At 48.9% G+C, this 72,089-nt stretch overlaps 1 protein-coding gene and 1 long non-coding RNA gene across 3 annotated transcripts; one reads left to right on the top strand and one right to left on the bottom strand.

The window, feature by feature from the left end:
* The first annotated feature begins 25,254 nt into the window (after positions 1 to 25,254).
* Positions 25,255 to 31,600, top strand: LOC142905857 (uncharacterized). 2 transcript variants are annotated; one of them, XR_012929857.1, is made up of 3 exons: positions 25,255 to 25,484; positions 28,603 to 28,725; positions 29,542 to 30,442. It is a non-coding gene; the product is annotated as an uncharacterized LOC142905857 (long non-coding RNA). The 2 variants fall into 2 exon arrangements; XR_012929856.1 differs by lacking the exon at positions 29,542 to 30,442 and adding an exon at positions 30,454 to 31,600 and having other exon boundaries at positions 25,271 to 25,484.
* A 23,267-nt stretch (positions 31,601 to 54,867) lies between these two features.
* LOC142905856 (dual specificity tyrosine-phosphorylation-regulated kinase 4-like) lies at positions 54,868 to 63,106 on the bottom strand. Its single transcript, XM_076053116.1, has 5 exons — positions 62,394 to 63,106; positions 61,870 to 62,042; positions 60,357 to 60,417; positions 59,649 to 59,766; positions 54,868 to 55,279 (listed from the first exon to the last, which is right to left on the bottom strand). The coding sequence occupies exons 2-5, from the start codon at positions 61,933 to 61,935 to the stop codon at positions 55,039 to 55,041; spliced, it is 486 nt and encodes a 161-aa protein (XP_075909231.1). The 5' UTR covers positions 61,936 to 62,042; positions 62,394 to 63,106; the 3' UTR covers positions 54,868 to 55,038.
* Between the last annotated feature and the right edge of the window lie 8,983 nt (positions 63,107 to 72,089).

Here is a 72,089-nt window from a genome sequence, read left to right as displayed (position 1 = left end):
TCGTGGGTCTGGTTACAAAATGGGCATTAGTCTTGCGATATCACACTGGATGAAGGGCTACATGGCAAAGATATGGCTGCCTCATTATTTGTCCTCACCCAGGAACCAATTATAAAAATACATCCGTATATAACCGAATGTACACGTGGGGTTTGAACTGTACATGTGTTCGTTTGCGGGTGGCAGGGCTGGAACTCAGTCAAAGAAGGACCTGGGTTTGATTCCCATACTTGGGCCACTTCTCCGTGTGGAATGTGGAGTGTGTTCTACCCCTCCCCCCCCCCCCCCCCCGTTTTGTCCTGCATTGGTTTCCAAATCAGAATACATTATTTAGACTGGATGAAGAGGAATCCGATGAGCTATGAAGCTCTTTCTTCACAGATATGCAGTCGAGGCACAGGGTAAGCAAGTTACAACAACAAACAAAAGGAGTGCAACGTGTAAAAATGTAAGCAAGTCACAAAAAATTGAGCACATAAGCACAAAGTACATAAAATCCTGCCAGTTTTCAACACTAACTGTAAATTTGAGCAAGGCAGCAAAACATCAACAAAAACAGCCCCAGACCCCACCAAGACAACACACAGTCCCTCAATAAAATTGTACATTAAAATGTAACTTTCATTCCTTTGGGTTTGGCATTTTCCTCCACGTAACTGAACCCTGACACACGCCACGCAACCAGTTTTGGATGGACATCCTCGTCAGTGTTAGAAATTGAACCTCCAAATCATTCAATCGGGATCGCATAGCAGCAGTAGCAAAAGCAAATTTGTTCTGTACTGCAAACAACTTGGCAGGACTCTACTGAAAAAGAGTCTTGAGACTGAGTGAGGCTCATGCTGGCTAAATAAGGGTAGTAGTAATAAATATAAATACATTAACAGGAGCAGAGCCGTTCCCCGGGTACGGTGTACTGGGGAAACCGCCCCGGGCACCGTGCTTTTGGCGGCCCTGTGCTTCGATGTCACGGTGTCAGACGTAAAATGTCTTTTTAACACGTAGGCTTTCGCACCAGATTGGCTCACAAATGATGACATCACATTCACATTTATCACTATTTAAGACCGAAACAGGAGTATTTCTCCACAATTCTGGCCGTCACCTTATGAGGCTGGTTGCAATCCCCGGCAAAATGTCGTACTCGAATAGTAAATGTGGTGGGTTTACTTTCCAACACACTGGTGTGCTGATCTAGTAACTAATTGGCACATTTTGTTTACATGATACACCTTACTAATTGGCTGTGTTGGGTGGTGGTGAGTTTAACAACACATGTATATCTATGCGATCTAACCGAAAAAAAACCCTGTATTGTTGGTAATACTTCCGATTTAATTGTGACTTGCCCCGGGCCCCACACCTCCCTATGGACTGCCTTGAATATTGGACAAGCAGCTCATGGCTTACCGTCGCTCAGCAGCTCCAAAACACTGTACACTGCCAGGAGCAGCAATGGTGGTGGCGGTGGCGTTGCTGGTGGTGCTGGTGGCCACCGTCCGGAGCCAGCTGTGACCCAGCGCCTGCGCTGGCGTCATGCGACAATCCGGATCCCATCTGTTGAGAGACGCACGGGGGTCACACGCAGCGCACGTGGTGAGAGAGGCGTGGTGAGAGGATTGACGTTCCTTCCCTTTCTCCCACGAGGTCCAGGATCGCACGGCATCAGCGGTAGTCTTGGTAGCAGCGGCAATCCTTCAATACGCGGTACTCTAAAAATGTCCTGAGCCTTGCACTGCCGAGGATCATCTTTAACGGACCTCCAAAGAGGGCGATCTTAACAAGGGTGGTACTGGTTATCGGCAGGTTAACTCAGCTCCACATCTTCCTGGTGATCGGTGGAGGGCGATCGTTGATCACCTTGGTGGGAGAAATCCTCATGGGGAGGGGGGAGGGGGTGGGGGATGATTCTTACTGCAGGCAGGAGCTGACAAAGTCAACAAACTCCGGGTCGTGGCTTTTGAGTGCCCCGTGAAGTGACAAGCTCCCTGGCACCCTTCTCTTGACTGGGGAGAACATCATGCCCAAACGATCTGCAGGAGACATGCACAGCAGAAGAGACACACAGTCACCAACCACCACTTTGCCCACCTACCCACTTGCCCACGCGCCCATTTACCCACCCACTCACCCAAGGAATTGAAAATACAAAGAGGCCCCCCCCCCCATGGCCACCCCCCCAAAAAGAACTACAACAGCTCCAGGCCACACCCTAACACTGAATCCGGCCGGTTGCTCGCCCCACCCTTCAACTCACCAAAGTAGTGCATTCCGTCAGGAGCTGCATCCATCATGCATCTTGGAGGCAACCCGAGGATCTGCACATGGTTGAGATAAAGGCAAAAGTCACCCGTGTAGCCGCAGCAGACTGTAGGGGCAAGTGCTTATAGTAGTGAGTAGAAACATCAGCAGCAACAGTAGCGGCACCTGTTGAGGGCCAGGACTGTGGCACACACAGAGAGGGGATGGTTGGCCATATTGAAGCAGGTACACACGGCACCAGGTACTCATTTGAGGCTGATTTATACTAGGGGATGCCCAGTACCGGTTCAGATAATCCTCACTGATGTTGGCCGTGAATTGGAATCAAACTCGCATTACCGGGTTTGTAGCTGAGCACGCTAACCGCTACACCACTGCTCCCACAACACGTACAAGACACACACGTGTACACACATACAACATACGATGGCTGCCATTCGCCAGATCACCAAGTAGCCAATCGCCCCCCCCTCTCCTGGCTCCCCACCCCCCCATAGCCTACAACTTCAAGAAAGGAGGGGGGAATCACGAGCGGGTGAACGTCCAGTTGGAAATACCTCCATGCAGCACGGGAGGTGGTCGTCGCGGCTGTCCGAATGGAATAATTCCCTGCCGGTCGCCAACTCTGCCACTGTGCAGCCCAGTGCCCACATGTCCAATGCACACGTTAATCTGTAGCCCAGCAATACCTCCGGAGAGAGGTATGGCAGGGTCCCACCCACATGCAGAGCTGCACAACAACAACAAATATATATGTACGTGTGTGTGTATACTCACTGTGTCATGAACAGCATCGTTATCACACACTGTCACATGTACAGACACTAAGAGACTTACACACACACACTGGAACACAGACACACCCACATGCAGAAACTCACACCCACACGCAGAAACTCACACCCAGGTGAATTTACTCACGTTGCCTTTTCACAAAAAAGCTGTTGCCAAAGTCCGTGACCCTGACGGTGCCGGTCACGGTATCCTTGAGTAGAACATTTTCCTAAAGGAAGAAAGACAGAAGGAATTCACACTCGGAGGTTACGCCGATAGCATTCAGCCAGCAGTGGATCAATCACGTACCACGGTACAAACTAAACAGGGGAACTAGGTGAGGCGTAGCGCCGTCATCAACCTTGAGTCAAGTGCAACAATCGCTGTTTTCTGACAGCTGCCACTGGGGGTGCCCCTTTCAAATGCGTCAAGATGAGCGATGTTAGTCGAGGCTCATCACATTTAAAGCTCTCTGAAGCACCATATAAGTAAAAGGGTGCGGCTCTATCGACAACTTATCATAGATGCTCACAGCTGCCCGATAACGAGTTATGGACCAAAAACCACACTCAAGGGCGCACGGATTTCGTGACGCTTTCCACCGCGCGTTTGTCTTGGGAAGTTTTCCATTCACAGCATGGAAGCTGACAACGGGCAGCTGTCAGTTCAAACGCGTGTTTGGCACGTTTTGAAAATCATTCTTTTCGGCTCCGGTTTGTGTTTCCCAAAGTTTGGGGCAACGCTGTGATCTACATTGCTAGTTTTCTCTGTGGTGAGTACCCCAATAGCGACACGACTCTACACGACAGTTTAATTCATACCAGATCATCACCAGAGGTAACGTGACCCTGCTTCCTTCCAGATAGACGGACAGAGCTAACACATCGACCCTGTGACCAACGTGGTCAGTTTTCTCTATGGACCGAGTCCCCAATAATGACACAACTCCGGAACAAAGTCACGCTGATTGCTGTGTCCACTCACTGGCTTGATGTCTGCATGGATGATGCTCCTGGCCTTGGTGTGGCAAAGGAACTTGAGGATGCCCCTGGTGTAAGTTTTCACCATCCCCATGTGCAATTTCCGGAGCCCCGCTTCCATAATCACATCATAGAGGCTCTCCCTGTGAAAGAGGCAGCAGCAGCAACAATGACAACAACGAAGCAGCGTCAGTGTCATACCCTGCAATACTGCGTGGATTCTGATAACGAAATATTAATATTCTATTTGCACATTCACGACTAATACGATTCATAGCTCAGTGTGGGTTTAGGTCATCGGTTTGCTGATAAACCAAATCAGTTAGCACCATTGTCCACTTGCTTTCATTGGCTCTGTTTCCGGGTGGTGGAATTATCCATTAGGAGATACAAACTCCACAGAGAAAGGCGTCCGAGTTGAGAATCGAACTCAGGGATTTTCACCGAGGGGCTCAAGCATCACCACTGCGCTGATCGAGTGGAGGCGTGGCTATATAAAAGTGGGCGGGGCTGATTGAGAAAAGAGGCGTGGCCTCGTGCACCCGGGACACATGACAGCTCCACAGTATCACAATGCGTGGGTGGCACAGGAATCCCAAAAGTAACATCTAGCCCCGGTGGTGTGACGTTATCACCCTCCCCTGGTGTGGAAGAGATCGGGGCTTTGATCCCGACCGTGACGCATGTATATTTTGAGTTTGCATGTTCTACCCCTGGTCACGTGGCTTTTTCTCCGGGTTCTCTGGTTTTTCCCTCCACATTTAGAAACATATGTTTAGAGTATTTGGCTGCTATACATTTCCACATCAGCCACTTTTTTTAGCTATCATTTGTAGCCAGGCCGCTTGTGAAAAATAACTGATAGGGCAGTGGGCTTTACCTGTTAAATAAAAGTTTTAGTTTAGCTAATGAAGTTAACCACGCTATGGGTGGGAGGGGGGGGCGGTGGGAACACATGGTACGTACTTCAACAGCTCCAGGACAATGCAGTGGTGTCCTCTGAAGTCAAAATGATTCAGGACTTTGACAACGTTGTAGTCCTCATCACTGCCCTCGCCCTGAAGTTCCAGAGCCATCTGGAGCTCCATTCTCTGAAATTTATCATGCTTGGAGCTGTGCAGAGAAAATCCACAAATGAATCATGACTTAGACTTGCTTAAGGAATGACCAGAAACAAATTATATTCAGAATTAAATAAATAAATATTCGTTCCCCGGGTGTAATGGCATTGTGAGTTCCGGTAGTGCGCTCATGGAAGGTTCCAGAAAGGATCGGGAAGAGGATCAAATAAGCAAGGGATAGAAGGGGGCTTGGGGTGCTGCCTGAACGTAGTGATTCCCTAATGTGTGAATTGAGCCGACTCCGAGCATGGCCCCAGCCACACTCAGGATTCCCAGGAGCTGAGCCAAGCCACGGCTGAGCCACTCATGTATCTTTAACAGTAGCTGAGCGGCTCAAGCCTGGGCCAAACCACGGCTGAGCTAGAGCTGAGCCTGAGTTTTAGAGACTGAGCCACAGCTGAGTCATGACTGAATGTGGCTCTCACAGAGCAAGGCATTATAACGTGGAATATCATGGGACCTCCTTTGCCAGTACCAAAATATCACAATATATTTTCTCCTTTTTTCTAGCAAGAAAACAGGTGTTAAGATGTTAAAATACCAAACTGAAACCTTTTACAAGGAATTCTGTCTGCATTAACCACAATACTTGTGGTCAGAATGCAAACAAAAAACATACTCTGATAATATATGCATTGTCTTTGAAACTGATTGGTCCACACCAGAAACAGCTTTCTTTTGAGCATCGTCTCAAAAACGGTGTTAGACCAGGGGACGCCAAAAGGCGTACAGCACAAAGACAAGCGTTATCAGAGTAATGAGAGCTCGGGGTGAATGGCTACATCATGGGAAATCCTTTGGGAGTATATTTTGGTACTGGCAAAGGAGATCCCATGATGTAGCTGCTATAACGCAGAACGCACACGTTATAACACGGAACACACCCGTTATGACATGGGACAACTCCATTACAGCGTGGAACATGCCTTTTATAGCGTGGAACGTGCCCATAATAACGTGGAAGGCTCCCATTATGACGCGGACTGCACCCATTATAATCCGGAATGCTTCTGTTCTAATGCAGGAAAGCGCCCATTATAACGTGGAATGTGCCCGCTATAAAATTGCACGGCTGAGCGGTATGACACAGTAGGCAGAATGCAGAATGATCACGTGACGTGACAGCATGCCCTCCGTTATTGGTCTCTTCACATCACTGTGTGCGTGTATTATATCTTGCAAAACTTTATCGTTACATTATATATGGTGATATTATGTTTGCTTAATGTGCTTTCCCTTAACGTGGCACTTTTCAGGAATGCCTCTACTAGGTTAAATGAAGACTTAATGTAATGTAAGCGTGAACTGATCCAGAACAGGGGGAGAACATAAAAACTCCACACAGGAGGGCACCCGAGTCAGGAGTCGAACCGGGGACTCTGTACGTGAGGCACGAGTTGTCACCACCTCATCACACGGCCGCCCACAGCACTGGACGTAACAACATCATCCTTGTGACGACACCGCTCTGAATTCTTACCTCAATGGTGATACCAAGATCTTCACGGCCACCAGGGTGTTCATCTTGTGGTCAAGGCACCGGATCACCTGGCCTTGACCTCCGCGCCCAATCCTCTTCAGCACCTCATAGCGGTAGTGAAGGTGCTCATGGTGGACCTGCACAAATATTACACAAATTTAGACTGACTGTATTTTGAAAATCACAACATGTGAGCATTATTTTACGAAATAATTGCTTTTTTTAAGTGTTTGGTTTTCTTAAATCTGTAATTGTGGAATGCTCTGATGTCTGCTGGCCGAGTCACCCTAAAAAAAGCTCTTTAGCTCAATGGGCTTAACTTGGGAAATAAACTTCTGATTGTGGAGTGTGTGGAAGAGTGCACGTGTGCTTTCTCTGGTTGGTTGGTGCTTAAGTTGCAATGACAAGAAGCCATAAACCCCGCGACCGCTACGCCCTGTGACCGCCCCCACGGCGGGGGCTTTGTGGCGAGTCTCACCGGAATGTAATGATGTTCGTGGTTGTCGTATCCATCGTTGTTGTGTCCCCGGAATCTGTTGCTGAGCGCAAAGTACCATACTTTCTGTATGGCGACAAGCTCCAGCTTCTCCCGGTGGGTCATTTGAGGGCCAAAGAGAGCCAGGATTGCTGCAGGCAAGAGAATGACAGCTGTCTGTGATCTTTCGTTTACGCAGCACAGCCTCAAAAAGTCTCAAGATTCCTTTTCAGGAGGTTCCTGCAGATGATTTACAGAGAATGGGGGTGACTCTGCTGCCATTACGTCTGCTGTGTGATCCCAATTTGAGGAATTTGCAGGGGATTTGGATGTTTTGGCCAATACCAGTTATGTCCGTATGTTAAACCGTGCTTCGGCAGCCCTGCTAATCAGAAGTGAGGGGGAAAGGCAACAAACTAACAAGTTCGCAAAAAATATTGATTTAAAAGTGCATCGCTCTAGTGGCTGCCTAATGTCGGAAGAGCATTCCAGATGAATGCAGAAGCACATCTGAAAGCGTGCCATGCAGTGACCATCTTTGTTTGATGTCCAGCTATATGTAGCTCTGAGGACATCTTAGGTTGCTTGGGTTTGACAACAGGGTTAATGAATTAGATAAATATAACACAGATATGCCATGAAGGATTTTATGAAATAAGAATAGCTTTTACCCTTTCTGGCACAAAAACAGGTGTTAATATGTTCAAACACCAAATAGCTACCTTTTGCAAGGCATCAAGTCTGCATTTACCACACGTACTTGTGGAAAAATATGCAAACAAACATGCTCTGATAATATATGGGCATTGTCTTTGAAACTGACTGGCCTGCACCAGAGACAGCCTTCTTTATGACCTTGTCTCGTCGGTGTTAGACCAGAGAACGGCAAAAGTCGAACGGTACATCACCCATGCAACATGGCCACCATGAAGTCCCCCCATGCATCATGGTCACTGTGACGTCCCCCTTGAAACATGACCATCGTGATGTCCCACCATTCAGCGTGGCCATCTTGACGTCACTCATTTCTGTTCTTACCTTGTGGCGATTTGCTGCGGATGGAGCCGGTGCGCGCTGAGGACAACGCACTCCACGTGGTGCAAGACTCGCCGTTACTCCGAGCCTCTCCAGCTCGGCTGATCTACACACACAAAGAGGAAGGTCCACCACATGGGCTTGATTAAGATGTTGGAGCAAGTGCAGTGGGCGAGCACTGAGCCAGCATCTCTGACATCCTGGGCTCCACATTCAGGAGAGTCCTGCCGAGATGTTGCCAGTTCTCAGCGTTGGGATATTTGGCCAATATCAGTTGCCATGCTTGGATTTACAATGAAAGACGTGTGGATTTCGAGGTCACAGGCAGGTCAATGGGATCGTTCAAACTGTTAAGAGGAGTGAGTGGGACTCGGGCCGGACGAGCCATGGCTAGTAGGGACAACAATGGCTCACGGTCAAGAATAATAACGGAGCGACAACCAAGGAACAGAACACATCAGAGAGGAGAGCCGCCAGAGAGATGGTGCGACGAAATCGGCGCTTGGCAGATTATTCCATCACAGGATGTGAGGGGTAGTAGGGTCTCAGGGAGGGAGGCGTTCATCCATCAGTGGATAGATAACAGCGCTGTAGATGCTCACGCGTAGACGGGCACGTACACCAACAGGATCTCAGAGAGACACTCTGATAGACACGCACACACTTAGGCGGGCAAGGAGAAGCACACCCAGGTATACAGGTGACAGGTAGGCATACGCAGAGGGGAGAACACACGTCCACCCATACTTCACCACACGAGTCAAGGAGCCACATGTACCTCCATAGTAGCAACTTGCAGACGAGGGTGCTCAGAGCTCACGGTGTCTCTCGCGCGGTCCGGGTCTCTGCGTGGAGAGCGGGAGACAGAGGTAAGGGACACGCAGAGTTGAAGGGGCGTGACACACCCACGTCTAAACGCACGTCACGTCACAATGCGGACTCTCATCATCAACACGGACTCACATCCTCACCAGTCACCCACAATACGAAAAACACAAAAAACAACAACTGACATTCGCCACTAAGTAGCGGTGATGTGACCACGGCGCCTGTGCCAGGCCAGGTGCACTTTGAGACCACGTGAAGTGCCGAAGGCTCACTGACAGGCGGTCACAGGTCAGACCCAGGTGCCATGAGTTGTCTGACTGAGATGACTGTGCCAACTTGCTGCATTTTAGATGCCCGGCTCAAAGGTTGTTGTCGTGAGCGTTGCTCCTCTGTTCGGACACCACTACTAACACTACTCCTAACACCACCAACACCACCACTACGAACACCACCACTACGAACACCACCACTACGAACACCACTACTACGAACACCACTACTAACACCACAATTAACACCAAGAACAAAGACAAAGATCCCCCGTATAGCCTTAACAGACTGTTGGGGCAAGTGCTGTCCGCGAGCACCTATGAAGGCCGGCACGGCACACGAGGGGGTGGGTGGCCAACACCACGCCCGGCCGCCTTTGTCTCCCCAGTGGCAATGTTTGCACCTCGCACCAGGTACTCATTTAAGGCTGAGTCGATCTAGGGTGAGGCCCAGGACCAGTTCAGATAATCGTCACCAATGTTGGCCGTGAGCGGGAATCAAACCCAGGTCGCCAGGTTCTTAGCGCAGCGCGCTAACCGCTACACTACCCCACTAACACCATCACTAACACCACTACTAACACCACCACCAATAATACCACCACCACCAACACCACCACTAAGACCACCACGAACACCACTACCAGCACCAATAATACCACCATCACTAACACCACCACGACTAAGACCAGCAACAAAAATTACACCATCACTAACACCAACAACAACAACAACCGCCATTCGCCGCTAAGTGGCGGTGATGTCACCACGACGCTTGTGCCAGACCATGTGCACCTTGAGGCCACGTGAAGTGTCGAACACCCGCCCGCTGGCAGGAGGTCACAGGGCAGACCCAGGTGCCACAGGTCGACTGACTGAGATGACTGGCTGATGCACCACCTGTGCCCCTTACTGTGCCAACTTGCTGTGCTTTAGCCATCCGGCGCTCTGCTCGTTGTTGTGAGCGTCGTTCCTGCGCTCTCCGTTGTTGTTGGAGGGCGACTGCCTCCAACTGCCCAGTAGCGTCCTTCACGAGCCTCTTCCACAGAGGCCGATCTTGACACAGCTGGTACCAGTTATCGGCAAGTCCACTCAGCTCCACATCCTGCTGTACCACATCACTCCATCTCTTCTCTAGCCCGTGCCGCGTCCGTTCAGCCCCCTCGATCCGGCCGAATAAAAGCTGCTTGCGCATGCGGTGATTGGGCATGCGGGCTACATGGCCCAGCCAACGCAGCCTTGCCTGCTGGAGGAGCTCACTGATGGGGCTTTGTCCAGATCTTTCGAGGATTTGTGAGCTCCTCACACAATCCAGCATGGGTAAACCCAGGATTGATCGGAGGCAGGCCAGCCTCAACGTTTCTAACTGGCAAAGATGTTCCATTAGGGGGGTCCACGTTTCACAAGCGTAGAGAAGGGAGGGAATGACTGCGGCTGAGAAGACCCGAAGCTTCGTGTGGAGCGACAGACCAGGTAGCTTCCACACAGCGTTACGCAACTGCTGAAAAGATAATGCCGCTCGACTGATTCGGAGTGAGACCTCTGCTGTTAAACCGGAGACGGTCATGAGCACACTGCCCAGGTATGGGAAACTTTCCACTCTCTCCACAACTGCCCCATCACCGATTGGGAGTTGTGGGGGTGGAGTGCTCGATGGTACAAAATACCCAGACAGGTGCTTCATTTTGGTGGGGCTGATGGTAAGGCCCCACCTCTTAGTGGCACACTCCAGTTTTAGCAGAAGCGCCTCCAACTCCTCCTCTGAGTGAGCCGCAATTATCAGGTCATTGGCATACATAACGTGGTTGACCAATAGGGAGCCATCCCTTGACGGCATCCGGGCATTGATCAGCCTCCCACTGTATCTGTACCAGATGGAAATTCCTCCGGTACTGCTACTGAAGGCTTCACGAACTACGTGGTTGAAATAGATGTTAAATAATGTTGCAGCCAGAGGACATCCCTGTCGCACCCCAAGGTGAACAGGGAATGGCTCCGACTCCCGGCCATGTAGTTTTACCCGGGTCCGCTAACCATAATGAAGGTCCTTAAAGATCGTGAGCAGCGGGTCAGGGACTCCGAAAGCACGAAGAACCCAGAGCCCAGGCCTACTGATGGTGTCATAGGCCTTTACCAGGTCAATAAAGCAGAGATGAAGGTCTTGTTGGAATTCCCTACACCTCTGCTTTAGCAAACGGACAGAAAATATGGCATCTGTGCAGGACCGCCCTTTCCTGAAACCACATTGGGGCTCCGCAAGCCTCTCCTCAGCATGCCTGGTAAGGCAGTGTTGAATAATCCTTGCCAGGACCTTTCCCGGCACACTGAGTGAGATGCCCCTGTAGTTGTTACAGTCTGTGCGTTCTCCCTTCTTAAAGATGGGGATCACCATGGCATCCGATCACCTCACTTACACCACCATCACTAATACCACCAACACCAACACCACCATCACTAACACCAGTAACACCACCACTATCACCACTACTAACAACCACAATCACTAACACCACCATCACTAACACAACTAACACCACCACCATCACGAGCACCACCACCACTAACACCACCAACATTAACACCACCACTCCTCCCCCTGCCAGTATGGGACACCAAAGACAAAGATCCCCGTAGAGACTTAACAGGCTGTAGGGGCAAGTGCTGTTAGCCAGCAGTACGTATGAAGGCCGGCACGACACACGAGGGTGTTGGATTGCCAGGACCACGCCCGGCCGCCTTTGTCTCCCCAGTGGCGATCTTTACACACCACACCAGGTACTCATTCGAGGTTAAGTCGATCTAGGGGAGGCCCAGCACCGGTTCAGATAATCGTTACTGCTGTTGGCCTTTAGAGGGAATCCAACTCGGGGACGCCGGGTTCATAGCGCAGCGCGCTGTCAGCTCCACGACCGTTCCACACACACACAGACTCACACAGACTCACACACACAGAGAGACTCACACAGAGCGTCTCACACACACAGACTCACACAGAGACTCACACACACACAGAGACTCACGCAGAGATACACACACACAGACTCACACACACAGACTCACACACACACAGAGACTCACACAGCAAGACTCACACAGAGTCTCACACGCACACAGAGACTCACACAGAGAGACTCACGCACACAGACTCACACACACACAGACTCACACACACACAGACTCGCACAGAGAGACTCACACACAGACTCACACAGAGAGACTCACACAGCCTCGCACAGAGAGACTCACACCACCACCGCCACCACTCACCCACAGCTCGGTTCCACTCCTGCTCTGGGGTCTGTCCGGGCCTCTCTAACGGCCAAACTGCCAATGGGAAGCACGTGGCACGAGACGCGGGGGCGGTACAAAGTAACCACGCCCCCGTGACGTCAGAGCCATGAGCTCCTCCCCCTCACACCTGAGCTCCTCCCCCCCTGCTCCCCATGCGCGACCACGCCCCATGGCCCGACATTTCCCTCCCCCTCGCTACCCCCCCTGCCCCCCCCCGCCCCTCCTCGTGACCCCCCTTCCCCCCCCGCCCCTCCACATTCGCAACCCCCCATGCCCCCTCACAACCCCCCATGCCCCCCCTCGCGACCCGCCCCCTCACCCCCCATGCCCCAACCCCCTCCCCTCGTCACCCGCCCCCTCACCCCCCATGCCCCGCCCCCCTCCCCCGCTGCTACTTCCGCTTAGGCCGGGGCCGAGTGGAGGCGGCGCGCGCTGTGGATTGTGGGTGGCGAGCGGCTGATTTGGATTCCAGCTCACGGCCACCGTCAGTGGCTCGCGAAAGCTTCTGAAGCGGCGGCTCGCTGGGCCTCCTCTACGTCGACTCAGCCTGAAGGTGAGAACCTCGCGCGGTGTGTCCACATCAGCAGTGGCGGCGGCGGCGGTGGGGGGAGACAGAGGAGGCGCCTGGCCCACAGCCGTCACGTTCTGCTGAGTTTGCTTCAAGCAGAGCTCGGCCCTGCTGCTGCTGCTGTTGAGAGGCACTCCCAGAGGGCCGTGTGGCTGATGGGAATTATAGTTGTGGTTAAATTATAGTTGTGGTTACAGTTCATAATAACGGTTTTTGGGTTAGATCGCGTTTATTTATAAATGTGTCGTAACCCTCCACCACCCGACACGGCCAATCAGCAAAAAAAGTGTCACGTTGACAAAAGACAAATAATTCACTACTTTAGCCCAGTACTCAAACTGTAAATGTGGATTCACTCTTCAACACACCGGTGGGCTAAAGTAGTGAATTATTTGTCTTTTGTCAACGTGACACTTTTTTTGCTGATTGGCCGTGTCGGGTGGTGGAGGGTTACGACACATTTATAAATAAACGCGATCTAACCCAAAAACCGTTATTATGAATAATATTGGTCGCGAAAGCCTACGTGTTAAACTGTGGTTACAGTTGTTGGTCGTGGTTATTGTTGTGTGGTTGTTATTGTGGTGGTTGTGCAGGTGGTGGCACACGAGTTAACCCATAGCACCAGGGTCTAGCCCTCCTCTTGTACCTAGCCAGGCAGAGCAGTCAACCCATGGCACCTGAGTCTGGCCCGTGGCCTCCTCCTGCACTTAGCCTGGCACAGCCGTCAAACCTTGGCACCTGAGTTATTGTGGGGACATCACCGCCACGTAGTGGTGAATGGCGACAGTTGATGTGTGTGGGCTTGTGTGTGAGTATGATGGTGAATGCGTGAGTATGATGGTGAGTATCATGGCGAGTGTATCATGGTTAGTTAGTAATACTGAGTGTGAGTTTGACTAATTCTCCTCTCTCTCGCTGTCTCTGCTTTCCCCCCTAACTACCTCGCCTGGTGTACAGGAGGTTGTGGGTTCGACCCCGACCCTGATGCCTGCTGTATATTTGGAGTTTGCGTGTCTCTGTCTCTCCCCGTGGTCGTGTGGACTTTTTCTCCGGGTCCTCCGGTTTTTCCCTCCACATTTAGAAACATTCGTTTAAAGTTTTTACTTAAAACTTTCGTGACTGTGATGATGAGCCACTTCGTTGAGCTATCATTGGTGCCAAATCGCTTCTGAAGAAGAGATGTTTAGCTCAGTGGACCTTAGTCTAGTTTTCTCTCTCCTTCCCGAGCACAAAAACAAGCAGGAGCAGGGGTAGGAGCATTCTCCACTTAGTGGTGGTGATGACGCCACGGCGCTTGTGCCAGGATATGTGCACCACAGATATCCATCACATAGAGACCCATAGAGTCATCACACATAGACCTATACACTCACCACGCACATACCCTCAGACTTGCACAGAGAACCATAGACTCACCACAGAGACCCATAGACTCATCAGACAGAGAACCACAGACTCAAACAGATCCACAGACTCGCACAGAGCCCTATAGACTCACCAAACAGAGACATAGACTCACCAAACAGAGACATAGACTCACCAGACAGATACCCATAGACTCAATCGTACCCATACTCACACAGAGACCCATAGACTCACCACAGAGACCCATAGACTCACCACAGAGACCCATAGACTCACCACAGAGACCCATAGACTCACCACAGAGACCCATAGACACATCAGACAGAGACGCATAGACTCACCCCACAAAGACGCATAGACTCACCCCACAGAGACCCATAGACTCAGAGAGAGACCCATAGACTCACCAAACAGACCCATAGAATCACCACATAGCGACCCATAGAGTCATACAAAAACGCATAGACTCATCACACAGAGAACCACCGAATCAAACAGACTCGCACAGAGCCCTATAGACTCATAAAACAGACACACATAAACTCACCACACAGAGACCCACGGACTCTCACAGAGACCCATAGACTCACCACACACAGATCCATCGACTCACAGAGAGCCCCAAGGGCTCGCGTGTGTGGTTATTTAGTTGAAGGTGGAGGGGGATTACCAGCCCCTTGCACCCATCCAGAACTCCCTGTTGCCACTGTGTGGCTGCGAGGCGACGTGAGGTTTACAGCTGGTCAGGTTTGGCGCCCCCCCCCCCCCCCCCCCAAAATGGCATTTCTCACAACCACCGCCGCGTTATCGACCGTCGCCATTCGCCAATATGTGACAGTGACGTCACCACGGCGCCTGTGCCAGGCCAGGTGCACTTTGAAGCCACGTGAAGTGTCGAAGGCTCGCTGACCGGAGGTCCTGGAACAGACCCAGGTGCCATGGGTTGGCTGACTGAGATGACTGGCAGATGCACCACCTGTACCCCGTACTGTGCCAAATTGCTGCATATTTATCATCCGGTGTTCCGCTCGTTGTTGTGAGCGTCACTCCTCCGTTGTTGGTGGAGGGCGACTGTCTCCAACTGCCCAGTAGAAGCGTCCTTCACGAGCCTCCCCCACAGAGGCCGATCCCGACACCGCTGGTACCAGTCGTCGGCAAAGCCCACTCAGCTCCATATCCTCCCGTAACGCATCAGTCCGCCTCCACTCCAGCCCATGGCGTTCCCGCCCATCCCCCTCCATCCACCCACATACTCACCTACCGGCTTACTGATGCACTCACCCACTCATATCTGCTCACGCACCCACACATTACATTTTAAATGCAGGCCACGCAAAGCATCGTGATCAGTTTACACCAAAATCTACTCTCAACCACTTAAACCACATATTCGTGAATGATGCGCACCCTAATCTGCCACTACGGTTGTGTGCAGGGTGTTGTGATGTCACGTAGTACGACGTTTCTCCTGGTCCCCCCCTTCTCCGTTATAACGCGCCGTCTATCTATGGCCTCGTCGCATTGGCCTTCATGGACGAGTGGTGATGGTGAAAGATGATTCAGCGGTGGACACTGAATTTACCGGGGCCCCATTTAACGTTTAGGTGACACGGGACACGGTACGTGAAGAACCTTTTATCTTTCGATTTAAAGCTTTCGTGACTGCAATGATTCATCTTCTTTGGTTCTTTCGGTAAAGTCACGTAGAATTAGAATAAAATAATAAATTGATAAAATAAAATAACACAATAATATTCTCACGACGTTTCGGCCACAACACAAGCGGCCTTCATCGGGTGAAGGGACGAGACTGTCTGGTAGGACAACGCTGGAGTGTTGTCCTACCAGACAGTCTCGTCCCTTCACCTGATGAAGGCCGCTTGTGTTGTGGCCGAAACGTCGGGAAAATATTATTGTGTTATTTTATTTTATCAATTTATTATTTTATTCTAATTCTACGTGACTTTACCGAAAGAACCAAAGAAGATGAACCTTTTATCTGTCCTATAAGCAGACTCCTCTGCGTGGGATATTTAACACCTCTTAATGCACAGACAACAGCCAACTCAGCCTCGCCTGCCGGAGGAGCTCACTGATGATCGGACAGTGCCCAGATCTCTCAAGCATCTGTGAGCTACTCGCACACAAAGATCCCCCGTGTAGCCTTTAACAGACTGTTGGGGCAAGTGCTTTATAACATCAAAGGGGCGCTGCAATATGATGCAATCCAAATCACCGATCAGAGATTTTCCTATATATGGTCTTTGTTGATCGTGAATCAAGACTAATTGTATTGATTCCACTCAATCGATCCTGCAGCAAGCTCGAAATGTCCGATTTTATCTGCAATATTCTGCGTTTCACAGATCATACAAAGCAACGGTATTGATGCCCGATTTGTATGAGCGAGTGGGTGGCAGGGTGAGTGGGTTTTTGAGTGGGTGAGTGAGGGTGTGGGTGGCTTTAGTAGTTGAGCGGGTGGGTGAGTCAGATAATGAGGCACCGCAGTGGCGAGATGTTAACTCCCTCGCCCAGAATACAGGATGTAATCAATTCGATCCCGACCCTGAAGCCTGTATATTTGGAGTTTTCATCTTCTTCCGTGGTCGCATCGATTTTTTTTATTCCTTGGGATTTGTTTTACACGTAGGCTTTCGCGACCAATATTATCCATAATAGAGGGTTTTTTGGGTTAGATCGCATAAATATATAAATGTGTCGTTAAAACCCACCACCACCCGACACAGCCAACTAGTAAGGGTTGTCACGTAATCAGAACATGCCAATTTATCACTAGTACAGCACACCGGTGTGTTGGAGAGTCAAGCCACAACATTTACAATCTGAGTACAACTTTTCGCCAGTAATTACAACTAGCTTCATCAGGCGACAGCCAGATTTGTGGAGAAGTTAGTCTGTTTCGTTCCTTATAAAGAGGCATAGATGTGGTGACCACACTTTGGCGCTCTTGATGCAAAGTGGGGAGGGGGGGAGAGATTAATGAGTCAACGTACATTATGCATGCGCATTATGTGAACCCTTTGCGCTTGTCCTTCTGGTCCATTGTGTGCATTAAAATAGCCGGGTTTTCCCTCCGCATTTCAAATCAACATGCGTTTAAAGGATTTGAATGCAATAAATGTTTACGTGATAAGCCACTTCGTCGACCTATTATTTGTAACCAGGTCACTTGCTATACCTCTGTGTGCCTTACCTGGTAAAAAAAAAAATGTTTAGTTTCAGTTTATTGGATGGTTGAGTGGGTAGGTGGGATTTTGAGTGAGTGGGTGGGTAAATTGGTGAGTGGGTGGGTGAGTAGGTGGCTGAGTCGGAGTGTGGAGTGCCATGGTGGCGAGATGTTAACTGCCTCGTCTTTTATAAACGAGGTCATGGGTTCGATCCCGACCCTGACGTCTGTATATTTAGAGTGAGTGGGTGTGTAGGTGGGTGCATAGGTAAGTTCTTGAGTGAGTGGCTTGGTGTGTTGATGAGTCAGTGGGTTAGTGAATGAGTGGGTTTGTGAGTGGGTGAGTGAGTGTGTGGGTGGCTTTAGTAGTTGAGTTGGTGGGTGAGTCAGATAATGAGGCGCCACAGTGGCGAGATGTTAACTCCCTCGCCTGGTATATTGGAGTTCGTAGGTTCCCCCCAACCCTAAAGCCTGTATACATTTGGAGTTTGCATCTTCTCCCCATGGTCGGGTGGAATTTTCTCCGGGTTCTCCGGGTTGTCCCTCCGTATTTAGAAACATGCATTTATAGAATGTGGCTGCTATAACGTTCTACGTGAAAAGCCACTTCATTGAGCTGTTATTTGTGGGCAGATTGCTTCTGATAAAGATTTATATAGCTGTGGGCCTTACCTGGAAAAAAAAATCGTTTTAGTTCAGTGTTTTTTTATGATTGGCTGGGTGCGTGGGTGAGTGGGTTGGTGTGTGGGTGGGTGGATGAGTGGATGGGTGAGTAGCTGGATGCATGAGTGTGAGTTATAGATTGAGAGAGTGGCTTGGTGAGTGTGTGAGTGGCTCGGTGGTTGAGTTTGTGGGTGGTTGAGTAAGTAGCTGGTTGAGTAAGTGGCTGGTTGAGTTAGTGGGTGGTTGAGTTCATGGGTTGTTGAGTTAATGGGTGGGTATTTGAGTGGGTGGGTGTGTGGGTTCATGGATGGGAGAGTCGGAGAATGGAGCGCCATTGTGGTGAGATGCGAGCCACTTCACCTGGAAAACAGGAGGTTGTGGTTTCGATCTCGACCCTTCTGCCTGTATATTTGGAGTTTGCACGTTCTCCCCTTGGTCGCATGGATTTTTCTCCATGTCCTCCGGGTTTTCCCTCTGCATATAAAATCAACATGCATTTATAGGATTTGGCTGCAATAAATGTCTACGTGATAAGCCACTTCGTTGGCCTATCATTTGTAACCAGGTCACTACTGAAAGTGATGTACAGTATATAGCTCTGTGACCCTTACCTGGTAAAATAAAATTAGTTTAGTTTATTGGCTGGGTTGGTGAATGGGTAGGTGGGTTGTTGTGTGCTTGGGTTGGTGGGTTAGAGATTCAGTAGTTGTCAGGGTTGAGTGGGTTTGTTGTGAGTGGGTGGGTGAGTGGGTGGCTACGTCAGATAGTGGAGTGCCATTGTGGCGAGATGTTAACTTCCTCGTATTTTATGCAGGAGGTTGTGAGTTCAATCCCGACCCTGACGCCTGGAAATTTGGAGTGTGCATGTTGTTCCTGTGGTCGCGTGACATTTAATCAGAGTTCTTCGGGTTGTCCTGCTGCATTTAGACACATGCATTTATAGAATTTAGCTTCTACGTGAAAAGCCACTTCATTGAACTGCTATTTGTGGTCACGTGGCTTCTGAAAAATATCTATTTTGCTGTGGGCCTGACCTGGTAAAATAAAAAAATATATTTAACATTTAGTTTAGTTTGTGGATAATTGGGTGGGTGGGTGAGTGGGCAAGTGCATGGGTGAGTGCCTGGGTGGGTTTATGGGTACTGAGTGGCTGGGTGAGTCAGTGCCTGGATGCATGTGACGGTGGGTATTTAAGTGAGTGGGTGACTGTGTGGGTTAGTGGGTGGGAGAGTCATATAGTGGGGGGCCACAGTGGCGATATGTTAACTACCTCGCCTCGTATACAGAAGGTTGTGGGTTCGATCCTGACCCTAATGCCTGTAGATTTCCCTCCACATTTAGAAACATGTATTTAGAGGAGTTGGTTGCTATAAATGTATACATGATAAGCCACTTTTTTGAGCTATAATTTTTGGCGATGGTGCTTCTGAAAACGATATTTATAGCTCAGTGGGCCTGACCTGGTAAAATAAACCTGGTTGAGTTAGTGGGTGGTTGAGTTAATGGGTGGTTTAATTATTGGGTGGCTTTATTATTGTTTGGTTGAGTGATGGGTGGATGATTAGTTATTTGGGTAGTGGGTGATTTGGTGAGTCGGTGAGTGGCTGAGGGAGTGGGAGGTGGTTGGGTGAGTGTGTGGGTTAGAAATGGAGTGGGTGGCAGGGTGAGTGGATGTGTAAGTGGGTGAGTGAGTAGGTGAGTGGCTGGGTAATTAGGTGAGTGGCTCGGTAAATTATTGAGCAGCTGGGCGAGTAGGTGAGTGTATGGGTGAGTGTGGGTGGGTATGTGGTTGGGTGAATGAGTGTGTGGGAAGGAGGTTAGGTGGGTAGTGGGTGGGTTATACATTGAGTGAGTGCGTTATTGACTGGGTGAGTGAGTGGGCAGGTGGGTGGGTGAGTGAGTGGGCAGGTGGGTGGGTGAGTGGGTGGGTTAGCAATTGAGTGGCTCGGTGAGTGAGTGCTGGGTCGGTGAGTGGGTGAGTAGGTGAGTGTGTGGGTGTTAGTTAGTGGGTGGGTGATTGATGGGGTGGGTGTGTGAGTGAGGAGATGGGTGGGTGGGTTGGTGAGTGCATGAGGGAGTAAGTGGGTGGTTGGGCGAGTGCATAAGTGAGTGGGTCAGTGAGTGGGTGTGTGGGTGTGTGTAGATTAGTTTGGTATGAGATTGAGTGGGATGCTGGGTGAGTGGTTGAGAAGATAGGTGGGCAAGTTAATGAGTGAGTGGGTGGGTTAGTGGAGGGGTGAGTGACGGGTTGGGTGAGTGAGTGAATGGGTGAGTGACGGCTGGGTGAGTAATTTAACATGGGAAGTTGAGTGGGTAAGTTAGCGTGTAAGTGAGTGGATGGCTGAGTCAGAGAGTGAGGCGCCAAGGTGGTGAGATGTTCACTATTTTGCCTAGTATACAGGAGGTGGTAGATTCGATCCCGACCCTGTCGCCTGTATATTTGGAGTTTGCAAGTTCTCACCCGTGGTCGCCTGGATTTTGTTCTAGATACTCAGGGTTTTCCCTCTGCATTTAGAAGCAACATGTGTTTAGAGGATTTGGCTGCAATAAATGTATCTGTGATAAGCCACTCGTATATCTATCATTTGTAGCCAGGTCTATTCTGAAAAGGATCTATATAGCTTAATGGGCCTTGCCTGGTGAAATAAAAAGTAAATTTCAGTTTAAAGCTTTCATGACTGCAAGGATTCATCTTCTTGGTTCTTTCGGTAAAGTCACGTAGAATGGGAATAAAATAATAAAATTAAATAAGACAATAAAATTCTCACGACGTTTTGGCCACAACACAAGTGGCCTTCTTCAAGTGAAGAGACAGGTCTGTCCGGAAGACAGAGCTTGAATGAACGCTGACATGCAAGGACCGCGTCTATTAAGCTGTGTGGGCGGAGTTAAAATATGAATTTGCATGTTACCTGCATCACCTCCGGAGAGGAGGAGGGAGGGGGCTGGGAACACAGGCAGAGAGGAAACAAGAAAAGGGGCAAGTGCAACAGCCAAGGTGCGCTGTTGTGTCCTGAGTTGCCTTATGACTATGCTGTAAACTGGACTACTATATAATACAATATTATACCTTCCAATCTAAACTACATTGTATAACATCATATCATAGACAAATTCCACTTTTGAATTATACAATGCGTTACTTTACACTACCCTATACTTTAGATTATAAACTATTAGACTTGTGATATTACACTATGTCTTATTCTATGAACCCAACTATATACCACACTGATGTATATTCATTATGCAATTACGATGCTATATATTGCCTTATGAGTTATGTTAAACATTACAATGTTATACTATTAATTATTATACTACATGTTGTAAACCATACCATTGACCGTGGTGTGAGAAGTATTAAGAGGCAGTGCCAGCGAAAGGGCTGCGGTCTGAAAATCACCATAAAATACAATCAATTAAGAACCGAAATGGTTTAAAACATCTTTCCAATGGTTACTAAGCCAGAATCCATCTTCTCGGTTGAAATTGTATCTGTGCTTGTATATGTGGATGGCCTCATGAACGAATCTCTCATGGTAGCCGGTTGGCTTGCAAAGAACCTCTGTCTTGGAGAAGTCAATGTCATGTGAGCCCACTGAATTATAACAGTGATCTGCCACGGCAGAGGAGTTCGTCCTACCGTGTTTCAAGTCTGCTTTATGTTCGCGGATGGGGTCTGATATATGTCGTGTGGTTTCTCCAATGTAGCTGCTACCACAGACGCACTTTAGTTTGTAAACGCCCGGGTACTGTATGTCTGGAACCACATCCTTTACAGATGGAACCAGATCACGGATTTTTTTTGTACTGTGTTGAATTGGACCTGGATTTTGTGTTTATTCAGGATTTTGGAGATATTTTTGTGACCCCCGCAATGTACAGTGAGGGAAAAAAGTATTTGATCCTCTGCTGATTTTGTACGTTTGCCCACTGACAAAGAAATGATCAGTCTATAATTTTAATGGTCGGTTTATTTGTGGTGAAGGTTGTTTTGAAAACGAGCTACGTAGCTCATTGGGCCTAACCTGGTAAAATAAACATAATTTAGTGTGTAGGTGAGTGGGCGGTGGGTGAGTGAAATATTGGGTTAGAGATATAGGTGGGTGGCTTGCTGAGTGGGTGAGTGGCTCGGTGGTTAAGTTAGTGGGTGGTTGAGGTAGTGGGTGGTTTAATTAATAGGCGATTTAGTTTGTGAGTGGTTGAATTATTGGGTGGTTGACTGATGGGTGGGTGAATAATTCCGTGGTAATGGGTGAGTAGATGAGTGGGCGGGTGGTTGGGTGAGTGGGGGATTAGAAATTGAGTGGATTGCAGGGTAAGTGGATGTGTAAGTGGGGTGGGTAAGTAGGTGAGTGGCTGAGGGAGTGGGCAGCTGGTTGGGTGAGTGGGTGGGTTAGGAATTGAGTGGGTGGCAGAGTCAGTTGATGTGTAAGTACTGGGTGAGAAGGTGAGTGGCTCATTGAGTAAGTGAGTGGATGGGCGAGTAGGTGAGTGGATGGATGAGGGAGTGAGTGGGTGGGTGAATTAGTGGGTGGGTGAGTGGATGTTTGGGTGGGTGGATGAGTGAGTGAGTGTGTGGGTGAGTGAGTGAGTGAGTGTGTGGGTAGGTGGTTAGGTGGTTAGTGTGTGGGTTATAAGTTGAGTGGGTTAGTACCTGAGTGAGTCGGCGGGTGGGTTGGTGAGTTCGTTGTTGGATGAGTGGGTGAGTATTAGTGGGTAGGTATGTAGGTGAGTGATTGACTGTGTGGGTGGGTGAGTGAGTGAAGAGATGGGTAGGTGGGTTGGTTGGTGGGTGCGTGAGTGAGTAAGTGGGTGCGTGAGTGCATAAATGGGTAGGTGAGTGAGTTAGTGGGTATGAGATTGCGTGGGTGGTTGGGTGAGTGGTTGAGAATTAATTTTGATGAGTTAGTGGGTGGGTGAGTCGGTGAGTGAGTGGTTGGGTTAGCGTATGGGTAAGTGAGCAAGTGGTTGGGTGAGTGTGTGGGGTAGTGAGTGATTGAATAAGTGGGTGAGTGAGGGGCTGGGTGGTTGGCTTGGCTAGTGAGATTGTGGGTGGGTAAGTGAATGGGTGAATGGGTGTATTGGTCGGTGAGTGTGTGAGTAAGTTAGTCGGCACGTGATTGAGCGGGTGGCTGGCTGAGTGCGGGAGAAGATGGGTGGGTGAGTTAGTGGGTAGGTGAGTTGGTGCGTGGTTGGGTGAGTGAGGGGGTGGTTGGGTGAATGGGGGAGTGACTGGTGGGTGGGTAAGTTAATGTGGGAGGTTGAGTGGGTGAGTTAGTGTGTAATTGGGTGAGTGGGTCAGAGAGCGGGGTGCCACTATGGTGAGATATTAACTACCTCACTAAGTATACAGGAAATCGTGTATTCGATTCTGACCCTGCTGCCTGTATATTATGAGTTTTAATGTTTTGCCTGTGTCTTCGTAGATCTTTCTCCGGGTCCTCCAGATTCATCCCTCCCCATTTAGAGTCAAGATTTGTTTAGAAGAAATGTCAGCTTGATAAGCCACTTCGTTCACGTATCAGTTGTAACCAGATCACTTCTAAAATGTTTTATATAGCTCTGTGGGGCTTACCTGGTAAAATACAAAATAGTTTAGTTGTAGTTTATTGGATGGGTGATTGGGTAGGTGGGTAGTTCGGTGCGTGGGTGGGTTAGAGGTTGAGTAGGTGGCAGGATGAGTGGGTGGGTGAGTAGATAAGTGGCTGGTGAGCAGGTGGGTGGATGAGTGCATGAGTTATAGATTAAGTGGGTGAATGGGTCAGTGTGTGATTTGGGGCATGAATAGGTGATTGGGTGGGTTAGTGGAGTGTTGAGTGAGTGGGTCGTTGAGTTAGTGAGTGGGGGGTATGCAGGTGGGTTCGTAGGTAAGTGGTTAAGTGAGTGGCTGGGTGTGTTGATGAGTGAGTGGGTTTCGCGATTAAGTGGGTGCCACGGTGATTGGGTTCATGAGTGCTTGGCTGGGTGTTTGAGTGGGTGGGTGGGAGGCTGAGTCAGAGTGGAGCGCCAGGGTAGCGGAATGTTAACTCCCTCGCCATTTGTATAAGACATCGTGGGTTCGATCTCGATCGTGACGCCTGTATATTTGGAGTTTGCATGTTCTCCCTGTGGTTGCATGGATTTTTCTCTGGGACCTCCGAGTTTTTCATGCATATTTAGAAATATACATTTAGAGGCTTTGGCTGCTATAAATGTCCACGTGATAAGCCACTTCTTTGAGCTATCATTTGTTTGCCACGTCGTTTCCGACAAGGATCTATATAGCTCAGTGGGCCTTGCCTGGTGAATTTAAAATAATTCAATTGTAGTTGAACTATTTTAAGTGAATAGGTGGATGAGTGGGTCGGTGGGTTGGTGAGTGGCTGGTTTAGTAAGTGAGAGGTTGGATGAGTGGGTGGGTGGTTGAGTTGTTGGTTTAGAGATTAAGTACGTGGCAGGGTGAGTGAGTGGGTGGTTGAGTTGTTGGTTTAGAGATTCAGTACGTGGCAGGGTGAGTGAGTGGGTGGCTTTACGAGTGGGTGGGTGGGTGGATAAGTCAGAGAATGGGGCGCCATGGTGGCTAGGAGATGTTAACTGCCTCGCCTGGTATATTGGACTTCGTAGGTTCGATCCCGACCTTGACGCCTGCTGTATATTTTAAGTTTGCATGTTCTCCCCGTGGTCGTGCAGATTTTTCTCCGGTTTCTCCAGTTTTTCCCTGCACATTTAGAAACATGAGTATTTTGAGCATTTGGCTGCTATACATTTCCATGTGATAAGCCACTTCGTTAGGCTATCATTTGTGGCCAGGTCGGTTCTGAAAAATAGCTCTGGTAATATAAAAAATGGTTTCATTTATAGTCTACATAGGATTGACTTCCCAGGAAGTAACACTCATTGTATAAACCCCAGAAGAATATTGTTTTGAGTCACCTAAACCAGAATGTGAACTGATATATTCGTATTTTCAAGCGAGGTTCTTGGCCACAGACCACCTGGACAAATATGATGTAGTTTAGTTTGCATATGAATTATTACTTGGGGTTTGTTGACATGATAAAGTTAATGTTTTCTTTGACAGGTCTATTGTGTTGTACACTCTGACAGGGGCTCAGGCTTGTTGGGGCAGCATCTGGCTGAAATGCACCTTCACAACAGGAAGATTGGAGAGAGGCTTCACAAGGAAGAGAAACTATCGGTATTGAATCATGAAAATGTAAAACATGTGGAAAACTAGGCCCACCGATCCAACCCTAGCATCATGTCAACTATGTATTATGTTGACATTCCTTCGCACTGAGAGTAGGCATGCTAATCGGATCTAATGAATATGTGTAAACAGGCGATTTGTGTGTAAACAAACACACATTTCATACAGCTGTTTATTAATCGTAAAAATCAAGCGATTGAGCTAGTGAATGAGATAGACACATGCTGTCATTATTTCATACATGAACACAACTAGCCAGCCAGCGGTCATGCTTTTCCACACCTAATCACATTCATCTCTTTGTTTTAGCCATCTTTGTGATGAAGGGAACTGTATTGTTCATGTGTGTGCAATGTACTTTTCAGAATATGAATTATGTTGGGTAATATATGAATTATGGCTATTAAAAGTATCTGTATTTAAGTCCATCAGGGCAAACTCTTCTGCAAAGGAGACTTAGAGCATTCAACATTGCGTCCCTTTATATTTTTGCTAATCGCAATATTTTTCGATTTAAAGCTTTCGTGACTGCAGGGATTCATATTTTTGTTTCTTTCGGTAAAGTCACGTGGAAGGGAAATAATAAAATAATACAAATAAAACATTATATAATAAAATTTTCACGAAGTTTCGACCACAACGCAAGCAGACGTCCTCAGATGAAGAAACAGAGCTGTCGGAAAGACAGCGTCTTAATGAACGCTGGGTAGTGTTCATTAAGACGCTGTCTTTCCGACAGCTCTGTTTCTTCACCTGAGGACGGCTGTTTGCGTTGTGGCCGAAATGTCGTGAGAATTTTATTATATTATGTTTTATTTGTATTATTTCCCTTCTACGTGACTTTGCCGAAAGAACCAAGAATATAATCGCAATATGTTCAGGAGATAAATGTCAAGGTCTGCTAGCCAAAAGAAGGCTTTAGGAGAGAGTTCATGTAGTTTTGCTATTCATTCATTAAAGGGCAATAGAGTAAATGCTAAAATAAATGTTTTCAGCTAATTATTTATATACGCTAGATTTACAAGTCTATAATGTACAGAAAATACCATGGTTGGCCAGACCATTGCTCGGCATCTGCATGTGGCTCCTGGGCAGTTCAAGTGTGGCTCTGCAGAGGCGCTGCTAATTTGTAACTCTTCAATTTAACTTTATATGAAGTGAGAACAATCTGGTATCGGAGGCAGGCCATGAGTACTCCCAGGGCACTGAGATTTCTAAAGTCAAAATTCCACAGCCAGTCGACACGAGTCAACTTCTGTATGGCTAATCTTTATCTCTTGTGGCTCCCGCGGCCATCTGAAGATTATGGTATGCTGCTGGTAGGGTCAGGAAAGTTGGTCACCCTTGGTATATATCTGTATATGCGTTGATGATTTTGTGCAATGTTCAGCTGCTCCGTCACGACAGGGGTCCCAGTCAGTTTGAGACTGCTAAATTAAGGTTCTCATGTGTTTTACAGATTTTGATAAAAATTTCAGTCTTGAATTTCTCCCAACAGGTATAGACCCTGGGCAGGAGGATGTAGAGTATGTGGGTTTCATACGGCTATATGCTGTGGTTACATCCCACATGTGATCTCCGCTTTAAAGTCATGAAACTGGTTGTAGCCCATTTAAATTTGAATATACCCGTTTAACACGTAGGCTTTCGCGGCCAATATCATCCATAATATCGGTTTTTTTTGGGTTAGATCGTTGAAATATAAATTTGTCGTTAAACCCGCCACCGACAGCCAATTCGTAAGGTTTGTCACATAAACAGAACATTCCAATTCGTGAAGGGCTCACAAGTGACGTCATCACATCTATCCCTCCAAGGAATGAAACAGGAGGATTTCTCTATGATTTTGGCTGTCCACCTAATGATGATAGTTGTAAATACCAGCGAAACGTCATACTCAGATTGTAAATGTTGTGGATTTTCTCTCCAACACTTCGGTTTGCTGTTCAAGTAGCGGATTGGCATGTTCCGTTTACGTGACAACCTTACTAATTGGCTGTTAGGTGGTGGTAGGTTTAACGGCTCATTCATTTTTATGCGATCTAACCCAGAAAAAACTATGTTATAGATTTAATATACCCTTTTGTTGAAGGACAGCCTGGGTGACCAAAGTTTTATAGGAACGGCAATAATGTTTACTTGATTAAATTAGTTTTATCATGGAGCGGTGAAATCAGCTGTTGTTCAGATGTCAGTCTAATTAGTATTACATCGTAGAAATATGAGAGTCCTTTGTGTAATATTCTATTAACCACTGATGATGGTAACATTGGTTTAAGGTTACATTTTAAGAAGAACTAGATTGGCGTACATTTTATCTTGTGCAAGTACACAAATTTATAAAACAATATATTTGATAAAAAAATGCATATATTTTCTTCCATTGCACACAGTTGTACCATTGATAACAGGGCACACAGTTACAACTGACATCACCAGATATCACTGAAGTTCCCTCAGAGATCGATCTTGCATAACCAGTGTTCACGTAATCAGTTATGTTTTCGCTAATTACCAATTACACTCAGCCGGGTTTGAGAGACTTGTATGAATGTATGTTGAACTTCCTTTCCACCGTACATAGCCAACCGTGCTAAACGGAGGTGTGGGAATTAAGCGCAGAACCTATCGTTAGGATCAATGCTGTTGTAATTTTTTTATGAGGATATCAATTGGTGGCTAAAATGAGATGTTCAAAGACTACAGCATGATAATCGGTACATAACATGAGTGTCGAATTATGTCTTAAGAATTACCCAGCCATTTGTACGTAAAATTCAACGTTTCTGGGTGACATCTTAAGTCCGTGTTCTTCATTGCAAGGCCCGTGGGCCGGTGGCAGTCCCTGGTGTCCTTTTTACTGCGACCCCTGACGTGCAGTCCCCGACAATACACACAAGTGAAAACACCCCATCATGCTGTCAAACCCCCCAATGGTTTCAAATGTGAGATGGCTCTTTCACTGATAATGTCTTATTCGCGAAAGTGGCCCCCCTCCGAAAATGAGTGAATATCACTGTTTTAGGTCAAGGATTGGCCAAATAAAGTAGGTATTATTTGCTTATGTTTCTAAATGTCCGTAATAAAACTATATTTATGCCACCAGCTGAATGAGTGGCAGGAGGACTGGGTGACGTTCTTCTCACGGCAGCAACTGCAGCTTCAGCTGGACATGATAGAGAAGGACTACGGTGAACGGGAAACCCGCGAGCTCTGGTCTCGGCTTCAGGTTCGTAAGCTGTTTCACTCTCGCCCTTAACCCTTTCCTGTTCCGAGACGACTGCTCATTTCAGGATGGGTCTCGTTCACCACCGAATCTCGGAACCCGCAAGCGGTTCAGCGGTAATTTTATTTAGAGAGGCATAGCGCCGTTGTTTTTAAAGACATTGTACTCGCCGCAGAGCACCGTAGCAACAGGACAGCACTCTATTATAGCTGGTACCAAACTGTGCTACACACGTTCCCGCACGGCCTTGTGGGATCCTCGGTACTAATAAAGTTAATTAATATTTACTTCCTATTACGTTCCGATGACGTACACGAGATTCAGCGGTGAACGGGATGCACCCCGCAACTTGCGGTCATCTCTGAGCAGGAAAGAGTTAATACATGCAGCAGTGTAGCTCATCATGTGCACAGCCATATGGGAAACCCATTTGATCGCAGTGGGTTTTCGAGGTGACTTTAAAGGTAAAGTGGTGTTTCACACGCAGGCTTTCGCGACCAATATTATTCATGATAAAGTTTTTTTTGGCTTAGATCGCCCATTAGTAATGTTTCTGACATGAACAGAACGTGCCATTTATGTTATTGCTTCGGCACTCTGGTGTGTTAGAGAGGAAACGCGGAACATTTTAAAATGAGTACGACCTTTCGCTGGTGATTACAACCAGCATCATCAAGCAATTGCCAGAAGCGTTCTGACTTCTGGCAATTGCCTCATTGCAATTGGAGGTGGGTGTACGACGCATGTAAATTTATGCGATCTAACTCGAAAAAAACGTTATCATGAATAAAGCGGTGTTGTTTTTTGCGTGGTGTGCAGCTTCGGTTGGGGGATTTTTTCCGGGACGTAGAGGTGGTTCTGGCACTGCTCCACAGTGATATATGGACTGGGAATGCTGCAGAGATTAATGAAGGGCCCGTCATCTTTGACCCAGCCTCCTTCTATGGGCACTCGGAGTACGAGCTTGCCATCGCTGGGTACAAAAAAAAGCTACAAACAACCAAAACAATAGCAGCAACTGCCGTTCACTGCCCTGTCTGTGGCATGCAAGGTTCATTCGTATAACCTCAGTGTGGCAAGGGCTGGCTCATTTAATAAATAACAGAGACCAGGTAGAGTTGTGGTTGAGATGTCTACATGCTGAGGTCTCCACCCTCTCTATTTGCTAACTTACAAAGACTCATCCTTCCTTGCTAAGGCGTTTTGGGCAAATCCTGTTAAAGCTGATACAGTCAACAAAACAATAGTGGAACGATAAAACTCTTACTTATCCACGGCACTTGAGGATGCTTGAATGTTCCAGAAACACAGTTTGTCGAACAAGGAACCCCTGGTTCAGAGACAAGTTGCCACTGATGTGCTTTACCAGAAATCCAAGCTGAAGATAATTCATTACACGTCAAATGGAATTCAAACCCTCAGAGCTGGGATATGCTTCAGTGAACAAAAACACATTTGACATGATGTTTACTGTGCAGCCATTGGTGACCAAGTTGAGACCACAGCATTCCTGCACTTAATTCGCAGGAACGTTTGTTGATAGATGGCTCACTGAATTTTGAATGGAGGACCTCAATGGCATTGGCTCGGTGCTCTGACATTGAAATTAACCTCGAGCCACTCAATTACCTGCATTACGTTGAATTTGTTAAAATGTGTTCATTGTTATGTTGTTCGTGCTGGAACAGCAGCATTGTAAGATTTTGAATGTTTGGTGTTGTTTGGGTACAGGATGTTCCAGGAGCTTTAGCTCTACGCTTCACTCATCCTACCACGCTCTCATCCCAAAGTCACAAGGCTTCGGCAAGAACCAGAAGCTCTAGCAACTCTTCCACTACCTGAACCACTGGAATTACTTTGGGACAGGATACCGAGGGTAATCCATCTCCACCATGCGCAGTCTCCTCAAGTGAATGAACGGTGCAGGAAATCGTGGGCTATGGTGTATAACTATAAAAATTCTTATCGGCCATGATATACATTGTTGAATAAAGGCCTTCCCTAAGCCACCAAATAAATCTCACAAAACTAGTCCATTTAATTGCTGTGCAATGCCCTAGGCATTCCACGTGAGTGTGACCGGGGGTCCCTTTGTTCCGCATCCTGGCCATGATATCTGCGCGAAAACTGGGTCAGTTAATGTTAGAATCAGAATCTTTAATTAGGCTGGACGAATCTGATGAGCTATGAAGCTCTTTTTTTCACAGATGTCCAGTCGGGGCGAGTCAGAAAGTTACAACAACAAACAGCAATACAAACAGATAGGAGGGCAAAGTAAAGGAACGCGAAGCAAATTTTGACTTAAAACTTTCGTGACTGCAGGAAATCATATTCTTGGTTCTTTCGGTAAAGTCACGTAAATAGAAAACAAAAAACAATAAAATAAAGACCACTTGTGTTGCGATTGAAACGTCCTGGGTTTTTTGCTTTTATTATTTTCAATTTATTTTTTATTTGTTATTTTTTAATTTATTTTTTTATTTAATTTGAATTTTATTTCTTGTTTTCTATTTACGTGACTTTACCAAGAATATGAACGCTAAGCAAGTCATGAAATGAAAATATATAAGAGTTCAAATTGCATTAGTGCATCAATTCCTGCCAAATTTTTTTATCACCAAATGCCATTTTGGGCAAGGCAGCATAACAAAAACAATCCCAGATGTTTGGCTAGTACCAGTTACAGTGTATGTTTTTGTTGTTGTTTTGCTATGGGAGTAAACCCATGCAGAGAAAGGGACCAGAATTAGGAAAGCGATGCCAGGCACTCCTTCAGAAGATGCCATGCACGGGCGTGACCACTGCACCACCCTGACGCCCAAACAAATGTAATTCAAATAATCTACAATACTGGAAAAATAAACCCTATTAGTATCAACCGAATGTCTGGACAATCTGACCCCCTCTACACAAGTAACAGTTGAGAGTCAACGCTGTGATGTTGTGCGATTGGTGCAAGCGACCCATCGTTGTGTTTTAATGTTGAGCGGTTAAACTTGCACTGTTGTGGGGTGAGGTCAAGTCCGATGGCTGCTTCCAGCGGTGTCAAGGTGAGCGTTTTGAAGAGGCTCGCGAAGGATGATACTTGGCAGTTGGGCGCAGTCTCCCTCCATTAACAACAGAGGACAGAGGAGCGACGCTCACAACAATTGGCTGAGCACTGGGCGTATACAACGCATGAAGTCGGCAGCAAGTTTATCTCAGGGAGTTGACCCGCACACGACAACTGGGTCTGTCCCGCGTGTTCACGCTCTAACGCGGTTGCCTTCATTTAGGGAACGCGCACCGCCATAAGGCGACTTGTGAGCAGTCGACGCCGAACTACTTTCTTGAGCTGCGCGGTTGAGCGAGACGAGACGGTAACGCGGCGGCGTCCCCTCAAGTTGTTTGTAACCCAATTCTGACTGCGCTTGGACATTCATTACGGGGGAAATAGTTTTCGCTTAGCGTGGCACTTTTCAGGAACGCATCTACTGCGTTAAACGAGGACCCGTCGTACAGGTGCTGTGCACACTGTACTGGGAATCAAAATCTGTTTTGACCCTGGAGAAATCCGAAGCGCTATCAAGCTCTCACTCACAGGTGTCCAGTAAAAGGCGGTGGGGGGGTCACCAAGTGACACGCAGCTTGACCGTGGAGTAGACCGCGAGGACGCCAACGTCGCCTAGGCAACGCCGCCCCCCCGCCCCTCTGGCTCTGCCTGCCTCGCTCTGTGCACGTGAGGTGCCAACCACGTGACGCGGGCCACTGCGCGCGTTGCGTCACCGCTCACCGTGGGGGGCCCCTCCGCTACGTCCACATCGTACAGTCGCACATTCATTACTAGTTACTCTTAATCATGTTTATGGTCATCGTCATTAAAGGTGAGTTTAATAATAATACCACTACTACACAATGTGTGCATTAATATATACGGCATGAATAAAATGCACCTGTAAATATCCTAAGTAAGTTTGACCTGACATTATTGCACAACAATTGCCCAGCCACCGTGGGATGTTTATCCTCCAATGTGTATCTGGCTCTGACCTGACTTATATAAAAGTGCAGCTCTGCAATTGCTTGGTCACACCACCGCTGGTGAAAAGACTTTCATGAGAGCGAACTCTTTACGAGTATTTGGTCTACTTTTCCATATAACAATAGGTTTTACCCTTTCTGGCAATACAACAGGTGTCAAGATGTTAAAACACCAAACAGAATCCTCATTCAAGGAATCCTGTCTGCATTAACCACATGTACTTGTGGTGAACATGCAAACATGCTCTGATAATATATGCATTGTCTTTGAAACTGATTAGTCCACACCAGGAAGGTCCCATATTCTACTTTTCCACGTTGACCAGATGTGTTGGAAGAGCCGGCTGAAAGCCACACTTTGCTGCATCACACGTGACTTGCCGATCAGCTAACTGTGGTGTACCCATTTAGCGACCTATGGTCTGTGAGTTCAGTTTACTAACCATTAACAGCATGGCAGCTTTCTAATTGGCTTGTGTGACAATTAACCCATGTCATTATCTCTTGCACAGCCTGAAATAAGTTTTGGCGTCAGGGATGGAAATTATGACTCACCCACCTGCACCTGCCTTGTGCTCCCAGACACCTAAGGACCTTACTACCGCTGTGAGAAATTGACGGGCGTAGACTGCTGCATGGCGATGATGTATTCACGTCGTTCCTGCTGTTTTCCTCTTTTGCTAGGTGATGCAATTGGTGTGCCAACACCTCCAGATGCAGTTCCTGAAGGACGTGGGCATTCGGGACATGTTCGTTTTGCCTGTGATGAATGAGTTTGTCCAAACACACAGGGAAGTCAGCTTGTTCATCGAGGTGCGTTTCCCATGTTTATTTCACTCGATTGGTCGTCTGTTTGCAAGGTCATGCTCTGCCCAGAGGTCACCCACTGAGATTTTTTTTTACCGTAACATTACCGTCACTTGGGTTTGGTGATCGATTCAACAGGGCAAAAATATTTGTAAGAAGCGTAAACATGGCAACGTGATCATTGTCAGACCACGGAGGACCTTCAGAATGCCGAGTATGATCTTTAAATTGATCCTGGATGTCATTCCTGACTTACAGTACCCCGGGGTTTACAAATTGAGTTGTACCTGTGGTGATTGCTATATCGGGGAGACAAAGCGACATGTCTCTGACCGAATTCGCGAGCACAAATGAGATTTGAAACACGGCAGAACGAATTCTTCTGCTGTGGCTGATCATTGTCACAACGCTATGGGTGATCATGAGATTGTCTTCTCCGATACCAAGGTTCTCTGTAAACCTATAGGTTATCACCAGAGATGTGTTCACCAAGCCATTCAGATATACAAATACAGGCATACCTTCAACCGAGAGGATAGTTTCAAATTAAGCAACCACTGGAAGGACGTTTTAAATCATACCAACCGTCAACTAATTTCTAACAGCAATTTCAAGTAGTGGTATACCAAGCATATTCCTTCCGAACTTTCTATTTCCCTTTTTTCTACTTCCCCCTGACAGCACATTCTTGCCGATCTTTAATTTTTCTATTTTTTTTCCGTTTCTATTGCACATACACAGTGACCCATCCCCCGCACCCTCTACACAACAAAAGACGGATTAACTCAGCCCCGCACCCCACCAAGGTCCCCCTACATGGCTCCTCCCACCCGCCCCCCCTTAACCTGCATTTAAGCTTTTCTATTTCCACGGTTTTCTACTCCGCACCTTACAGCACATTCTTGCCGATCTTTAATTTTTTTCTATTTTTCCGTTTCTATTGCACATACACAGTGACCCTCCCCCCACACCCTCTACACAACAAAAGACGGATTAAGTCAGCCCCTCACCCCACCAAGGTCCCCCTACATGGCTCCTCCCCCCCCCTCCCATAACCTGTATTTAAGCCAGAGGTTTCCAGAGCCTCGCCACTTGGTGCAGCGATTTTTTGCTGTGACTGTTTCCACCTGAAGATGGAAGCTTGTGTTGCCTTCGAAACGTCGTGTTTTAATTTATTCTTTTATTTAATTTTAATTTATTTTTTACCTACATGACTTAACCGAATAAAACCAAAGATTATAAAATAAAACCCCAATTCAGGACCCTACTGTGACTCAGTGTGGATTTCTTGGAGTAAGTCTTTTATTATAAAGAATTACAGGGGCTGTTTGATGACACGACTAGGGAGCTGGCTTGCACTGCGGGGAACTTAATATTCAATTTGGATTCTGCAACCCTCAATGACCTTTTTAAGTTCCATTTGTGCATGTAAAACTCGCACAAACAACCATACCCAGAAACCCATAGACTCCAACAGAGACCCATGCATTCCTACAGACACTCAGACTCACACAGCAACCCCATAGACTCACACAGAGTCCTTTTGACATGCACAGAGACCAATAGCCTCACACAGAGATCCATACACTCAAGAGACCGAAAAACTCACACAGAAATCCATAGATTCGCACAGAGGTCAATAGAATTTTAATCTGAATATTTATTTATACTGGATGAATCTGATGAGCTATAACGATCTGTTTTCACAGACGTCCAATCGGGCAGGTCAGAACATAACAAAAATACAATACAAAAACACGACAGGGAAGGTAAACAAATTGTTTAAATATATACAAATTAAACTGAACTGTTTTTATCTTACCATAGACTAAAATAAACCTGTTGGACTCGCACAGAGACCTTAACCACTAAACCTCGAACAAATAAAACCCTCTAAAACCTCTAAACCCCGTAACTATCTAAATCCCTAACCATTTAAACCCATAACCATCTAAACCGCTAACCCTCTCAAACCCTTTACCCTTAAAACCCTAACCCACCAAAAACCCCTCACTCTCCAAACCCCTTAGTCTTTTAACCCTAACCTTCGAAGCCATTAAAAATCAAACCCTCAACCCTCTGAATCCCTAACCCTCTAAACCTTGAAACTCTAGGCTTCTAAAACCCTACATCCCTAATATTCTAAATACCAACCAATCTAAACCAAAACCCTGTAATGAACTAACCCTCTAGACCCCTAACCCTCTGAACTCACAACCTTCTAAATCCTCAACTTCTAAAACCCTAACCCTCAAAACCCTAACGTTCTAAAACCCTAAATCCCTAATCTAATCCCAACACATTTAAACCCCAACCCTCTAAAGAACTAACCCTCTAGATGCCTAACCCTTAAAACACCTATACCCCTAAAATGCTAACCCTCTAAACACATAACCCACTAAACCCCTAACCCTCTAAACCCATAAAAAAAATTTTGGGGTTAGATTGTGTAACTATAAATGTGTCGTTAAACCAGCCACCACCTGACACAGCCAATTAGGAAAATTTGTCACATCAACAAAAAGTGCCATTTAGTGTTGGAGACTAACCCAATATTAGTTGTGAAAGTCTAGGTGTTAAACCCTCAACTCTCAAACCACTAAACCCCTAACACTCTAAATCCCTAACCCTCTAAACACCAAATTCTCTAAAGGACTTTACCCTGAAGACTCCAACCGTCTAAACACCTCACCCTTTAGAACCCTAACCCATAAACCCCAAAAACTCTTAGCTGTCTAAACCCTTAACCTTCTAAACCAGACATGGGAAAAGCACGCCCCCCGGGCCGTATACGGCCCGTTGGGCTTTTTAATCCGGCCCGCCGAACTTGTACAAATATTATTATTACTAAATTAAATTTTACCTTTCTCCTGTAATGCCCCCATTTCCCCATTAGATGGCGGACTTTGACCGGGAGTTACGACATGTTTTTGTATGTTCATGTTCGTACAATTTGTTAAATTGCCTTGCAAATAAATGCTTTGCTACCTGTTAAAGGCCAAATCCTTTCATGTTATTATTTTTACATGCCATTTATATTAGTTCACACAAACACTCCATCCATCTGTTCCTGGCCCGGCCCCTCTGTCAAATTTTAGAACCCATTGTGGCCCGCGAGTCAAAAAATTTGCCCACCCCTGTTCTAAACCCTTAAACCCCAAATTGTCTAAACCCATAAACATGTAAAACCATAACCCTTTAAACCCCTCACCTTATAAACCTCTAATCCCCGAAACACCGAAACCTCTAAACCCATAACCTTCTCAAACTCGTAACCTTGTAAACCAAAACACCGAGCAATCAAAACCAATAAACCCCCTAAACCTCTAAACACCGACAGTAACTCTAAACCCTTAACCCTCTAAACCCATAACCTAAACTCTACCAAATAAAGACCTCAACCCCTTCACCCTTAAAACCCTCTCCGTCTAAACTCCTCACCGTTTGAAATCCTAACCCAAATACCTTGAAAACCCCAACCCTCTAAACCCCTCACCCTCTAATCCCCTAACCCTCTACACCCTTAACCCACTAAAACCCTAACCCTCAAAACCCCTAATACGCTCAAACCCTAAACATCATAACCCTTAAAACCCCCCAAACCTCTAAACTGCTTACCCCCTAAAAACCCCAAAACCTCTAAACCCCTAAGCCCATAACCTTATAAACTCCTAACCCTCTAAACCACTAACCCTTTAACAATCAAACCCCATAAACCCTCTAAACACCTAATTATCTAAACCGAGAACCCTTTAAAACCATAACCTTCTAAACTGTAACCCTCTAAAACTCAACCCTCAAAACCTCTTTACCCTTAAAACCATAACGGTCTAAACCCATCACTCTCTAAAATCCTAACCCATAAACCCCCAAACCTCTAACCCACTGAACCCCTAACCTAAACCCTTAAACACAAAATCGTTAAATTCAAAACCCTCTAAATCCCTAACCCTCTTAACCCCTAAACCCCTAACTCTTTAAAACCCTATACCCCTAATAGCCTAATCCTCTAAACACCTAACCCTTTAAACCCCTTTACCCTTAAAACCCTAACCCTCTAAACCCCTAACTCTAGAATCCCCTAAACCCCTAACACTCTCAACCCCTAAACCCTATAACCCTCGAAATACCTAAACATATAAACCCCTTATCCCCAAAATACCCCAAAACCTCTAAACCCATAACTTTATAAACCCCTAACCCTCTAAACCCCTAGCCCTTTGTGTAGTGTGTGGTGGGTGTCACGGGGTTGGTGGGTGCAGGGTGTGTGTGGTGGGTGGTGGGTATCACAGGGGGGTGTATGTGTGGAGTGTGCATGTGGTGGGTGTGGTGATAGTGGTCGTGGTTCACAACGATCCATGACCACCACCTCTACTGTGTGGTGGACCGGCCACCACACAGCAGCGCGCGTCGGAGGAGTGAACGGATGGTTCTCCCTATGCGGGCCAGGCCCCCTCGCTTCCTCTTCTCCTCCTGCATCACCATCGCCTGATCCTCTTTCCTTGTCATCTCCTTCTCCTCCACCACCATCTCCTGCACCACCATCTCCTCCTCCTGCTCCTTCTTCATCTCCACCTCCTCTGTCTCCCCCTCCATCTCCTCTTCGTCCTGCACCACCAGCTCCTCCACCAAGGTCTCCTCCTCCTGCACCACCAGCTCCTCCACCAGGGTCTCCTCCTCCACCTGCACCACCAGATCCTCCACCAGGGTCTCCTCCTGCACCACCAGCTCCTCCACCAGAGTCTCCTCCTGCACCACCAGCTCCTCCACCAGGGTCTCCTCCCCCTCCTGCACCACCAGCTCCTCCACCAGGGTCTCCTCCTGCACCACCAGCTCCTCCACCAGGGTGTCCTCCTCCTGCACCACCAGCTCCTCCACAAGGGTCTCCTCCTCCTGCACCACCAGCTCCTCCACCAGGGTCTCCTCCTGCACCACCAGCTCCTCCACCAGGGTCTCCTCCTGCACCACCAGCTCCTCCACCAGGGTCTCCTCTTCCACCACAAACGTCAGCTTCCATTTAGAGGCCAGGGCAAGCGCGGAGGATGGGGGCAGGGCCGGCTCCGCTCTATAAAGAGATGCGCACGACACCGTTCCAACTTCCTGCTACAGCAGAGATCACAGCCCCCCCCCCCCCCACCATCGTCCGCGTACGGACTGTGTGCAGAGATAGATTGACCAGGCTAATAACGATGGTGCAATAATGCAGCATACCTTTGCCCATCGTGGGTCTGGTTACAGAATGGGCATTAGTCTTGCGATATCACAAAGGATGAAGGGCTACATGGTAAAGATATGGCTGCCTCATTATTTGTCCTCACCCAGGAACCAATTATAAAAATACATCCGTATATAACCGAATGTATACGTGGGGTTTGAACTGTACATGTGTTCGTTTGCAGGCAGCAGGGCTGGAACTCAGTCAAAGAGGGACCTGGGTTTGATTCCCATACTTGGGCCACTTTCTCCGTGTGGAATGTGGAGTGTGTTCTACCCCCCCCCCCCCGTTTTGTCCTGCATTGGTTTCCAAAATCAGAATACATTATTTAGACTGGATGAAGAGGAATCCGATAAGCTATGAAGCTCTTCTTTCACAGATATGCAGTCGAGGCACAGGGTCAGCAAGTTACAACAAACAAGAGGAGTGCAACGTGTAAAAATGTAAGCAAGTCACAAAAAATTGAGCACATAAGCACAAAGTACATAAAATCCTGCCAGATTTTCAACACTAAATGTAAACTTGGGCAAGGCAGCAAAACATCAACAAAAACAGCCCCAGACCCCTCCAAGACAACACACAGTCCCTCAATAAAATTGTACATTAAAATGTAACTTTCATTCCTTTGGGTTTGGCATTTTCCTCCACGTAACTGAACCCTGACACACGCCACGCAACCAGTGTTGGATGGACATCCTCGCCAGTGTTAGAAATTGAACCTCCAAATCACTCAATTGGGATCACATAGCAGCAGTAGCAAAAGCAAATTTGTTCTGTACTGCAAACAACTTGGCAGGACTCTACTGAAAAAGAGTCTTGAGACTGAGTGAGGCTCATGCTGGCTAAATAAGGGTAGTAGTAATAAATATAAATACATTAACGGGAGCAGAGCCGTCCCCCGGGTACGGTGTACTGAGGAAACCGCCCCAGGCACCGTGCTTTTGGCGGCCCTGTGCTTCGATGTCACGGTGTCAGACATCAAATGTCTTTTTAACACGTAGGCTTTCGCACCAGATTGGCTCACAAATGATGACATCACATTCACATTTATCACTAAGACCGAAACAGGAGTATTTCTCCACAATTCTGGCCGTCACCTTATGAGGCTGGTTGCAATCCCCGGCAAAATGTCGTACTCGAATAGTAAATGTGGTGGGTTTACTTTCCAACACTGGTGTGCTGATCTAGTAACTAATTGGCACATTTTGTTTACATGATACACCTTACTAATTGGCTGTGTTGGGTAGTGGTGAGTTTAACAACACATGTATATCTATGCGATCTAACCGAAAAAACCCCTGTATTGTTGGTAATACTTCCGATTTAATTGTGACTTGCCCCGGGCCCCACACCTCCCTATGGACTGCCTTGAACATTGGACAAGCAACTCATGGCTTACCGTCACTCAGCAGCTCCAAAACACTGTACACTGCCAGGAGCAGCAATGGTGGTGGCGGTGGCGTTGCTGGTGGTGCTGGTGGCCACGGTCCGGAGCCAGCTGTGACCCAGCGCCTGCGCTGGCGTCATACGACAATCCGGATCCCATCTGTTGAGAGACGCACCGGGGTCACACGTGGCTCACATGCTGAGAGAGGCGTGGTGAGAGGATTGACGTTCCTTCCCTTCTCCCACGAGGTCCAGGATCGCACGGCATCAGCGGTAGTCTTGGTAGCAGCGGCAATCCTTCAATACGCGGTACTCTAATAATGCCCTGAGCCTCGCACTGCCGAGGAGCATCTTTAACGGACCTCCAAAGAGGGCGATCTTAACACCGGTGGTACTGGTTATCGGCAGGTTAACTCAGCTCCACATCTTCCTGGTGATCGGTGGAGGGCGATCGTTGATCACCTTGGTGGGAGAAATCCTCATGGGGAGGGGGGAGGGGGTGGGGGATGATTCTTACCGCAGGCAGGAGCTGACAAAGTCAACAAACTCCGGGTCGTGGCTTTTGAGTGCCCCGTGAAGTGACAAGCTCCCTGGCACCCTTCTCTTGACTGGGGAGAACATCATGCCCAAACGATCTGCAGGAGACATGCACAGCAGGAGAGACACACAGTCACCAACCACCACTTTGCCCACCTACCCACTTGCCCACGCGCCCATTTACACACCCACTCACCCAAGGAATTGAAAATACAAAGAGGCCCCCCCGCATGGCCACCCCCCCAAAATACTACAACAGCTCCAGGCCACACCCTAACACTGAATCCGTCCAGTTGCTCGCCCCACCCTTCAACTAACCAAAGTAGTGCATTCCGTCAGGAGCTGCATACATAATGCATCTTGGAGGCAACCCAAGGATCTGCACATGGTTGAGATAAAGGCAAAAGTCACCCGTGTAGCCGCAGCAGACTGTAGGGGCAAGTGCTTTTAGTAGTGAGTAGAAACAGCAGCAGCAACAGTAGCGGCACCTGTTGAGGGCCAGGACTGTGGTACACACAGAGAGGGGATAGTTGGCCATATTGAAGCAGGTGCACACGGCACCAGGTACTCATTTGAGGCTGATTTGTACTAGGGGATGCCCAGTACCGGTTCAGATAATCCTCACTGATGTTGGCCGTGAATTGGAATCAAACTCGCATTACCGGGTTTGTAGCTGAGCACGCTAACCGCTACACCACTCCTCCCCCCACACGTTCAAGACACACACGTGTACACGCATAAAACATACGATGGCTGCCATTCGCCAGATCACCAAGTAGCCAATCGCCCCCCCTCTCCTGGCTCCCCCCCCCCCCCATAGCCTACAACTTCAAGAAAGGAGGGGGGAATCACGAGCGGGTGAACGTCCAGTTGGAAATACCTCCATGCAGCACGGGAGGTGGTCATCGCGGCTGTCCGAATGGAATAATTTCCTGCCGGTCGCCAACTCCGCCACTGTGCAGCCCAGTGCCCACATGTCCACTGCACACGTTAATCTGTAGCCCAGCAATACCTCCGGAGAGAGGTATGGCAGGGTCCCACCCACATGCAGAGCTGCACAACAACAACGAATATATAAGTACGTGTGTGTGTATACTCACTGTGTCATGAACAGCATCGTTATCACACACTGTCACATGTACAGACACTAAGAGACTTGCACACACACACACACACTGGAACACAGACACACCCACACGCAGAAACTCACACCTACACGCAGAAACTCACACCCAGGTGAGGTTACTCACGTTGCCTTTTCACAAAAAAGCTGGTGCCAAAGTCCATGACCCTGATGGTGCCAGTCACGGTATCCTTGAGTAGAACATTTTCCTAAAGGAAGAAAGGCAGAAGTAATTCACACTCGGAGGTTACGCCGATAGCATTCAGCCAGCAGTGGATCAATCACGTACCACGGTGCAAACTAAACAGGGGAACTAGGTGAGGCGTAGCGCCGTCATCAACCTTGAGTCAAGTGCAACATTCGCTGTTTTCTGACAGCTGCCACTGGGGGTGCCCCTTTCAAATGCGTCAAGATGAGCGATGTTAGTCGAGGCTCATCACATTTAAAGCTCTCTGAAGCACCATCTAAGTAAAAGGGTGCGGCTCTATAGACAACTTATCCTAGTTGCTCACAGCTGCCCGATAACGAGTTACGGACCAAAAAACACACTCGAGGGCGCACGGATTTCGTGACGCTTTCCACCGCACGTTTGTCTTGGGAAGTTTTCCATTCACAGCATGGAAGCTGACAACGGGCAGCTGTCAGTTCAAACGCGTGTTTGGCACGTTTTGAAAATCATTCTTTTCGGCTCCGGTTTGTGTTTCCCAAAGTTTGGGGCAACGCTGTCATCTACATTGCTGGTTTTATCTGTGGTGAGTCCCGCAATAGCGACACGACTCTACACAACAGTTTAATTCATACCAGATCATCACCAGAGGTAAGGTGACCCTGCTTCCTTCCAGATAGACGGACAGAGCTAACACATCGACCCTGTGACCAACGTGGTTAGTTTTCTCTATGGACCGAGTCCCCAATAATGACACAACTCCGGAACAAAGTCACGCTGATTGCTGTGTCCACTCACTGGCTTGATGTCTGCATGGATGATGCTCCTGGCCTTGGTGTGGCAAAGGAACTTGAGGATGCCCCTGGTGTAAGTTTTCACCATCCCCATGTGCAATTTCCGGAACCCCGCTTCCGTAATCACATCATAGAGGCTCTCCCTGTGAAAGAGGCAGCAGCAGCAACAACAATGACAACAACGAAGCAGCGTCAGTGTCATACCCTGCAATACTGCGTGGATTCTGATAACGACAATATTAATATGATATTTGCACATTCACGACTAATATGATTCATAGCTCAGTGTGGGTTTAGGTCATCGGTTTGTTGATAAACCAAATCAGTTAGCACATCTGTCCACTTGCTTTCATTGGCTCTGTTTCCGGGTGGTGGAATTATCCATTAGGAGATACAAACTCCACGCAGAAAGGCGTCCGAGTTGAGAATCGAACTCAGGGATTTTCACCGAGGGGCACAAGCGTCACCACTGCGCTGCAGCCAACCTGCTGATCGAGTGGAGGCGTGGCTATATAAAAGTGGGCGGGGCTGATTGAGAAAAGAGGAGTGGCCTCGTGCACCCGGGACACATTACAGCTCCACAGTATCACAATGCGTGGGTGGCACAGGAATCCCAAAAGTAACATCTAGCCCCGGTGGTGTGACGTTATCACCCTCCCCTGGTGTGGAAGAGATCGGGGCTTTGATCCCGACCGTGACGCATGTATATTTTGAGTTTGCATGTTCTACCCCTGGTCACGTGGATTTTTCTCCGGGTTCTCTGGTTTGTCCCTCCACATTTAGAAACATGTGTTTAGAGTATTTGGCTGCTATACATTTCCACATCAGCCATTTTTTTTAGCTATCATTTGTAGCCAGGCCGCTTGTGAAAAATAACTGATAGGGCAGTGGGCTTTACCTGTTAAATAAAAGTTTTAATTTAGCTAATGTAGTTAACCACGCTATGGGGGGGGGGGGGGGGGGCGGTGGGAACACATGGTACGTACTTCAACAGCTCCAGGACAATGCAGTGGTGTCCTCTGAAGTCAAAATGGTTCAGGACTTTGATGACGTTGTACTCCTCATCACTGCCCTCGCCCTGAAGTTCCAGAGCCATCTGGAGCTCCTTTCTCTGAAATTTATCATCCTTGGAGCTGTGCAGAGAAAATCCACAAATGAATCATGACTTAGACTTGCTAAAGGAATGACCAGAAACAAATTCTATTCCGAATTAAATAAATAAATATACGTTCTCCAAGTGTAATGGCATTGTGAGTTCCGGTACCGCGCTCATGGAAGGTTCCAGAAAGGATCGGGAAGAGGATCAAATAAGCAAGGGATAGAAGGGGGTTTGGGGTGTTGCCTGAACGTAGTGATTCCCTAATGTGTGAATTGAGCCGACTCCGAGCATGGCCCCAGCCACACTCAGGATTCCCAGAAGCTGAGCCAAGCCACGGCTGAGCCACTCATGTATCTTTAACAGCAGCTGAGCGGCTCAAGCCTGAGCCAAACCACGGCTGAGCGAGAGCTGAGCCTGAGTTTTAGAGACTGAGCCACAGCTGAGTCGTGACTAAATGTGGCTCTCACAGAGCAAGGCATTATAACGTGGGATATCATGGGACCTCCTTTGCCAGTACCAAAATATCAGAATAGATTTTCCCTTTTTTTCTGGCAACAAAACAGGTGTTAAGATGTTAAAACACCAAACTGAAACCTTTTACAAGGAATCATGTCTGCATTAACCATAATACTTGTGGTCAGAATGCAAACAAAAAACATACTCTGATAATATATGCATTGTCTTTGAAACTGATTGGTCCACACCAGAGACAGCTTTCTTTTGAGCCTCGTCTCAAAAACGATGTTAGACCAGAGTACGCCAAAAGGTGTACAGCACAAAGACAAGCGTTATCAGAGTAATGAGAGCTCAGGGTGAACGGCTACATCATGGACCTTCTTTGGGAGTATATTTTGGTACTGGCAAAGGAGGTCCCATGAAGTAGCTGCTATAACGCAGAACGCACCCGTTATAACATGTAACACGCCCGTTATGACATGGGACAACCCCATTACAGCGTGGAACACGCCTTTTATAGCGTGGAACGTGCCCATGATAATGTGGAAGGCTCCCGTTATAACACGGACCGCACCCATTATAATCCGGAATGCTTCTGTTCTAATGCAGGAAGGCGCCCATTATAACGTGGAATGTGCCCGCTATAAAATTGCAAGGCTGAGCGGTATGACACAGTAGGTGGAATGCGGAATGATCACGTGACGTGACAGCATGCCCTCCGTTATTGATCTCTTTACATCACTGTGTGCGTGTATTATATCTTGCAAAACTTTATCGTTACATTATATATGGGGATATTATGTTTGCTTAATGTGCTTTCCCTTAATGCGGCACTTTTCAGGAATGCATCTACCGGGTTAAATGAAGACTTAATGTAATGTAAGAGTGAACTGATCCAGAACAGGGGGAGAACATACAAACTCCACACAGGAGGACACCCGAGTCAGGAGTCGAACCGGGGACCCTCTACGTGAGGCACGAGTTGTCACCACCTCATCACACGGCCGCCCACAGCACTGGACATAACAACAACGTCGTCCTTGTGACGACACCACTCTGAATTCTTACCTCAATGGTGATCTCAAGATCTTCACTGCCACCAGGGTGTTCATCTTTTGGTCAAGGCACCGGATCACCTGGCTTTGAGCTCCATCCCCAATCTTCTTCAGCACCTCATAGCGGTAGTGGAGGTGCTCATGGTGGACCTGCACAAAATTACACAAATTTAGACTGACTATATTTTGAAAATCACAACATGTGAGCATTATTTTACGAAATAATTGCTTTTATTAAGCGTTTGGTTTTCTTAAATCTGTAATTGTGGAATGCTCTGATGTCTGCTGGCCGAGTCACCCTAAAAAAAGCTCTTTAGCTCAATGGGCTTAACTTGGGAAATACACTTCTGATTGTGAAGTGTGTGGGAGAGTGCACGTGTGCTTTCTCTGGTTGGTTGGTGCTTAAATTGCAATGACAAGAAGCCACGAACCCCGCGACTGCTGCGCCCTGTGACCGCCCCCACGGCGGGGGCTTTGTGGCGAGTCTCACCGGAATGTAATGATGTTCGTGGTCGTCGTATCCATCGTTGTTGTGTCCCCGGGATCTGTTGCGGAGCGCAAAGTACCATACTTCCTGTATGGCGACAAGCTCCAACTTCTCCCGGTGGGTCATTTGTGGGCCAAAGAGAGCCAGGATTGCTGCAGGCAAGAGAATAACAACAGCTGTCGGTGATCTTTCATTTAAGCAGCACAGCCTCAAAAAGTCTCAAGATTCCTTTTCAGGAGGTTCCTGCAGATGCTTTACAGAGAATGGGGGCGACGCTGCTGTCATTACGTCTGCTGTGTGATCCCAATTTGAGGAATTTGCAGGGGATTTGGATGTTTTGGCCAATACCAGTTATGTCCGTATGTTAAACCGTGCTTCGGCAGCCCTGCTAATCAGAAGTGAGGGGGAAAGGCAACAAACTAACAAGTTCGCAAAAATTATTGATTTAAAAGTGCATCGCTCCAGTGGCTGCCTAATGTCGAAGAGCATTCCAGATGACTGCAGAAGCACATCTGAAAGCGTGCCATGCAGTGACCATCTTTGTTCGATGTCCAGCTATATGCAGCTCTGAGGACATCTTAGGTTGCTTGGGTTTGAAAACGGGGTTAACGAATTAGATAAATATAACACAGATATGCCAAGAAGGATTTTATGAAATAAGAATAGCTTTTACCCTTTCTGGCACAAAAACAGGTGTTAATATGTTCAAACACCAAATAGATACCTTTTGCAAGGCATCAAGTCTGCATTTACCACACGTACTTGTGGAAAAATATGCAAACAAACATGCTCCGATAATATATGGGCATTGTCTTTGAAACTGACTGGCCCGCACCAGAGACAGCCTTCTTTATGACCTTGTCTCGTCGGTGTTAGACCAGAGAACGGCAAAATTCGAACGGTACATCACCCATGCAACATGGCCACCATGAAGTCCCCCATGCATCATGGTCACTGTGACGTCCCCCTTGAAACATGACCGTCGTGATGTCCCACCATTCAGCGTGGCCATCTTGACGTCACTCATTTCTATTCTTACCTTGTGGCGATTTGCTGCGGATGGAGCCGGTGCGCGCTGAGGACAGCGCACTCCACGTGGTGCAAGACTCGCCGTTACTCCGAGCCTCTCCAGCTCGGCTGATCTACACACACAAAGCCAAACGTCCACCACATGGGCTTGATTAAGATGTTGGAGCAAGTGCAGTGGGCGAGCACTGAGCCAGCATCTCTGACATCCTGGGCTCCACATTCAGGAGGGTCCTGCCGAGATGTTGCCAGTTCTCAGCGTTGGGATATTTGGCCAATATCAGTTGCCATGCTTGGATTTACAATGAAAGACGTGTGGATTTCGAGGTCACACGCAGGTCAATGGCATCGTTCAAACTGTTAAGAGGAGTGAGTGGGACTCGGGCCGGACGAGCCATGGCTAGGAGGGACAACAATGGCTCACGGTCAAGAATAATAACGGAGCGACAACCAAGGAACAGAACACATCAGAGAGGAGAGCCGCTAGAGAGATGGTGCGACGAAATCGGCGCTTGGCAGATTATTCCATCACAGGATGTGAGGGGTAGTAGGGTCTCAGGGAGAGAGGCGTTCATCCATCAGTGGATAGATAACAGCGCTGTAGATGCTCACGCGTAGACGGGCACGTACACCAACAGGATCTCGGAGAGACACTCTGATAGACGCGCACACACTTAGGCGGGCAAGGAGAAGCACACCCAGGTATACAGGTGACAGGTAGGCACACGCAGAGGGGAGAACACACGTCCACCCATACTTCACCACACGAGTCGAGGAGCCACATGTACCTCCATGGTAGCAACTTGCAGACGAGGGTGCTCAGAGCTCACGGTGTCTCTCGCGCGGTCCGGGTCTCTGCGTGGAGAGCGGCAGACAGAGGCAAGGGACACGCAGAGTTGAAGGGGCATGACACACCCACGTCTAAACCCACGTCACGTCACAATGCGGACTCTCATCAACACGGACTCACATCCTCACCAGTCACACAATACGAAAAATACAAAAAACAACAACTGCCATTCGCCACTAAGTAGCGGTGATGTGACCACGGCGCCTGTGCCAGGCCAGGTGCACTTTGAGACCACGTGAAGTGCCGAAGGCTCACTGACAGGCGGTCACAGGGCAGACCCAGGTGCCATGAGTTGTCTGACTGAGATGACTGTGCCAACTTGCTGCATTTTAGATGCCCGGCTCAAAGGTTGTTGTCGTGAGCGTTGCTCCTCTGTTCGGACACCACTACTAACACTACTCCTAACACCACCAACACCACCACTACGAACACCACCACTACGAACACCACTACTACGAACACCACTACTACGAACACCACTACTAACACCACAATTAACACCACGAACAAAGACAAAGATCCCCCGTATAGCCTTAACAGACTGTTGGGGCAAGTGCTGTCCGCGAGCACCTATGAAGGCCGGCACGGCACACGAGAGGGTGGGTAGCCAACACCACGCCCGGCCGCCTTTGTCTCCCCAGTGGCAATGTTTGCACCTCCCACCAGGTACTCATTTAAGGCTGAGTCGATCTAGGGTGAGGCCCAGGACCAGTTCAGATAATCGTCACCAATGTTGGCTGTGAGCGGGAATCAAACCCAGGTCGCCAGGTTCTTAGAGCAGCGCGCTAACCGCTACACTACCCCACTAACACCATAACTAACACCACTACTAACACCACCACCAATAATACCACCAACACTAACACCACCACTAAGACCACCACGAACACCACTACCAGCACCAATAATACCACCATCACTAACACCACCACGACTAACACCAGCAACAAAAATTCCACCATCACTAACACCAACAACAACAATCGCCATTCGCCACTAAGTGGCGGTGATGTCACCACGACGCTTGTGCCAGGCCATGTGCACCTTGAGGCCAAGTGAAGTGTTGAACGCCCGCCCGCTGGCAGGAGGTCACGGGGCAGACCCAGGTGCCACAGGTCGACTGACTGAGATGACTGGCTGATGCACCACCTGTGCCCCTTACTGTGCCAACTTGCTGTGCTTTAGCCATCCGGCGCTCTGCTCGTTGTTGGGAGCGTCGTTCCTGCGCTCTCCGTTGTTGTTGGAGGGCGACTGCCTCCAACTGCCCAGTAGCGTCCTTCACGAGCCTCTTCCACAGAGGCCGATCTTGACACAGCTGGTACCAGTTATCGGCAAGTCCACTCAGCTCCACATCCTGCTGTACCACATCATTCCATCTCTTCTCTAGCCCGTGCTGCGTCCGTTAAGCCCCCTCGATCCGGCCAAATAAAATCTGCTTGGGCATGCGGTGATTGGGCATGCAGGCTGCATGGCCCAGCCAACGCAGCCTTGACTGCCGGAGGAGCTCACTGATGGGGCTTTGTCCAGATCTTTCGAGGATTTGTGAGCTCCTCACACAATCCAGCCTTGTTAAACCCAGGATTGATCGGAGGCAGGCCAGCCTCAACGTTTCTAACCGGCAAAGATGTTCCATTAGGGGGGTCCACGTTTCACAAGCGTAGAGAAGGGAGGGAGTGACTGTGGCTGAGAAGACCCGAAGCTTCGTGTGGAGCGACAGACCAGGTAGCTTCCACACAGCGTTACCCAACTGCTGAAAAGATAATGCCGCTCGACTGATTCGGAGTGAGACCTCTGCTGTTAAACCGGAGACGGTCATGAGCACACTGCCCAGGTATGGGAAACTTTCCACTCTCTCCACAACTGCCCCATCACCGATTGGGAGTTGTGGGGGTGGAGTGCTCGATGGTACAAAATACCCAGGCAGGTGCTTCGTTTTGGTGGGGCTGATGGTAAGGCCCCACCTCTTAGTGGCACACTCCAATTTTAGCAGCAGCGCCTCCAACTCCTCCTCTGAGTGAGCCGCAATTATCACGTCATCGGCATACATAACGTGGTTGACCAATAGGGAGCCATCCCTTGACTGCATCCGGGCATTGATCAGCCTCCCACTGTATCTGTACCAGATGGAAATTCCTCCGGTACAGCTACTGAAGGCCTCACGAACTACGTGGTCGAAATAGATGTTAAATAATGTTGGAGCCAGAGGACATCCCTGTCGCACCCCAAGGTGAACAGGGAATGGCTCCGACTCCCGGCAATGTAGTTTTACCCGGGTCCGCTCACCATAATGAAGGTCCTTAAAGATCGTGAGCAGCGGGTCAGGGACTCCGAAAGCACGAAGAAGCCAGAGAGCAGGCCTACTTATGGTGTCATAGGCCTTTACCAGGTCAATAAAGCAGAGATGTAGGTCTTGTTGGAATTCCCTACACCTCTGCTTTAGCAAACGGACAGAAAATATGGCATCTGTGCAGGACCACCCTTTCCTGAAACCACATTGGGGCTCCGCAAGCCTCTCCTCAGCATGCCTGGTAAGGCAGTGTTGAATAATCCTTGCCAGGACCTTTCCCGGCACACTGAGGAGTGAGATGCCCCTGTAGTTGTTACAGTCTGTGCGGTCTCCCTTCTTAAAGATGGGGACCACCATGGCATCTGATCACCTCACTTACACCACCATCACTAATACCACCAACACCACCATCACTAACACCAGTAACACCACCACTATCACCACTACTAACAACCACAATCACTAACACCACCCGCAGACTCACAACGGACACGCACAGACTCGCAACGGACACCCACAGACTCACAACGGACACCCGCAGACTCACAACAGACACCCGCAGACTCAGAACGGACACCCACAGACTCGCAACGGACACCCACAGACTCACAATGAACACCCACAGACTCACAACGGACACCCGCAGACTCACAATGAACACCCACAGATTCACAACGGACACCCGCAGACTCACAATGGACACCCACAGACTCACAACAGACACCCACAGACTCGCAACGGACACCAACAGACTCACAAGGAACACCCACAGACTCACAACGGACACCCGCAGACTCACAATGGACATCCACAGACTCACAACGGACACCCGCAGACTCACAACGGACACCCACAGACTCACAATGGACACCCACAGACTCACAACAGACACCCGCAGACTCACAACAGACACCCGCAGACTCAGAACGGACACCCACAGACTCACAACAGACACCCGCAGACTCGCAACGGACACCCACAGACTCGCAACAGACACCCACAGACTCACAACAGACACCCGCAGACTCAGAACAGACACCCACAGACACACAACGGACACAAGCAGACTCACAACGGACGCCGGAAGACTCACAACGGACACCCACAGACTCGCAACAGACACCCGCAGACTCAGAACGGACACCCACAGACTCACAACGGACACAAGCAGACTCACAACGGACGCCGGTAGACTCACAACATACGCCCACAGACTCACAAAGAGACCCATTAACGTGGAAAGGGACCAATCTATTTGGAAAGGGACCAAGGGAAGGCGCCCAACCGCCATCTTGCATAGGGAAGGCACCTAACCGCCATCTTACGTGGGGAAGGCGTCCAATCGCCATCCCACCCTACCTGCCCATTATAAATCCACCCCACCTGTCCATTATGAACCCACTCTACGTGCCCATTATAAACCCACTCTACCTGCCCATTATAAACCCACCCTACCTGTCCATTATAAACCCACTCTACCTGCGCATTATTAACCCACTCTACCTGCCCATTATAAACCCACCCTACCTGTCCATTATAAACCCACCCTACCTGTCCATTATAAACCCATCCTACCTGACCATTAAATACCCACCCTACCTGCCCATTATAAACCCACCCTACCTGCCAATTATAAACCCACCCTACCTGCCCATTGTAAACCCACCCTACCTGTTCATTATAAACCCACCCTACCTGCCCATTATAAACCCACCCTACCTATCCATTATGAACCCACCCTACCTGCCCATTATAAACCCACCCTACCTGCCCATTATAAACCCACCCTACCTGTCCATTATAACCCACCCTACCTGTCCATTATAAACCCACCCTACCTGCCCATTATAAACCCCAGTGACACGGCCAAGATGAACCCACCCTACCTGCCCATTATAAACCCACCCTACCTGTCCATTATAAACCCACCCTACCTGCCCATTATAAACCCACCCTACCTGTCCATTATAAACCCCAGTGACACGGCCAAGATGAACCCACCCTACCTGCCCATTATAAACCCCAGTGACACGGCCAAGATGAACCCAGACCCCACACGTCACTGACAATCGACGGCACCAGACCCCACAAAATCAACGTCCGCAAGGTCATCTCACGTCCCGGTGACTTTATGCACAATAACAACCCTCTTAGAAGAACACAACATTCTTACAATAATTATAATATTTACAATAATAACATTCAAAACTACGATATTATGTACAGAGCTATATATGATTAAATTATAACATTTTTTCTTAAACAAACTTCACGTGGCAGGGCCTAGACAGGCTTCTCGCCCAGTGCCTGCACCAGGCCTCCCTTCCCCCTCCCCATGTCCTGGAAACCGTGTGGCGAGGTCACTCCCTCCCTCATCCTCCTCCTTTGAGGACTGCCACCGGATGAAAACCAGCATGGGCTGGAGTCCCGGGGTAAGCGGGCCCTGGGTAGGCTACTGGGCTGAGTGTGTGGTGAGTGAGTGGTGGGCTGTGTGGTGAGTGCAGTCAGAGTGGCTGTGTCCAGTCCATGTCTGGGTTTCCACTCTTTCGTCTTCTTCCACAGCTGTTTCCCCACGGGAGTGTGTGGGGTGAGTGTGTGTGTGTGGTGAGTGTGTGTGGTGAGTGTGTGTGTGTGTGGTGAGTGTGTGTGTGGGGTGAGTGTGTGTGTGGGGTGAGTGTGTGTGGGGTGAGTGTGTGTGGGGTGAGTGTGTGTGTGTGTGGGGTGAGTGTGTGTGTGTGGGCTGGGTGTGTGTGGCTGGGGGTGTGTGGTGAGTGTAGTGTTACGGGGTGAGTGGGTGGTGCGTGCGGTGGTGGTGCTGCTCGTGGTGGTGGATGGCACCGACTCCACCACCACCACCACGCCGCTACTCTGCCGTGGGCCGTCCACCACACAGCAGCAGGCGGCCGAAGAGCGACCGGAGTGAGCGGAGCGCCCTGCCCAGTTGGGCCAAGCCCCCTCGCTTCCTCTTCTTCTTCTCCTCCTCCTCCTCCTCCTTCTTCTGCTGTTGCCGCATCTCCACCTCCTCCATCTTCTCCATCTTCTCCTTGTTCTCTTCTGTCTCCTCCTCCAACTCCTTCGTCTCGACCTCTTGCACCACGGCCACCACCACCACCACCTCCTTCTCCTCCTCCTTCTCCTCATCCGTCTCCTCCTCCACCTCCTCCACCTCCTTCTCCTCCATCTTCTCGTCCTTCTCCTCCTTCTCCTCCTCCGTCTTCTCCTCCTCCTCCATCTTGTCCTCGTTCACTTCCATCTTCACCACCTTCGTCTCGACCTCTTGCACCACCACGACCACCACCTTCTCCACCTCCTCCTCTGTCTCCTCATCACCCCCCTCCTCCTCACATTTGTTCTCCTGCTCCTCATTCTCATCCTTTTCCTCATCCCCCGTTTCCTCCTCTATCTCCTCATCCATCTCATCCTCATCCAACTCCTCCTCCTCCATCGCCTCCTCCGCCTCCTCGTCCTCCTCCATCTCCTCCTCATCCTCCGTCTCCTCCTCCTCGTCCTCATCCTCCTCCTCATCCTCCTCATCCTCATCCTCCTCATCCTCATCTTCCTCATCCTCCTCCTCATCCTCCTCATCCTCCTCCTCCTCATCCTCCTCATCCTCATCCTCCTCATCCTCATCCTCCTCCTCGTCCTCGTCCTCCTCCATCTCCTCCTCATCCTCCTCCTTCTCCTCCTCCTCCTGCTCCTCCTCCTCCCCCTCCTCATCGGAGGAGGAGGATGATGATGATGATGATGGGAGCCTCTTCTCCGGCTGAGCTCTGTGGAGAGAGAGGCAGCAACACCACAGCACCACCACGTCAGCATCGCGCGACTACGGCCAGAGGTCACAGTCGGTCCCCACCCCCAGGAGTGGACTTGCCCATCACGAGTTTCTACAGACTCATAGACACCCACAGAGATTCACAGAGACCCATACTCATAGAGACCCATACTCATAGAGACCCATGCTCATAGAGACCCATACTCATAAACACCCACAGAGATTCACAGAGACCCATACTCATAGAGACCCACAGAGACTCACAGAGACCCATACTCATAGAGACCCATACTCATAGAGACCCGCAGAGACTCACAGAGACCCATACTCATAGAAACCCACAGAGACTCACAGAGGCCCATACTCATAGAGACCCATACCCATAGAGACCCACAGAGACTCATAGAGACCTATACTCATAGAGATCAGCAGAGACCCATACACACAGAGACCCATACTCATAGAGACCCACAGAGACTCACAGAGACCCATACTCATAGAGACCAGCAGAGACCCATACACACAGAGACCCATACACATAGAGACCCATACTCATAGAGACCCACAGAGACTCACAGAGACCCATACTCATAGAGACCCATACCCATAGAGACCCACAGAGACTCACAGAGACCCATACTCATAGAGACCCACAGAGACTCACAGAGACCCATACTCATAGAGACCCACAGAGACTCACAGAGACCCATACTCATAGAGACCAGCAGAGACCCACAGAGACCCATACTCATAGAGACCCATACTCATAGAGACCCACCGAGACTCACAGAGACCCATACTCATAGAGACCCACCGAGACTCACAGAGACCCATACTCATAGAGACCCACAGAGACTCACAGCGACCCATACTCATAGAGACCAGCAGAGACCCATACTCATAGAGACTCACAGAGACTCACAGAGACTCATACTCATAGAGACCAGCAGAGACCCATACACACAGAGACCCATACTCATAGAGACCCACAGAGACTCACAGAGACCCATACTCATGGAGACCCATACTCATAGAGACCCACAGAGACTCACAGAGACCCATACTCATAGAGACCCACAGAAACTCACAGAGACCCATACTCACAGAGACCCATACTCTTAGAGACCCATACACATACAGAGACACACAGAGACCCATACACACAGAGACCCATACACACAGAGACTCATAGAGACTCATAGAGACCCACAGAGACCCATACACACAGAGAGAGCCTCACCGTGGCTTCACAGCTCTGGGGAGGGCCCGGCTGGTGGTGGGGAGGGCCCGGCTGGTGGTAGGGAGGGCCCGGCTGGTGGTGGGGAGGGCATGGCTGGTGGTGGGGAGGGCCCGGCTGGTGGTGGGGAGGGCCCGGCTGGTGGTGGGGAGGTCGTCGCTGGGGCTGGCGGTGTCGTCGCTCTGGAGCCAGCCGTGAGCCAGCGCCTGCTCCGGTGTCATGCGGAGTTCCGGATCCCAGCTAGGGTGAGGGGGGGCACGGAGGGGGGTGAGGGGGGGCACGGAGGGGGTTAGGGGGGGCACGGAGGGGGGGGGGAAGGACAAGAAGGGGGGTGAGGCGGGGTGAGGATATGACGTTCGCTAGACGTACGTCACGTTCCGATCTGATCGTGTCTGTACGTGTGTGTCTGTACGTGTGTGTGTGTACGTGTGTGTGTGTACGTGTGTGTCTGTACGTGTGTGTGTGTGTACGTGTGTGTGTGTACGTGTGTGTCTGTACGTGTGTGTGTACGTGTGTGTGTGTACGTGTGTGTGTACGTGTGTATCTGTACGTGTGTGTGTACGTGTGTGTAGGTCCGTCCGGCAAAACAACCCCCTACCTCCTCGTGGTGCCGGACGGGCAACTCTGCCGTGGACAGTGCTGTGGGGGGAGGTCCAATTTCGATTGGCTCCTCCCCTCATGGCATCTGTGTCCACCACAGGGTCTAAACGGGAGCTCTGGACGGGTGCGAGGGGCTGGTAACCCCTCCACCTTCAATTAATTACCACTAAACCGCGAATTAAGTATATAGCTAATAAGCTTGTGCCGGAGGCCCCGGGGGGCCAGGCGTCTATGACGTCCCCTGGCCAAACCCCAATTGGCGGAGCCAGGAGATTGAATATCTACCCTCGGGGCTCCTCCAGAAACAACGAAAAACCACTACGGGTGGCAACGTGGAATGTTCGAACGCTCACTGCGGAGGAGAGGCTGCCACTCCTCTGTCGGGAGCTGGACCGGTACCGCCTGGATCTCTGTGGCATTCAGGAGGTCCGGTGGACCGGTTCTGGCTCCTGCCACCATGATGGGTGGACAGTCCTCTACTCGGGGCAGCAGACTGCCAAACAACAGGATGTGGCTCTTCTGTTGAACAAAAGAACGAAGGGGGCGTGGGAGCGTGGCGGTGAGGTGTGGGAAGCTGTAAGCCCCAGGCTACTTTGGGCTCGCCTTCCCATCAACCGGAGGCGAGGAATGGTGGTCGTGGTTACTTATGCCCCCACCGAAGATGAACATCCGTGAAAGGATGCAGGCAAAGCCAATGAGTCAGATGCCTTCTATGACCTCCTGTCACAGGTGCTGGCTAAAGTGGCCCCTCGGGATAGAGTCATCATGTTGGGTGACTTCAATGGCCGAGTTGGTCATGATGCTGGCACCTGGTCTGGAGTGATTGAAGGGCATGGGCCAGATCAGCTCAATAACAACGGTAGGAGGCTGCTAGATTTTTGTGCAGCCCATGGGCTTGTAATTACCAACACGCTGTTCTGGCATCGGCGCATCCACACAACATCATGGATGCATGCCGGGTCCAAGCAAGAACATCTGCTGGACTACATAGTTACGGACCAGCGGATGCGAGCCCATGTCCTTGACACCAGGATCTACCGTGGAGCTGATCTGCCCTCTGACCATTGACTAGTCATATGTAAGATGCGCCTGCCATTCTTCCACTCCGGTGGTGGGTGTACACCCAGGACCCCATGCCAACCTAAAGTGGCCTGGTCTCAGTTATCTGATGAAAGTTGCAAGCGAGAATTTAATCATCGCTTGCGGCTGGGATTGGCATCGTCCCCGACTCCTCCTGATGTCGAGGGGAAATGGGCGAGGTTTAGGACTGTGACTCATGCAGCTGCAATGGCTGCTTTGGGTACGCGGTCCAGACCTCCCCAGAGACCCTGGCTGACAGAGAAGGTGTTCAGGATGGTTGAGAAAAAACGACAGGCCCACTGTCATCGGCTACAGAATCCCACGTCAGAGAATGAGGAGGCTTACCGCAGCCTTCGCTCGGAGGTTCGGAGAGCCGTGAGGCGCTGCAAGGATGGGTGGTGGTCGCGGGTTGCTGAGGAGATGGAGTCTGTCTCCGTGGCCCGTGATCACAAATCTCTATTTAACTCCATCAAAAAAGTAACCTGCAGCGCCACACCTATTACCATCATTAGGGGAAAAAACGGTGATCTAATCTCCAACCCCCAGGAATAGGTTTGCAGATTTGCTGGGCATTTCTGTGAGGTCCTGGGGGAGGGAAAATCCCTCAGCCAGGAAAACATCGTGGCACAAAGTGAGGATGACCCTGCTGAGGCTGCGGTGCCTCAAATATTGGAAGAAGTCACCCCCTGTGAGTGGCTGGCTGAGGTGCCATCTGTTGAGGAAGTACTGAAGGCGATCCGGAGTCTGAGACCAGGAAAGGCAGCGGGCAGAGATGATCTCCCATGCGAAATGCTGAGGGAGGGTGGCGTTTGTGCACAGACTGCCCTATATGACATCATAACAACAGTCTGGACCACTGGACGGGTTCCGCAGGATTGGAAGGATGCCCTGGTAGTCCCCCTTTTTAAGAAGGGGGACCGCACAGACTGTAACAACTACAGGGGCATCTCACTCCTCAGTGTGCCGGGAAAGGTCCTGGCAAGGATTATTCAGCATCGCCTTGCCAGGCACGCTGAGGAGAGGCTTGCGGAGCCCCAATGTGGTTTCAGGAAAGGGCGGTCCTGCACAGATGCCATATTTTCTGTCCGTCTGCTACAGCAGAGGTGTAGGGAATTCCAACAAGACCTACATCTCTGCTTTATTGACCTGGTCAAGGCCTATGATACCATCAGTAGGCCTGGGCTCTGGGTTGTTCTTCGTGCTTTTGGAGTACCTGACGCTCTGCTCACGATCATTAAGGACCTTCATGATGGTGAGCGGGCCCGGGTAAAACTACGTGGCCGGGAGTCAGAGCCATTACCTGTACACCTTGGGGTGCGACAGGGATGTCCTCTGGCTCCCACATTATTTAACATCTATTTTGACCACATAGTTCATGAAGCCTTCAATAGCTGTACCGGGGGAATCTCTATATGGTACAGATATAATGGGAGGCTGATCGATGCCCGGGTGCGGTCAAGGGATGGCTCCGTATTGCTCAACCACGTTATGTATGCTGATGATTGGGTAATAGCTGCTCATTCAGAGGAGGAGTTGGAGACGCTGCTGCTGAGACTGGAGCGTACCACTAAGAGGTGGGGCCTTACCATCAGCCCCACCCAAACTAAGCACCTGCCTGGGTATTGTACCATCGGACACTCCACCCCCACAACTCCCAATCGGTGATGGGGCAGTTGTGGAGCGAGTGGAGAGTTTCCCATACCTGGGCAGTGTGCTTATGACCGGCTCCAGTTTAACAGCAGAGGTCTCACTCCGAATCAGTCGAGCGGCAATATCTTTTAATTGGTTGCGTAACGCTGTGTGGAAGCTACCTGGTCTCTCGCTCCGCACTAAGCTTCAGGTCTTCTCGGCCACCGTCATTCCCTCCCTTCTCTACGCTTGCGAAACGTGGACCCCCCTAATGGAACATCTTTGCCGGTTAGAAACATTTAGGCTGGCCTGCCTACGATCCATCTTGGGTTTAACCAGACTGGATTGTGTGAGGAGCTCACAAATCCTTGAAAGATCTGGGCAAGGTCCCATCGGTGAGCTCCTCCGGCGGGCAAGGCTGCGATGGCTGGGTCATGTAGCCCGCATGCCCAGCCACCGCATGCTGAAACAGCTTTTGTTCAGCCGGATTGAGGGGGCTAAACGGGCACGGCACGGGCTAGAGAAGAGATGGAGTGACGTGGTACAGGAGGACGTGGAGCTGAGTGGACTTGCTGATGACTGGTACCAGCGGTGTCAAGATCGGCCTCTGTGCAGGAGGCTCGTGAAGGACGCTACTGGGCAGTTGGAGGCAGTCGCCCTCCAACAACAACAGAGGGCGGAGGAGCGACGCTCACAACAACGAGCGGAGCGCCGGGTGGCTAAAGCACAGCAGGTTGGCACAGTAGGGGGCACAGGTGGTGCATCAGCCAGTCATCTCAGTCAGTCGACCTGTGGCACCTGGGTCTGCCCCGTGACCTCCTGCCAGCGGGCGGGCGTTCGACACTTCACGTGGCCTCAAGGTGCACATGGCCTGGCACAAGCGTCGTGGTGACATCACTGCCACTTAGTGGCGTGTGAGTGTGTGTACGTGTGTGTACGTGTTCGATTCCCGCTCACAGCCAACACCAGTGACTGCGATTATCTGAACAACCGGTCCTGGTCCTCCCCTCGGTCGACTCAGCCTCAAAAGAGTACCTGGTGCGGTGTGTAAACATCTCCAACCCTGAGACAAAGGCGGCCGGGCGTGGTGCTGGCCACCCACCCCCTCTGTGTGTGCCACAGCACCGGCCTTCATAGATGCTGCTACTCGCTACTACTAACAGCACTTGCCCCTACAGTCTGCTAGAGGCTACACGGGGGATTTTGTCTGTGTGTAGGTGCTGCTACTCGCTACTACTAACAGCACTTGCCCCTACAGCCTGCTAGAGGCTACATGGGGGATCTTTGTCTTTGTTCTTACTGTAGGCAGTTTCTGATAAAGTTCACGAGCTGAGCTCCACATCCCCACAGCACGAAATGCAGGGGAATGCTTCCCGGGTGACGCTTCGTGGCCGGGCAGAGAGGATGGCCGAATCGGTCTGCAGGAGAGCGAGAGAGACAGAGAGAGACACAGATAGACAGAGATAGAGAGATAGAGAGAGATGGATAGAGAGACAGGGAGAGAGACAGAGATAGACAGAGAGATAGAGAGAGAGGCAGAGAGAGACAGAGACACAGAGAGAGACACATAAAGAGATAAAGAGAGAGACAGGGAGAGAGAGACAGACACACGCACAGTGTCACTAACCACCACGTCAACAACATATCAACTCACCCACCCACACCGACTCCCACCCACCCACTTACTCACCTAACTACCTATCCACTCAACCCACCTACCACCCGACCTATCCACCAACTCACCCACCCACCTACCCACCCACCAACCTATCGACCCACCTATCCATACTTGGGTTGCTTATCAACCCCAACCCAGGTCGTAATTGAGTGGGCCCAAACCCCAACCACCACCTCCTCCCTACCGCTCCCCCCAGGCCCCCCCCACCACCACACCACCACCATCGCCACCACCACATCAACAACACACCACACCACGACACCACCACCACTGAACCACCACCAACACAGCACCACCACCACACCACCACCACACCACCCTTCTACTCACCAAAGAAGTGCTCTTTGTTGCGAGATCTCTCCACCATTTCTTTTGGAGGCATGCCCAGGATCTGCACAACCATTTCAAGACAGCGACAAAGAGAGACACGCTTGTTACACGCATTTTACACGCATGTTACACGCGTGTTACACGCATGTTACACGCGTGTTACACAGAGAGACCCATAGAGATTCAGAGACATATAGAAACATAGGGACTCCTAGAGACCCATACATAGATGCATAGAGACCGACAGAGATTCAGAGACTCACATAGAACCATAGGGACTCACAGAAACCCATACAGAGACCCATAGAGACCCATAGACTTACATAGAACAATAGGGACTCACAGAGACCCATACATAGACCCATAGAGACCCATATACTTATATAGAACAATAAGGACTCACAGAGACCCATACAGAGACCCATAGAGACCCATATACTTACATAGAACAATAGGGACTCACAGAGACCCATACAGAGACCCATAGAGACCCATAGACTTACAAAGAACAAAAGGAACTCACAGAGACCCATACAGAGCACCTTGGAGATCTAGAGACTCATATAGAAGGACAGTGACCTACACAGGGACCCAAGCTACAGCTAAACTATTTTTCTTTAACCAGGTAAGGCGCCCACAGAGCTACGTAGCTATTTCTCATCGGCCGTACGGCAGAAAAAGATCTCTATGTGACATTGTCACATTGAGCATTATGGGTGCGTAGGTGGGTAGATAGGTGGGTAGGTTGGTAGGTGGGTGGGTGAGTGGGTAGGTGGGTAGATAGGTTGGTAGGTGGGTGGGTGTGTCGGTAGGTAGGTGGGTTGGTAGGTGGGTGGGTGAGTGGGTCGGTCGGTGGGTTTGGCGAGTCGGTGGGTCACTGGCTGGGTGACTGGCTGGGTAACTGCGTATTTGTCTGGGTGTCTGGCTGGGTGATTGGCTGGGTGACTTACTGGGTGACTGACTGGGTGACTGGTCAGGTGGCTGGCCCGGTGGCTGTGTATCGGGCTGGGTGACTGGCTGGGTGACTGGCTGGGTGACTGGCTGGGTCACTGGCTGCGTGTCTGGCTGGGTGACTGGCTGGGTAACTGGTCAGGTGACTGGCTGGGTAACTGGCCAGGTGACTGGCTGGGTGTCTGGCTGGGTAACTGGCTGGGTGTCTGACTGGGTGTCTGGCAGCGTGACTGGCTGGGTGTCTGGCAGCGTGACTGGCTGGATGACTGGCTGCGTGACTGGCTGGGTGTCTGACTGGGTAACTGGCCAGGTGACTGGCTGGGTGACTAGCTGGGTGTCTAGCTGGGTGTCTGACTGGGTGACTGGCTGCGTGACTGGCTGGGTGTCTGACTGGGTGACTGGCTGGGTGTCTGACTGGGTGGCTGGCTGGGTGTCTGGCTGTGTGGCTGGCTGGGTGTCTGGCTGGGTGACTGGCTGGGTGGATGTCTGCGGGGCCGGTCTGGGCCAAGTCTCCCGCTTGAGGTGTCCCCCCCCCTTTCCCCCAAGGAGGCTCCCCGGTCACCTCGATGCAGCATGCCAGGTGGTCGTCGCGGCCGAAGGAGAGGAAGAGGTCCCTGCCGGTGGCCATCTTGGCGACGGTGCAGCCCAGGGACCACGTGTCCGCGGCGCAGGTGACCGGGTAGCCCAGCAGCACCTCGGGCGCCACGTAGACGAGGGTGCCTCCCACGTGCGAGGCTGTGCGGACGACGGCAAGCGACAGCGGCGGTGATGGTGAATGTGGACTGGGTACGTGCGCGTGTGTGGGGGGCGGTGGTGGGTGGGTGGGTGGGAGGAGAAACCCGCACACAGACACCCACACACCCACACACACACACCCACTCACACACCCACACACCCATAACCACACACCCACACACCCACACACCCACACCCACACACCCACACACCCACACACACACACAGACACCCACTACACACACCCACACACCCACACACACAGACACCCACACACACACCCACACACACACCCACACACCCACACACACCCACACACACAAGTGCAGGTGTATGAGGGTCACCACTCACGTGGACGGTCCACAAAGAAGCTGAAGCCAAAGTCGGTGACTCTGGCAACGCGGCTCGCGATGTTTTTCACCAGAATGTTGCCCTGGATGGGGAGCGAGCGGCAGGGAGAGAGAGGATTCACACTCAGCGGGGTCAAGGCGTCGAACACTCTCTAGGACTGTACGTCTATGTACGGTAACTACCTCTACTTATGAACGTTCAGCTTGCGAACTATCAGAGATACGAACCAAACCCAGTCCGTACGCTCCAGTTGCTGCTGTTCAGAACCGAGAGTTCATAAGTTCGATAGATGGCGGTCGTGGCATCTACATCTGCAGAACGTGAAGAACCAGTGGTAATCTACATCTGCTGAATGTGAAGAACCAGTGGCATCTACATCTGCAGAACGTGAATAACCAGTGGCATCTACATCTGCAGAACGTGAAGAACCAGTGGCATCTACATCTACAGAACGTGAAGAACCAGTGGAATCTGCATCTACAGAACGTGAAGGACCAGTGGCATCTACATCTACAGAACGTGAAGAACCAGTGGCATCTACATCTGCAGAACGTGAAGAACCAGTGGAATCTACATCTGCAGACTGTGAAGAACCAGTGGCATCTACATCTGTAGAACGTGAAGAACCAGTGGCATCTACATCTGTAGAACGTGAAGAACCAGTGGCATCTACATCTACATAACGTGAAGAACCAGTGGCATCTGCGTCTACAGAACGTGAAGGACCAGTGGCATCTACATTTACAGAACGTGAAAAACCAATGGCGTCTAAATCTGCAGAACATGAAGAACCAGTGGCATCTATATCTGTAGAACGTGAAGAACCAGTGGCATCTGTGTCTACAGAACGTGAAGAACCAATGGCGTCTACATCTACAGAACGTGAAGAACCAGTGGCATCTTCTTCTACAGAACGTGAAGGACCAGTGGCATCTACATCTGCAGAACGTGAAGAACCAGTGGCATCTACATCTGTAGAACGTGACGAACCAGTGGCATCTACATCTGCAGAACGTGAAGAACCAGTGGCATCTACATCTACATCTACAGAACGTGGAGAACCAGTGGCATCTACATCTACAGAACGTGAAGAACCAGTGACATCTACATCTAAAGAACGTGAAGAACCAGTGGCATCTACGTCTACAGAATGTGAAGGACCAGTGGCATCTACAGAACGCGAAAAACCAGTGACATCTATATCTCCAGAACGTGAAGAACCAGTGGCATCTACATCTGTAGAACTTGACGAACCAGTGACATCAACATCTACAGAACGTGAAGAACCAGTGGCATATTCGTCTAAAGAATGTGAAGGACCAGTGGCATCTACATCTACAGAACGTGAAGAACCAGTGGCATCTACATCTACAGAAAGTGAAGAACCAGTGGCATCTACGTCTACAGAACGTGAAGGACCAGTGGCATCTGCGTCTACAGAATGTGAAGAACCAGTGGCATCTGCGTCTACAGAATGTGACGAACCAGTGGCTTCTACATCTACAGAATGTGAAGAAGCAGTGGCATCTACATCTGTAGAACGTGATGAACCAGTGGCATCTACATCTACAGAACGTGAAGAACCAGTGGCATCTTCATCTACATAACGTGAAGAACCAATGGCATATACATCTGCAGAACGTGAAGAACCAGTGGCATCTACATCTACAGAACGTAAAGAACCAGTGGCATCTTCGTCTACAGAACATGAAGGACCAGTGGCATCTACATCTGCAGAACGTGAAGAACCAGTGGCATCTACATCTTTAGAACGTGACGAACCAGTGGCATCTACATCTAGAGAACGTGAAGAACCAGTGGCATCTACATCTACAGAACGTGAAGAACTAGTGGCATCTACATATGCAGAACGTAAAGAACCAGAGGCATCTACATCTGTATAACGTGACGAACCAGTGGCATCTACATCTGCAAAACGTGAAGAACCAGTGGTATCTACATCTACAGAACGTGAAGGACCAGTGGCATCTACATCTACAGAGCGTGAAGAACCAGTGGCGTCTACATCTACAGAACGTGAAGAACCAGTGACATCTACATTTAAAGAACGTGAAGAACAAGTGGCATCTACGTCTACAGAATGTGAAGGACTAGTAGCATCTACATCTACAGAACGCGAAAAACCAGTGACATCTATATCTCCAGAACGTGAAGAACCAGTGGCATCTACATCTGTAGAACTTGACGAACCAGTGACATCTACATCTAAAGAACGTGAAGAACCAGTGGCATCTACATCTACAGAATGTGAAGGACCAGTGGCATCTACTTCTACAGAACGCAAAAAACCAGTGACATCTATATCTCTAGAAACGTGAAGAACCAGTGGCATCTACATCTGTAGAACTTGACGAACCAGTGACATCTACATCTACAGAACGTGAAGAACCAGTGGCATATTCGTCTACAGAATGTGAAGGATCAGTGGCATCTACGTCTACAGAACGTGAAAAACCAGTTGCATCTGCGTCTACAGAATGTGAAGAACCAGTGGCATCTGAGTCTACAGAATGTGAAGAACCAGTGGAATCTGCGTCTACAGAATGTAACGAACCAGTGGCATCTACATCTACAGAACGTAAAGAACCAGTGGCATCTTCGTCTACAGAACGTGAAGGACCAGTGGCATCTATATCTGCAGAACGTGAAGAACCAGTGGCATCTACATCTTTAGAACGTGACGAACCAGTGGCATCTACATCTGCAAAACGTGAAGAACCAGTGGTATCTACATCTACATAACGTCAAGAACCAGTGGCGTCTACATCTACAAAATGTGAAGAACCAGTGACATCTACATTTAAAGAACGTGAAGAACCAGTGGCATCTACGTCTACAGAATGTGAAGGACCAGTGGCATCTACATCTACAGAACGCGAAAAACCAGTGACATCTAAATCTCCAGAACGTGAAGAACCAGTGGCATCTACATCTGTAGAACTTGACGAACCAGTGACATCTACATCTGCAGAACGTGAAGAACCAATGGCATATTCCTCTACAGAATGTGAAGGACCAGTGGCATCTACATCTACAGAACGTGAAGAACCAGTGGCATCTACATCTACAGAAAGTGAAGAACCAGTGGCATCTACATCTACAGAAAGTGAAGAACCAGTGGCATCTACGTCTACAGAACGTGAAGGACCAGTGGCATCTGCGTCTACAGAATGTGAAGAACCAGTGGCATCTGCGTCTACAGAATGTAACGAACCAGTGGCTTCTACCTCTACAGAATGTGAAGAAGCAGTGGCATCTAAATCTACAGAACGTGAAGAACCAGTGGCATCTACATCTGTAGAACGTGATGAACTAGTGGCATCTACATCTACAGAACGTGAAGAACCAGTGGCATCTTCATCTACATAACGTGAAAAACCAGTGGCATATACATCTGCAGAATGTGAAGAACCAGTGTCATCTACATCTACAGTACGTGAAGAACCAGTGGCATCTTCGTCTACAGAACGTGAAGAACCAGTGGCATCTACATCTGTAGAACTTGACGAACCAGTGACATCTACATCTAAAGAACGTGAAGAACCAGTGGCATCTACATCTACAGAATGTGAAGGACCAGTGGCATCTACTTCTACCGAACGCAAAAAAACAGTGACATCTATATCTCTAGAAACGTGAAGAACCAGTGGCATCTACATCTGTAGAACTTGACGAACCAGTGACATCTACATCTACAGAACGTGAAGAACCAGTGGCATATTCGTCTACAGAATGTGAAGGATCAGTGGCATCTACGTCTACAGAACGTGAAAAACCAGTTGCATCTGCGTCTACAGAATGTGAAGAACCAGTGGCATCTGCGTCTACAGAATGTGAAGAACCAGTGGAATCTGCGTCTACAGAATGTAACGAACCAGTGGCATCTACATCTACAGAACGTAAAGAACCAGTGGCATCTTCGTCTACAGAACGTGAAGGACCAGTGGCATCTATATCTGCAGAACGTGAAGAACCAGTGGCATCTACATCTGTAGAACGTGAAGAACCAGTGGCATCTACATCTACAGAACGTGAAGAACCAGTGGCATCTGCGTCTACAGAACGTGAAGGACCAGTGGCATCTACATTTACAGAACGTGAAAAACCAATGGCGTCTAAATGTGCAGAACATGAAGAACCAGTGGCATCTATATCTGTAGAACGTGAAGAACCAGTGGCATCTTTGTCTACAGAACGTGAAGAACCAATGGCGTCTACATCTACAGAACGTGAAGAACCAGTGGCATCTTCTTCTACAGAACGTGAAGGACCAGTGGCATCTACATCTGCAGAACGTGAAGAACCAGTGGCATCTACATCTGTAGAACGTGACGAACCAGTGGCATCTACATCTGCAGAACGTGAAGAACCAGTGGCATCTACATCTACATCTACAGAACGTGGAGAACCAGTGGCATCTACATCTACAGAACGTGAAGAACCAGTGACATCTACATCTAAAGAACGTGAAGAACCAGTGGCATCTACGTCTGCAGAATGTGAAGGACCAGTGGCATCTACAGAACGCGAAAAACCAGTGACATCTATATCTCCAGAACGTGAAGAACCAGTGGCATCTACATCTGTAGAACTTGACGAACCAGTGACATCAACATCTACAGAACGTGAAGAACCAGTGGCATATTCGTCTAAAGAATGTGAAGGACCAGTGGCATCTACATCTACAGAACGTGAAGAACCAGTGGCATCTACATCTACAGAAAGTGAAGAACCAGTGGCATCTACGTCTACAGAACGTGAAGGACCAGTGGCATCTGCGTCTACAGAATGTGAAGAACCAGTGGCATCTGCGTCTACAGAATGTGACGAACCAGTGGCTTCTACATCTACAGAATGTGAAGAAGCAGTGGCATCTACATCTGTAGAACGTGATGAACCAGTGGCATCTACATCTACAGAACGTGAAGAACCAGTGGCATCTTCATCTACATAACGTGAAGAACCAATGGCATACACATCTGCAGAACGTGAAGAACCAGTGGCATCTACATCTACAGAACGTAAAGAACCAGTGGCATCTTCGTCTACAGAACATGAAGGACCAGTGGCATCTACATCTGCAGAACGTGAAGAACCAGTGGCATCTACATCTTTAGAACGTGACGAACCAGTGGCATCTACATCTGCAAAACGTGAAGAACCAGTGGTAACTACATCTACAGAACGTGAAGGACCAGTGGCATCTACATCTACAGAGCGTGAAGAACCAGTGGCGTCTACATCTACAGAACGTGAAGAACCAGTGACATCTACATTTAAAGAACGTGAAGAACAAGTGGCATCTACGTCTACAGAATGTGAAGGACTAGTAGCATCTACATCTACAGAACGCGAAAAACCAGTGACATCTATATCTCCAGAACGTGAAGAACCAGTGGCATCTACATCTGTAGAACTTGACGAACCAGTGACATCTACATCTAAAGAACGTGAAGAACCAGTGGCATCTACATCTACAGAATGTGAAGGACCAGTGGCATCTACTTCTACAGAACGCAAAAAAACAGTGACATCTATATCTCTAGAAACGTGAAGAACCAGTGGCATCTACATCTGTAGAACTTGACGAACCAGTGACATCTACATCCACAGAACGTGAAGAACCAGTGGCATATTCGTCTACAGAATGTGAAGGATCAGTGGCATCTACGTCTACAGAACGTGAAAAACCAGTTGCATCTGCGTCTACAGAATGTGAAGAATCAGTGGCATCTGCGTCTACAGAATGTGAAGAACCAGTGGAATCTGCGTCTACAGAATGTAACGAACCAGTGGCATCTACATCTACAGAACGTAAAGAACCAGTGGCATCTTCGTCTACAGAACGTGAAGGACCAGTGGCATCTATACCTGCAGAACGTGAAGAACCAGTGGCATCTACATCTTTAGAACGTGACGAACCAGTGGCATCTACATCTGCAAAACGTGAAGAACCAGTGGTATCTACATCTACAGAACATGAAGGACCAGTGGTATCTACATCTACATAACGTCAAGAACCAGTGGCGTCTACATCTACAAAATGTGAAGAACCAGTGACATCTACATTTAAAGAACGTGAAGAACCAGTGGCATCTACGTCTACAGAATGTGAAGGACCAGTGGCATCTACATCTACAGAACGCGAAAAACCAGTGACATCTAAATCTCCAGAACGTGAAGAACCAGTGGCATCTACATCTGTAGAACTTGACGAACCAGTGACATGTACATCTGCAGAACGTGAAGAACCAATGGCATATTCCTCTACAGAATGTGAAGGACCAGTGGCATCTACATCTACAGAACGTGAAGAACCAGTGGCATCTATATCTACAGAAAGTGAAGAACCAGTGGCATCTACATCTACAGAAAGTGAAGAACCAGTGGCATCTACGTCTACAGAACGTGAAGGACCAGTGGCATCTGCGTCTACAGAATGTGAAGAACCAGTGGCATCTGCGTCTACAGAATGTAACGAACCAGTGGCTTCTACCTCTACAGAATGTGAAGAAGCAGTGGCATCTAAATCTACAGAACGTGAAGAACCAGTGGCATCTACATCTGTAGAACGTGATGAACTAGTGGCATCTACATCTACAGAACGTGAAGAACCAGTGGCATCTTCATCTACATAACGTGAAAAACCAGTGGCATATACATCTGCAGAATGTGAAGAACCAGTGTCATCTACATCTACAGTACGTGAAGAACCAGTGGCATCTTCGTCTACAGAACGTGAAGGACCAGTGGCATCTACATCTGCAGAACGTGAAGAACCAGTGGCATCTACAGAACGTGAAGAACCAGTGGCATCTACTTCTGCAGAACGTGAAGAACCAGTGACATCTCCATCTACAGAACGTGAAGAACCAGTGGAATCTGCATCTACAGAACGTGAAGGACCAGTGGCATCTACATCTACAGAACGTGAAGAACCAGTGGCATCTACATCTGCAGAACGTGAAGAACCAGTGGCATCTACATCTGCAGACCGTGAAGAACCAGTGGCATCTACATCTGTAGAACATAAAGAACCAGTGGCATCTACATCTGTAGAACGTGAAGAACCAGTGCCATCTACATCTACAACACGTGAAGAACTAGTGGCATCTGCGTCTACAGAACGTGAAGGACCAGTGGCATCTATATCTGTAGAACGTGAAGAACCAGTGGCATCTGTGTCTACAGAACGTGAAGGACCAGTGGCATCTACATCTGCAGAACGTGAAGAACCAGTGGCATCTACATCTGTAGAACGTGACGAACCGTTGGCATCTACATCTGCAGAACGTGAAGAACCAGTGGCATCTACATCTACATCTACAGAACGTGGAGAACCAGCGGCATCTACATCTGCAGAACGTGAAGAACCAGTGGCATCTACGTCTACAGAATGTGAAGGACCAGTGGAATCTACTTCTACAGAACGCGAAAAACCAGTGACATCTATATCTCCAGAACGTGAAGAACCAGTGGCATTTACATCTGTAGAACTTGACGAACCAGTAACATCTACATCTACAGAACGTGAAGAAGCAGTGGCATATTCGTCTACAGAATGTGAAGGACCAGTGGCATCTACAGCTACAGAACGTGAAGAACCAGTGGCATCTACATCTACAGAAAGTGAAGAACCAGTGTCATCTACATCTGCAGAACGTGAAGAACCAATGGCATATTCGTCTACAGAATGTGAAGGACCAGTGGCATCTACATCTACAGAACGTGAAGAACCAGTGGCATCTACATCTACAGAAAGTGAAGAACCAGTGGCATCTACATCTACAGAAAGTGAAGAACCAGTGGCATCTACGTCTACAGAACGTGAAGGACCAGTGGCATCTGCGTCTACAGAATGTGAAGAAGCAGTGGCATCTAAATCTACAGAAAGTGAAGAACCAGTGGCATCTACATCTGTTGAACGTGATGAACCAGTGGCATCTACATCTACAGAACGTGAAGAACCAGTGGCATCTTCATCTACATAACGTGAAGAACCAGTGGCATATACATCTGCAGAACATGAAGAACCAGTGGCATCTTCGTCTACAGAACGTGAAGGAACAGTGGCATCTACATCTGCAGAACGTGAATAACCAGTGGCATCTACATCTACAGAACGTGAAGAACCAGTGGCATCTACTTCTGCAGAACGTGAAGAACCAGTGACATCTACATCTACAGAACGTGAAAAACCAGTGGAATCTGCATCGACAGAACGTGAAGGACCAGTGGCATCTACATTTACAGAACGTGAAAAACCAATGGCGTCTACATCTGCAGAACATGAAGAACCAGTGGCATATATATCTGTAGAACGTGAAGAACCAGTGGCATCTGTGTCTACAGAACGTGAAGGACCAGTGGCATCTACATCTGCAGAACGTTAAGAACCAGTGGCATCTACATCTGTAGAACGTGACGAACCGTTGGCATCTACATCTGCAGAACGTGAAGAACCAGTGGCATCTACATCTACAGAACGTTGAGAACCAGTGGCATCTACATCTGCAGAACGTGAAGAACCAGTGGCATATTCGTCTACAGAATGTGAAGGATCAGTGGCATCTACAGCTACAGAACGTGAAGAACCAGTGGCATCTACATCTACAGAAAGTGAAGAACCAGTGGCATCTACATCTGCAGAACGTGAAGAATCAATGGCATATTCGTCTACAGAATGTGAAGGACCAGTGGCATCTACATCTACAGAACGTGAAGAACCAGTGGCATCTACATCTACAGAAAGTGAAGAACCAGTGGCATCTACATCTAAAGAAAGTGTAGAACCAGTGGCATCTACGTCTATAGAACGTGAATGACCAGTGGCATCTGCGTCTACAGAATGTGAAGAACCAGTGGCATCTGCGTCTACAGAATGTAACGAACCAGTGGCTTCTACATCTACAGAATGTGAAGAACCAGTGGCGTCTACATCTACAGAACGTGAAGAACCAGTGATATCTACATCTGCAGACCGTGAAGAACCAGTGGCATCTACATCTGTAGAACGTGAAGAACCAGTGGCATCTACATCTACAGAACGTGAAGAACCAGTGATATCTACATCTAAAGAACGTGAAGAACCAGTGGCATCTACGTCTACAGAATGTGAAGGACCAGTGGCATCTACTTCTACAGAAGACGAAAAACCAGTGACATCTATATCTCCAGAACGTGAAGAACCAGTGGCATCAACATCTGTAGAACTTGACGAACCAGTGACATCTACATCTACAGAACGTGAAGAACCAGTGGCATATTCGTCTTCAGAATGTGAAGGATCAGTGGCATCTACAGCTACAGAACGTGAAGAACCAGTGGCATCTACATCTACAGAAAGTGAAGAACCAGTGGCATCTACATCTGCAGAACGTGAAGAACCAATGGCATATTCGTCTACAGAATGTGAAGGACCAGTGGCATCTACATCTACAGAACGTGAAGAACCAGTGGCATCTACATCTACAGAAAGTGAAGAACCAGTGGCATCTACATCTAAAGAAAGTGAAGAACCAGTGGCATCTACGTCTACAGAACGTGAAGGACCAGTGGCATCTGCGTCTACAGAATGTGAAGAAGCAGTGGAATCTAAATCTACAGAAAGTGAAGAACCAGTAGCATCTACATCTGTAGAACGTGATGAACCAGTGGCATCTACATCTACAGAAC

Source organism: Petromyzon marinus, chromosome 59 (assembly GCF_048934315.1).
Source record: "Petromyzon marinus isolate PM22_M1 ecotype Great Lakes invasive population chromosome 59, UKy_Petmar_22M1.pri1.0, whole genome shotgun sequence".
NCBI classification, from domain to species: domain Eukaryota; kingdom Metazoa; phylum Chordata; class Hyperoartia; order Petromyzontiformes; family Petromyzontidae; genus Petromyzon; species Petromyzon marinus.
Note: the sequence above shows the minus strand (reverse complement) of the source record. Positions and strands in the feature narration are given on the sequence as shown.

What these genes read in the sequence shown, in the direction of transcription:
- LOC142905856 (XM_076053116.1), bottom strand. Translation starts at nt 61,935, where the DNA reads ATGGCCACCGGCAGGGACCTCTTCCTCTCCTTCGGCCGCGACGACCAC. An exon ending in ACCTGGCATGCTGCATCGAG is followed by an intron (nt 60,418 to 61,869) that starts GTGACCGGGGAG and finishes ATGGTTGTGCAG; the next exon opens with ATCCTGGGCATGCCTCCAAA. An exon ending in CAACAAAGAGCACTTCTTTG is followed by an intron (nt 59,767 to 60,356) that starts GTGAGTAGAAGG and finishes GCTCTCCTGCAG; the next exon opens with ACCGATTCGGCCATCCTCTC.